This window comes from Salvelinus sp. IW2-2015, linkage group LG37 (assembly GCF_002910315.2).
Source record: "Salvelinus sp. IW2-2015 linkage group LG37, ASM291031v2, whole genome shotgun sequence".
Lineage (NCBI taxonomy): Eukaryota > Metazoa > Chordata > Actinopteri > Salmoniformes > Salmonidae > Salvelinus > Salvelinus sp. IW2-2015.
This window is the reverse complement of record NC_036876.1, coordinates 13,623,290-13,695,051: the sequence shown is the minus strand read 5'-3', so window position 1 is coordinate 13,695,051 and position 71,762 is coordinate 13,623,290. Positions and strand designations below refer to the sequence as shown.

Genomic DNA, 71,762 nt, shown 5'->3' with positions numbered 1-71,762 from the left:
TATTCCCCCCCAAGCCAGGACACATCGATGGCCTAACGAACCTTTATCCTGACTCTTTGTAAACTCAAACCACACACCCTCGAGAAGCTGCATTCATCGTAGCTGGATTTTAACAAGCTTAATCTAAAAACAAAAACTCCCTAAATTCTATCAGCATATCAGATTGTTGCTACCAGGCTGGAAAAACCCTAGATACCATTGTTTATACTAATTTCCGCGACGCATTATAAGGCCCTCCCCCGCCCTCCTTTCAGAAAAAGCTGACCACGACTCCATTTTGTTTGATTCCAGCCTACAAAACAGAAATCTAAAAACAACAAGCTCCCGCTGCTCAGTCTGTTCAACGCTGTCTGACCAATCTCCTTCACGCTTCAAGACTGCCTTCATCAACGCGGCACAATATGTTCCAGCATGCGTCCAACAACAACATTGAAGAATATGCTGATTCGGTGAGCGAGTTCATTAGAAGCTGCACATTGACGAGTCGTACCCACAGCAACGATATAAAAACATTCCCCAACCAGCAAAACCGTGGATTGACGGCAGCATTCGCGTGAAACTGAAAAGCGCGAACCACTGCTATTTAACCACGAGCAAGTGACCAGCGAAACATGAACCGAATACCAAAAAACAGTGAGCTATTCTCTCCGCAAGGCAATCAAACAGCGCTAAGTCCCAGTACAGAGACCAAAATAGAGTCGCAATTCAACAGCTCAGACACAAGAGTATGGCAGGGTCTACAGTCTATCAACGGATTACAAAAAGAAAACCAGCCCCGTCGCGAACCAGGATGTCTTGCTACCCAGCACAGGCCTAAATAACTTTTTTGCCCGCTTTGAGGGACCAAAACAGTGCCCACGGCCCGCACCAAAACACTGCGGCTGCTCCTTCACCGCCAGCAAGCCGAGGTGAGTAAAACATTTTAAACGTGTTAACCCTCGCAAGGCTGCAGGCCCAGACGGCATTCCCAGCCGCGTCCTCAGAGCATGCGCAGACCCAGCTGGCTGGTGTGTTTACCGAGCGATATTCAATCAATCCTTATCCCAGTCTGCTGTTCCACATGCTTCAGAGGGCCACCATTGTTCCTGCTCCAAGAAAGCTAAGGTAACTGACTAAACGACTACCGCCCCGTAGCACTCACTTCCGTCATCATGAAGTGCTTTGAGAGACTATCAGGACCATATCACCTCCACCCTACCGCGACACCCTAGACCCACTCCAATTTGCTTACCGACCCCAATAGGTCCACAGACGACGCAATCGCAACCACAACTGCACCACTGCCCTCCAACCCATCTGCGACAAGAGGAATACCTATGTAGAGAATGCTGTTCATCGACTACAGCTCAGCATTTAACACCTATAGTACACCTCCAAACTCGTCATCAACGCTCGAGCACCCTGGGTTCGACCCGCCCTATGCAGCTGGGTCCTGGACTTCCTCGCTCAACCTGACGGCCGCCCACCAGGTGCCGTGAGAGGTAGGGTAACAACATTCCACCCCCAGCATGCATCCTCAACAAGCGAGGCCCCACAAGGGTGCGTTCTCGAACGCCTCGTCCTGTATCCTCGTTTCACCCACGACTGCGTGGCCATGTACGCCTCCAAACTCAATCATCAAGTATGCGGATGACACTTACAGGGGTAGGCTTGATACAACAACGATAATTCGAGACGGCCTACAGGAGGAGGTCGAGGCCCTCGGATCAGTGGTGTAACACGACGAGGAAACATAAACCCTCCACACTCAACCGGTCAACTAAAACAAAGGAGATGATTGTGGACTTCAGAAACAGACAGAGGAGCACACCCCCTAATCCACATCGACGGTCATAGTAGTGGAGAAGGTGGAAAGTTTTAAGTTCCCTCGGTGTACACACTCACGGACAAACTGAATGGTCCACCCACACAACAGCGTTGGAAAGAAGCGCAGCCAGCGCACTCTTCAACCTCAGGAGGCTGAAGAAAATCGGCTTGGCTGTCCACAAAAGCACTCACAAAACTCTACAGCATGCACAATCGCAACTATGCACAGTCCTGTTCGGGACTAGTACTCACACGCCTGGTACCAGGCAACTTGCTGCCGACTCCAACCGTAAGGCCTCTCCAGAGGGTAGTGAGTCCTGCAGAACGCATCACCGGAGGCAAACTACCTGCTCCTCCAGCACAACCACACCACCCGATGTCACAGGAAGGCATAAGATGGATCATGCGAAGGACAAACAACCTACCAAGCCACTGACTGTCTATCCCGCTCCATCATCCAGACAGGCCCACTTTAAGGTCAGTACAGGTGCATCCAATACAGCACGGACCCGGGGAAGACCTGAAAAAGCTACAGCTTCTATCTCAGCCGATCAGACCTGCGATAAACAGCCACACTAACATTTAGCGGCGCTGCAACATACTGACTTCAACTCCAGCCACTTTAAAAATGAGGATTGATGGAAATTATGTAAAAATGTACACTAGCCACTTTAAACAATGCACTTAATATAATGTTTACATACCTACATTACCCCATCTCATATGATATGTATGCTACCATTCACTGTATACTACATCTATGATCTTTTAGTACTCAACCTGTACATCAGTGACATACCTTGCCTATCGTAGTAAAATGTCCAATAAACAGACCGATGTACCCACCTAGCCACTTAAGGGAGCACTTAATGTGCCCCACTTCCAATCGGTTTATGTATGAACCACTGACACAGCGTAAACCCCGAGTAGCGTCATCTTCATAGGTCCCTTCCATCTTGTAACTGTAGAGGAACATTAATAATATAACCGAGAACTCTACCTAAGACCACACTGGATCTACACCGCCAATCATTTGCCCTAGTGTCCGGGTTCTTACCAGTCACTCATTCATGAGTAGCGTGTTCATGTACCGATATTCATAATTTATCCCTTGTTACACCCTGTCGTGCATTCTAGGTAGTTGATATATCAGCTTATGCAAGAGAAATGCATTCGTCAGCCGTGGCGGTATTAGGATTAGTGAGTTAGCTTGTTCTTACATCTACTGTGCCCATCTGATATATTTTAACTCGGAACAACTTAACAAGAACAACAAGACATATTCACTCAACGACATCGCGTCTTGCCTATGCCGTTCTGTACCATCACTCATTCATATATCTTTATGTACATATTCTTTATCCCTTTACACTTGTGTGTATAAGGTAGTAGTTGTGGAATTGTTAGGTTAGATTACTTGTTGTTATTACTGCATTGTCGGAACTAGAAGCACAAGCATTTCGCTACACTCGCATTAACATCTGCTAACCATGTGTATGTGACTAATAAAATTTTATTTGATTTGATTTGACTCTGTAAAATCTTTGAAATTGTAGTATGTTGCATTTATATTTTTGTTCCGTATAAATAAAACATTTGGGAGGGGGGCACAGTTTGGGAACCACTGCATAGAACACACACTGTATGTATGTAGMGAGAAGATCATTTGAACCTCTGCTCACCATGGTGAGCCTCTGGGATATAAACATACTGCAGATTAAAATAAAACCAAGCAAAGCTTTGGAAGACATCTCTCACTGGTAGGAAGACAGGTAAAATCCATACGAGTGATACACCGTTTCGTCAACATGAAAGAGAAGAGGATGGCATTGGCATTTCTCTACAAGTAGGGTGAGTCAACAAGTTTTTCTACTTGCACAAACGCACGCACACAAACAGAAATCAGAAGCTTGGACAGCCACATCATATTTAGCTTATGTTGATTGGACTAAATAGTTTTGGGTATCTTTTAGTTGTCACTGTATTAGACTGAGCAGAGGTGATTTGATGATGTAGAAGTTGAAATGCTTCTGGAATAGAGGAAGCAGCTCCTGTTTTCTTTGCGACTTGCGGTAACACTCTGTGGTTCTAAATCAACAGTTGTTTAGTGTTCCCGAAAATGTCGGAAACATTACCTTGCTTAACCATGCTGTAGGTCATGTAACTGTCTGTTACATGCAATATGTGTCGTGGACTTCACCGGACAGAGGTTGCTATCCATTTTTGTGATAAAACAAAGGTGTGGTTGAATTTATTCTGCCACTGTCTTCTTATTGTCTCGGCCTTGAGGCCTATACATCACGGTCGCAAGGCATGTGAATGAACAGGTTATAAAGCAAACAACGCAATTATCACAACACATAGTTTGTCATATGGGGGGTGACGTCTAACTTTGACTTCAACTAGAACGATTTTCCTGGCACAAGTAGTTACTGTACTATGGAAGGCTAGTGGACAGGCTTCCTACTCCGTATCAAATGATCCATAGCCTATAGCAAATGCCTCTAGGGTCCATAGGGCAATAGAGGGATTGTTGTTGGGGCGTTTCAAATCCCCCCCCACACACACCCGCCCTCCCTCTCCCCGGGGGTGTGACTGTGTGAGGATAGAGCCTCATATCCACCACACTGGATGTCTCTGACCTGCTGACTAATTACAATGGCAACACCTGCTCACTGTAAAATCAGACTCATTAATCAGAGGCGCAATCCAAATTTGGCTGACCTCAGTGCCCTCATGCAGGGGATATAAAATGATATTATCACACACACACACACACACACACACACACACACACACACTATCCCTCCCTCATTCAGGGGATATGAGATTAGATTAGAGAGTGTTGGCATCTCTTATCGCCTCATAGAGGCAACAGCTGTTAAGGGAATTAAGACTTACACCAGGGAAGACACAGATGCCTACGCAGGTAATAAGTCTGTCTTTCCCCCCTCTGTTTCTATTGTATAATATGCATACATCACATATTCTCTTTGCGTGACTTTATAGTCTATGTTACCAGTTGTCTCAGCATCTTCCAATTAGAATTTATGTTATGATTAGGTTTAAGTTGAAATGTCCAGAGTTTCCCTACTAGGGATCATGGTCAAGTCAGGAAAAACTCCTGCCTATGATGTAATTACACAATTGTCTGTCCATTTATTATTGCAATGAAACTACAGAGTCAGATGAAATGGCTTAGCACTTATATAGCCAGTGACTCACTCATATGGTTTTACCTGTCTTCCTACCAGTGGTTCCCAAACTGTGGGGCGCGTTTGGGAACCACTGCATAGAACACACACTGTATGTATGTAGCGAGAAGATCATTTGAACCTCTGCTCACCCAGTTGGTGAGTTTCACCATGGTGAGCCTCTGGGATATAAACATAAAACAAGCAAAGCTTTGGAAGACATCTCTCACTAGTAGGAAGACAGGTAAAATTCATAGGAGTGAGTCACTGGCTATATAAGTACTAAGCCATTTCATCTGACTCTGTAGTTTCATTGCAATAATAAATTGACAGATAATTATGTAATTACATCATGGACATTTCAACTTAAACCTAATCATGACAAATTCTAAATGGAAGATGCTGAGACAACTGGTAACATGGACTATAAAGTCACGCAAAGAGAATATGTGATGTATGCATATTATACAATAGAAACAGAGGGGGGAAAGACAGACTTATTACCTGCGTAGGCATCTGTGTCTTCCCTGGTGTAAGTCTTAATTCCCTTAACAGCTGTTGCCTCTATGAGGCGATAAGAGATGCCAACACTCTCTAATCTAATCTCATATCCCCTGAATGAGGGAGGGATAGTGTGTGTGTGTGTGTGTGTGTGTGTGTGTGTGTGTGTGATAATATCATTTTATATCCCCTGCATGAGGGCACTGAGGTCAGCCAAATTTGGATTGCGCCTCTGATTAATGAGTCTGATTTTACAGTGAGCAGGTGTTGCCATTGTAATTAGTCAGCAGGTCAGAGACATCCAGTGTGGTGGATATGAGGCTCTATCCTCACACAGTCACACCCCCGGGGAGAGGGAGGGCGGGTGTGTGTGGGGGGGGATTTGAAACGCCCCAACAACAATCCCTCTATTGCCCTATGGACCCTAGAGGCATTTGCTATAGGCTATGGATCATTTGATACGGAGTAGGAAGCCTGTCCACTAGCCTTCCATAGTACAGTAACTACTTGTGCCAGGAAAATCGTTCTAGTTGAAGTCAAAGTTAGACGTCACCCCCCATATGACAAACTATGTGTTGTGATAATTGCGTTGTTTGCTTTATAACCTGTTCATTCACATGCCTTGCGACCGTGATGTATAGGCCTCAAGGCCGAGACCATAAGATGACACTGGCAGAATAAATTCAACCACACCTTTGTTTTATCACAAAAATGGATAGCAACCTCTGTCCGGTGAAGTCCACGACACATATTGCATGTAACAGACAGTTACATGACCTACAGCATGGTCAAGCAAGGTAATGTTTCCGACATTTTCGGGAACACTAAACTGTTGATTTAGAACCACAGAGTGTTACCGCAAGTCGCAAAGAAAACAGGAGCTGCCTCCTCTATTCCAGCACCATTTCAACTTCAACATCATCAAATCACCTCTGCCCAGTCTAATACAGTGACAACTAAAAGATACCCAAAACTATTTAGTCCAATCAACATAAGCTAAATATGATGTGGCTGTCCAAGCTTATGATTTCTGTTTGTGTGCGTGCATTCGCGCAAGTAGAAACACATGTTGACTCACCCTACTTGTAGAGAAATGCCAATGCCACCCTCTCTTTCATGTTGACGAAACAGTCTATCACTCTGTCATACAGTATACGCTTTTATTTTTTGTTGTCCTAGGCTACCTAGCGAAAATGCTTGCTTGCTAACCTAACTTCCGTTCATGGGCAACGTTAGCTAGTTAAAATTAGCTTTCTACATCTAGCTACATATTGAACTTCCATCCTCTCAGGCCAGGGGCACAACAATGTATTTATTATTGATTGGATCAGAATCGCCTTTATAATCATTGGCCAGTACGGAGAATTAAGTAAAATCACAAGTCCAAATCCCTATCTCCATCCATAGCTAATTTAGGAAAGTGCCTATTTTAGCTAGCTAGCCACCAGAGGACAACAACACAAGATGCAACAATTAAAGTTGCTTCTGCTAATGACGTATGCTCTCAAAGTGATTTGATAGGAGAGATGCCAAATCCAAGCTGGCTTCCCTTGACACTTTTTTTTCTTCGCCAGAACCATTCACAGTTGAGCTTGCTCAGTATAGCTCATCGCCGATTGGCAAATTTTTTTCTACTTTTTTTTGTCAAGGGAGGCCAAATGCTCGCTGGCTTCTCTTGCATTCAATGCTACAAGTGAGGACAATATTATTAGCATTACATGCAAGTCAGTTTTTACCATCCCGTCTTTGGTCTCTATGAGAGTTCCACATATTGTATCTGAAAGTGGTGACATACAAAATGGTGCTAACCGGAGACATGTCATTGCTATTTCTACTTTATTTTCCTAATAGGTATAATCCAATATTTGAGTCTCCTGTTGTTCTGAAATCTCAAAGTAATCTGACTTGCATTGAAACTCCGTATGATTTTAAATGCAGAAAAGTTGAAATTTTTACATCTTAATATTTGTAGTTTATTACCTAAAATGAATAATGTCAAGATCTGGGCCTCAGGCAGACCTTGATATTTTTATTGTATCTGAGACCTGGTTAACTGATTAAACCCCCTGTTTCTATGGATGGTTACAATGTGTTTAGGGCTGATAGGAAAGGCAAAGGTGGCGGTGTTGCTATTTACACAAGGAATATATATTACATTTCACCCAGCTGATTACAAAACCCACTCGTCCAAACTTAAAGTACCCAACGAAATCGACTTTGATTGACCTCATATTTACAAATTCTCCAGAGAAATATGCTGGGAGTGGGGTATTTGCATTAGATATTAGTGACCACTGTCCCATTGTATGTGTCAGGGATATACGAATGCCTCGATCCAAACCTTGTTTTATCAACAATTTTAAACATTTCAATGAACAGGCCTTTTTTTGGTGACTTTGATTGCATTTCATCTATACCTGACTCGGAGTTGGCTTTGAACCACTTCACAAATGCTTTCAATTGTCTTGTAGATAAACATGCTCCCTTTAAAAAAAAAAGATAATTAAAAATCTGTCTTGCCCTTGGTTCAGTCCAGAGCTATCTGAAGTTATACACAACAGAGATGCTGCCTGGGCCAAAGCTAGATTCAAAGCTAGACTCAGATACAGCCTGTCTTTTAGGCGATTGAGAAAAATGTGTGTAAAACTAGTTAAAAAATCCAAATCAGATTATTATGTTAATACACTATCTGAATGTACAGGGAACTCAGATAAATTCTGGAAAGCTGTTAAATCACTGAAGGGTTGTGTCTCCTCTTCTCTCACCCAAGAAATTTAATTTAGATTCTGGCCCTATTACTGACAAAATGTATATCATTAATGCATTTAAAACACCGTTTTATCTCCGCAGGCTTTATATTTGAATGTATTTCAAAGGCAGCTCTTGAAAAGAGTAGTTTGGATGTAGATGGTGAAAAACTATTGAATGATACTGAAAATGCTGGTCAGGAGTTTTCTTTTCAGAAATTCACTGATAAAGAAGTCCTGGATGCTTTGTTAAGAGACAACAAAACATCTACAGGATCTGATCATTTGGAGCCTGGTCTTCTTAAGTGTGCAGCTCCCCTTATTCCTGGTTCGGTAGCCCACAATTTTTATTTAACATTGTTATCAGGAAGTATTCAAAAAGCATGGAACTCTGCATATGTGCTGGCACTCCATAAGGGTGGGGATACAAATGATCTTCCCAACTATCGCCCCATTTCAAGACTACCTTGTTTAGATAAGATTCTTGAATCCTTGGTTAATGTACAACTTCGTTCCTTTTTATCTGATAATTGTATTCTTCATATAAACCAATCAGGGTTTAGGTCTGGGCATAGTGCTACCACAGCAACCATGCTAGTTGTAAATGATCTTGTCAATGCCTTGTTCATTGACTTGTCAAAGGCGTGATCATTCTGTTTTGCTGAAGACATTTTCAAGAGTAGGCCTGAGATATACAGCCTGTTTATGGCTTCAGAATTACTTTAGCAACAGAACTCAGGCCATCTTGATAGATGGTGTTAAATCTGAATTTCTTGAGATTCAAAAAGGTGTTCCTCAGGGCTCGATTTTGGGTACATTATTGTTCACTTTGTATATTAATGACATATGAATATTAACAGTGTTTCCTCTCTATGCAGATGACAGTTTTGTATTCCTGTGCCACCTCAGTGCAGCAGGCCTTTCGTGAACGTCAGCATGAATTTGATTCAGAGATCTTAAATTAGTGTTAAATACAAGTAAAACCAAGTTCATGCTGTTCTCTAGGTCACGAAATGTTGACCCCGAGGACCTGCATATTTGCGCTATAAATGGAGCCTAAACTGAGCTCGTTTCCCAATACAAGTACCTGGGTGTCTGGATTGACGACAAGTTGCTCTTCACAACGCATATAAAATCTGACTAAGAAGCTAAGATCCAAGATAGTTTTTTTTATATCGAAATAAATCATGCCTTAGTATTAAAAATAGGAGAAAGATTGTTCAAACAACGCTTCTCCCTGTATTGGATTTTGGTGATATTGTTTACATGCATGCAGCACCCTCTGTTTTAAAACCCTTGGACGCAGTCTACCATTCCACAATACGTTTTATCACAGGGGACAATTTTAGGACTCATCATTGTAGTCTGTATATAAATGTGGGATGGACCTCGTCTGTAAGAAGAGAGCTGCATTCTCTTTTATTTATTTACAAAGCAATATTACAGAAATTCCCTCTATATGTAACTTCATTAATTACGATAAAAAGCATAACTTACCAAACCCGTTCACAGGAATGGATAAGACTAGAGGTCCCTTCAGTCTCCACAGATTAGGGAAAATCTACGTTTTGTTTTTATGCCCCAAATTTGTGGAATAATCTGCAAAGTTCACATGTGCTGGTGCCACTCAGGCAGTTTACATTATTGATTGAGGACCTCTATGTAGTTGAATGTGTTATGTTTGAATTTTTTTTGCTGAATTGTATTGTTTTATACACACGTGTATGTTGTTTTAATATTCTGTTTTTATTGTAATGTGTACAGGGCTCGCTTGTAAAATAGATTTTAATCTCAATGTGACTCCTTGTTTAAATAAAGGTTCAATAACATTTTTTATAAAAAACAGGAGGCAACAATGTCATACTCGTTTGGACCAGACAAGCCTGGCTTCCCTTGGCATCCAAGAATACACGTCACTTCAAAATATGTCCAAATGACCTAGATTGAGATTTATAATGGGCCGTTTTTGGATTGCGTAAACAATAACAGTTATCGTGTGATGGCGGGGATGCAATGTTGTGTTCCAAACAAAACAACTGCAAGTTCGCTTGCTCTAGTTCCTCAACGGCACAGCTGGGAGAGCTCAAAAAAGCACCTTATTGTTGAAGACTTCTTTGAGTCGTGAAAGCGCATTGATCTTACATAGGAACCGTGCACACTTTGGAGAGGTGTGTGTCCACTTACAGACACCACTTATTCCTCTCAATCAATCCCTTGCGTCTTATGTTGCACCTACCCCACATTTTTCATATTACTGAACGTTATCAACAAATGCAGCGAAAAGTACAGTAAATGTAAAAGGCACAAACTCAGTGTAATGTTTGGATTCAGTCTTGTGTCAGGTGAACTGTTGTGTCGTCAAATTTGGTTTAATCATTTCCCCAAAACCTCCAAACTGTTCCCTTTCAATTGCTACCATGGTTATGCATATGCGTTTTCATATTTCCTTCTGTAAGAAACATTTAAATTTAGCTCTATCCATATAGGCCAATTCCCACGAGTGTAAAAGGTTACACTCAATCTGAATTCATTCCTAAACTTAACTCTATTTTTTTCCCTATCCCTGGGAACTCCTCTCAAAAACTTGTTTGTTTCGTATTTTTAACAATTAGTCCACTGTTGCTACAGTACCACAGTGTTTTGCATGTCAGCAGTCAAGTTTGATGCATTTCGCAATCTCATGATGATGTGGCCAGTGACACTGTTTCTTGAATGTCCAATATCTTGAAAACTTGACATGCAAAACATTTTAGGACTGTATCAACAGAGAACGAATGAAAGAAAATAACAAAAAGATAGTTTTGAGTGGAGTTTCCCTTTAACCCTTAACTTAATAGATGTGAAACAGACCAACACAGAGTTAGGTAACAGTGTCAACTTAAAATGTCAAAAACCGACATTTACTTGACTTCACCCATAGACAATTGGAAAAACAGACAAACGGGATACTTTGTTGACCTCTGCATGTTCATGTCTCCTGGTCTCTCTTTTCAAACAGAGGGCTGACATTTTCCATTGGAAGAGAAAATCGTCCTCCCAGGCACTCATGATTCATAGCATTGACAGTGAGGTTAAACATTAATGTTTAGCGGTAAACAGCTCCAGGTGCCCCTGAGAAGGTGAGAATGCACGCAAGCACACACACAGACATGCACACATATTACAGTAAGCCCTCGCCCACACTATCTAATGCCGTTAACCCTCAACATCAAACTCCAACTCAAGCTATACCACAATAAACAAAGTTCATATGCAGAGACTCCGAGACCATTGAGAGCTTTTGAAGTGACAGGTTGACGCAAAATCTATAACCCATCTCCCCTAACGCTTCGAACACACCGACTGCGTCATTGCATCACTGCTGCATAACATTTTGCGCAGCTAGGCAACTATACTGATGCAGGTACCTTTTGCAAATGGTCGCATGCGGTTGGACACATGGAGGAGAGAATAATTTTCGCAGTATCTTCAAAACCGTGTCTTTTTGACACAACTGCTGACAGCTACAGGGACATAAACACAAAATAAATGCTGCTTGGAGACAAGTGTCCACGATAGTAGGATTGCCAGGTCAGTTTAGTAGTGAGCTTGTGCTAGATGTGGCTAGTTAGCGTTAGCTAACCTAGCTTGCTAACCTAGCCAATGAGGTGGTCGTTGGTCTCATTGTTGAAAGAGCCTACTCTGCCTATCTTTACTATTTATTATTGCATTTCGCTCCAAAACTGCATTTTGGAGGGAAATTATATTATAGGCTCTCACAATTAATTTGAGGATGTCATCGAATAAATAATATACTTGGCAAATAAATTTATAAAAAATGTAAAGAAAATATGCAATCAAACTGTTTTTATGTAATCACAAATTTTTACTGAATGTGTGTGCAAAAAAAAATCTACATTCATATTTTGCTACTTTCTGTCAAGTCCACTCATACAATTTGATGCATACGTTCGATTTATCGAATAATAAACTAGTTGTTTTCCCGCAGTGCATTTCAAATGCTACTTGCAGTGCCTAGCGAATCCTTTGGTTTTATCAATAGTACGCGTCCAGTCAGAATACCCGCCTTGGGCGAAGGCCTTGTCTGCGTTATTCCAGCCACTCTTCCTATAACCAGTTGCTATTAAATTAACCTTTTGGACAGAAAACCTGCGGCTGTAGGACTCTAGGCTAACCTGGGCTGGCTCCTCTGTTCCAGTATCGTCATGAACAGTCGGGGGTGGAGGGAACTATGAAGCCATCACCCTGGCGGCACTTGTGGAAGGGGGGTTCTTCACGCCGAACTAGCAGAGCTCGACAGCATCAACGCTGCTGTGCTTGGCGGCGGCATTGGTGGTTTCATTTCTGATATCCATGGTGGCAGTGGCAAATTAGTTGGTTAGAGCTAAATAGGCTAATAACACAAACGCCTTTTATAGCTAGCTAAGAAGCTAACTAAACTATGTAGTGGTGGGGCGTGAAACAGAGTCGAGTGAAGCAGCTTCAACTAAGCCTGACCCGTCCTTATAAATCAAAAATTACAGGCGGAGGCATATCTCGTTATTCACGTAGCCTACCATAGATGAGCAGTGTTTCCTCCGCTTTTTATGGAAACCCAAAGGAGTCCTACCAAACCGCCCAGAGGCTTTCCATAATCCCCTACACGCAAACTCTGCAGCGTGCTCTTTCCATGGTGCTGACACCTCGCAGCGGAGATACAGATTTGGCGCCAACCTGTCACTCAATCATTTGAACTTTTTTGCCATTTTTAAATTAGGGACACAAAACTAGAACGGAGTTGGCACAAGTTTCAACTGAGAGGGCTAAGGCCCCTTTTGCCCTCTCGTGGAACCGGGCCCATCTCTCGCTCTCTCTCTTTCTTCTCGCTTTCCCCAGTCTGTCCTCAACATTGTCACTTTGATTACCCAGGCCCTCGAAAGAATTGAGGAAGAGAGACATTGCGAAGGACGAGGTGATCAATAGGCAGGTAGTCTGGGTTGAAGAGGACACTTTGTTAGGGGGGGATGGAGAGAGGGATGGCAGAATGGAGGGATAGAGTTCTGGTAGTCATCAACCCACACTGTCCCTGATCTTAACAATTCAGTCACAAACTGGAGGTACTTCATGAAATTCACTTTCAAAGCTGTATGTTTGAAGAGCCTGTAACACTAGGGTAGATTATCACATCTCCACAGATTACTGTATCTAACCAGGACGTCTAGCTCATTCACCATGGGATTTGAAGTACTAGGAACTTGGTGTTAGGAAGGTAATGGGCCAATATACAGTAATACTTCTCTATGGTTTCTGAGAAACTGAGCGAAAACAATCACCCTTTAGAGAACGAGAAACAACACATCTGGAAGCTGCAGAAGGAAGGCCAGTAAAAAAAAACATAACCAGACCCATATCACAGTATGAATGATAACCTACAGATGGCATTCCAATGGCTGCCAAGACTCAAAATCATTGGTGTAAAAACCTTCAGTATTGACATGTTGTAATTCACTGGGTTATTTCATAGTCGTACCCATATTCTAGTGAGGAGGAATCTAAATGACAAACAGGCGAAGATGTCAAGCTTTATTGGAGTAATGCTGGCAACTCCATAATCAGCTCCTTTCATAAGAGACAGTAAGTGGAATTGAATGACACAGACATCATAAAAAACCCATGATGGGAGTCTCATGTAGGCCTACATCCACGCGTATGACACACACTCTCACTCTATAGCCAGCTAGCTTCCCCTCTAGCGCTAATTAATTTAGATTAAAATTAACAGAGATCAACGTTGGAGGACACAGTGCTGATTGCATCAGAGAGGCATGCTTGCGCCCACACCGCCCCGTTCAGAGCCCTTTTTTTTTTTTTAGGGACCGAGTAATGTTCGCTCTCCCTCGAGACGTTTTTCCGATGCCTGATTCCCAGCCCTTGAACACGGGCAGCGTTAGAAAAATAGAGTTTTGCAAAGTGTATGACGACAGATAAAGAAATGGGTGAGGTACAATACGATAAAGGCCACGGGGGACTTTAGTGTGGTGCAGAAAAGAAACTATGCAGGTGGAATAACTAGAACACCATCAGAAAACATAATAAGAATCCATGCTTGATGGATCCAGACCACAGAAATAAAGACGGGGAATGGAGATAACATCTTTTTTTTTATTTTTATTATCCTCCTCCCAGGACATATTGTTAAATTCAAAATAACTGTGGGGATGACAAACAAAATAAATCAGCGTACCGCACACACCATCGCATGCACACACGCACTCTGGGGAGCTACTACAGTATAATGGATACTACTTTCAGCAAGCTAAAGTTTCAGCCAACGAGGTGTCCTCACATCCCCTTTCTGCAATGGCTGATTACCATCTCTGTGCGTCTACTCATCCCCCAGGATGACTAGAACAAAGCGACAACAACTTTCCATCGTGTAAAAGTGTCTGCAGCACCATTGAATGGAGCCTGGCCTTTAACTAATGATTAAATCATCTGCTGGGCTGTTCTTGTGATGACACAAGTGTGGTATTAAGTCTGCCAGGAACAATATACATGTAGATTTTAGTTACACAACTAAAGTATTTGTATAAGGACTAAGAGGAAAGGTATCTACCTGGTCATTAAAAGAAAATCAAGACAAATTAAATTTGATGATCAATACCATATGGACTATAGGTCTAGCTTATATGGTTGGCTAACTTTCAGCACTACAAACTTTGATATGTTGTTCCTAACCAAAGGGAGAAATCTGTCATCAGAAACAGACTCAATACAATCATTACATAGAACATTCAACAACTTGCGACAGATCCAGGAATTCAAACGATTCAGTCATTGATTTCAGTGAGAAGCACAACATCAGGCACAAAAACATGACAAAACACCTAGAGACGATTTATAAAATTAGATTCGTTTATTTACGAATGGCTGAGATTCTTTTGCAGTGTGTGATTTCTATAAGATCCCATAAAAGATTGTCATCATAAAAACACTGGCCATTCAAGATTGGTAAGTCTCCAAAAAAAATGGCATTGCACACACAAAATACACATGCACATATCAGTACATTCAAGTCCATGTCACCAAAATAGATTTGATTTACAAAATAAAGTCTTCAATAAAAACATCTGGATAAGAGTTGTTTTTTTTACAACCAGGTCAGAGTCAGAGCAAGTATTCAACTAGTCTGAAAAATCCAAGCTTTAAAATCATTCTGTTGTGTCGTTTTACTAAAATAGCAGAGCTACATATTCAGTTACAAAAATAGATATATTCCTGTCTCTACTGCTGTGTTTCCGCTCTATGCATATACTGTAAGTCACTACTTAGAGTACTGTTGAAACGATTGTTTTGCTAGGACATGTGAGAGACAAATGAAGATAAATACATACAACGTGACAGTGTTTTCAGCAGGAAAGTGGAGTCAGCATTTCTGAAGCCTAGTTATGTCTACCGGATTTCAATTCAAGTCAATGACAGGAAAATAAAGTAAGAACCAGTGGTGAGAAGTAGCCTAAAGTGTGAATCCTAAGGCAGGATTCATACAATACGAGCCAGGGACAATCTTTACGAAAAATGTCTCTTTTCCAAAAGGGTACAATGTTGATGATGTGGGAGAATGATAAGCAACGGTTGAGCGCCAATGAAACTTGATTGTATTGAAACATATCTCTACATGTGCTTCTTCTGACCCTACCTAATACAAATTCAACACAGCTTCGACATTGAGAATGTGAATTTCCACAACAAAGTAAATCTATCAGCTACCTGAACCTGACAGCATGTCTCTGTAGGGGTAAACATCTCTGATTCTCCGAAACCAGTGATTGATTGAACTCCCGAAATGGTTTTCTAGGGGCTAGGCCAACGCCTCAGGCAAAAACATTCAAGGGCATCATTCTGGATGTGAGACGGAGACAGCGAGATAGTTTAGACTTTGACTCTAAAAAGAAAGGCTAGAGTCTTTGTTTAATTGATCAGAGAGAATGCTCAACCGAGAGACAGGTAGCTATCTAAGTTCTTAGGGTCAAACTCCCCTTTCCTCTCTAGGACTATATACAACTTCTCTATTGGGACGGGGCGCCGTGTGATGAGAGGAAGAGGCAATAACAGAATAAAAAAACTGATTGGTTTTTTCAAGTGACGGATGACCACCCATCAGAGAAACCTAATGAACAAATGTGCGAAGGTCCCAGGTTCCTGTGATTCACATTTCTACAGCACAACACCCAGACATGGTCCTCTGGCGCTCTCTGGCGTACATTTAGATCATTACAGCCGGTCTGGATGCATGCACCCTGCAGGTTTATTCAAGAGAATGCATATTAAAACCTTCAACTTGGGGATATATGGCCCATCTGAGATCGGCTTTGACAAACAATCTACTCAAAATACTGGCTGATCATTATTCTGATGTCAAAACCTCCAAGCACCATACTATTTAACATTCCATCTCTAAACGACAGGAATGGGCATATATATATTTTTTATTCACATATATACAGCTATTTCAGATAATTCCCTGATTTTGGTCCTTTTCCATCCACTAAGTTATTGCTGAAGAGCGTAATGTAAATACTTCATAGATTATACAGTACACATGCTGACTGACAACTCCTCGCTGCTGTGGTAGAAAGCTTCACAGATCTATCTTTCTGTCAGTGAATGTTAAGAGCCTTTTGCAGGGGCCTCTTCAAAAATATGGATCCAATTTACACAGTGAAGTCTGTTTACAAAATGATCGGTTAATTCATTTGCCTTGACATCCCATTTCAATACATTCAGTGTGATGCAATCTTCTAGTTTATAAACCACTCTACACTTCTGTTCTAGTCAACTGGAGTTGTTACATAGTATTGCGCCGGGTTCATAAAAAAGGGGGAAAAGTCCATTAGCGTTCCCCGTAAAAATCCACAAACCACCAAGCATTTCGCTACACCCGCAGTAACAACTGCTAAATATGTGTCAAATCTGATTGGGAAAAAAAATAAAAAATCTAAAGCCACATTTTCACCTTAACGCCCCGTCTATACAGTGAAATGGACTACAATGGTCACAGCCTGGTCAAATAAGTAACACATTTTCAAAAAAAGTTTCAGTTGAGATGAGTGAGTAAGTGGATAAACATTGCGATGTAACTGTCTGAGTCTGTACATTATCTTCTTTTGGAGTATAGCTCGGTGTGCGCGAAGAATGTAAACGCGTCGTCTTGTCTGACATCCGTATTGCACCATGTAGCAGCATGCAAAGTAGTGGGTAGAGAGCATTCAAAACCACATACATATGACTACACCTGAGTGTTCTAGAGGGTTTGAGTCCCTTGAGGGGGAAACGGTCTGTCATCGCACCCCAGCTTAAAGTAATTCCCCCTTTAAACACTCAAAAAAAACGAACATGGATAACCCTGGGTAGAACTGTGTGTGAAGCGAATGGTAGGGGCCCCAGAGTCTTTCCTGACCAGGTTCACGTGGTCAGGGAAATACTCCTGGCCCAACAAATGAGCAATGGTATTGTTAGCTTAGTGATTATAGGCTTCTGTCTGCATGACTTGGAATGGATATTTGGAATGAGCATCAACTAGAGTGAATGATTGAATACAGGGCTGGGTAAAGACTGTACCCTTTGTGATATCGCCTAACACGAATTGTCTGGCGTCTTAAACAGCTGGATAGAAAGGCTTTGCAGCCAATTCACATATCAGCTCGAGTTAATAGCTGAGAGACTCGTGGCTAAACTGTCATAGAAGAGGTCATGGGGGGGAAAAAACAGTCTGCACGTCCAACCCTTTACAATAGTAACAATCCAGCCCAACCCTCAACACCCCCCACCAATAAAACAAACACTACATTATAGAAACATGCAGATGTGTAAATAAATACTCTTATTCAGCATCTAGGACCTATGAAAAACACTGGCGCATTCACTACTAGAATGTATTACTACTACAGCGCCTCGCGTCATAGCCAGATAGTGTTCCTTGTTGAGTCTACGCTACAGACAACGTAGGCCTATTGACTGACTGGCTGACTGACTGGCTAACTGACCGACTGAAAGCCAATGCGACCTGAACATAAGGAATGGCTATTTAAGTTATCCTGCTCCCCCCCAGCAGCATACATAGTAGACAACCCATAGCATTGAGTGTCCATACCTGACATACCCCTAAACCCTCACCTCTGCTCACCTTCCCACATCCCAACAGAGAAATCACACTCAAGCGGGCATGACCAAAGAGCTAAAACACCCCTCGTTCTTGGACCACTTGGACCGCTCCTCCTTTTGGCTGGTGGTGGCGACCCGCTCAGTGGATCGGTCCATCTAATACAGAGGGGTGTATGGTGGGGGTGGGATCAGGAGACGCAGAGGGAACTGGGGACGGAGGCCAGGGTGCAGACGGGGGTGGGAAGGCCGTAGAAGATGGGGTCTGTGAGGGGGAAGAGGAGAAGAAGGAAAAGGAGGACCCCCAGCAAGTAGCAAGACAGGACGGTGAGGCGGTGGGGGTGCTCCAGGGCCACGCCAAGGGCAGGGAAGCCCATGTGGTTACAGAACGAGTGGCACAGCACCGGCCCCACAAGGTGACCTGACGACCAGAGGGGAAGGGAATGACAAGACTGCATATAATGCATACAGGTTGGTATTACAGTACACAGTAGTGGTGGGTGGGGTGAGTTAGCCCCAAACAATGTGTAGTGCCTAGAGACATAGCATTTATGTAGAGCTTTCACTATCTGAAACAAAATGAATCATATATATTAGGCGTGTGTGTTTTCAGTACACCAGAAAGAGAGAAACTGTAGGCTCACCTGTTCTGATGAATATGAAGGCAGTGTAAGCTCCAAAGACAGCAGTGTAGGAGAACTGGAATACTGCAAAGCAAACAGCACAACAAGTCATTAACTAACCACTCCTAAACAATCTAATGGTGCATGGGAAAAGAAAGGCACAACAAACTAGCAGCACGTGGAAGTGAAGGTAGAAGAACAATGAATATGGTACGGTCCTTACCTGCAGCGAGAAAGATCCCAGACAGGGTGCCCTGTCTGAAACGCAGCAGCTCGATCACGTGATGAAAGTGGGCTGCGAAGAAAACGGTTGACATTTTGCACAAGCAAAATAACCATTGTTTCAAGTAGTTGGGAAGGGCACACTATCCTAGGAGAGTTCAGAACACTGCAACTCACAATTGATTGCATCCAGCAGTTTACTAAACACAGGTTAAATCATATTCCCCTTATAAAAACGCTCATCTTCGCATATATACACCGCAAATTTAAATGCAGTACATGGCACCGACAGACTTACATAGACACACACATTTTAAGAGTTGTTCTAATTAGCTATTTTTTTCAGTTGGGATCGAGGAAAGATCTAGAAGATCCCCCCGTGCTGTTTTTTGGGTGGGACTCACCCACTCCGAAGAAGAGGGGGCAGGTGAAGATGGCAGTGGAAGGACTGGTGCAGGGTACCAGCATGGGCAGCATACAGGCCCTGAACACCAGCTCCTCAGTCAGAGGGGCCACCACCTGGTTCCTCAGCCAGCGCATGTCACTGAGGCACAGAGCCCAGAACCACGGGTCTGTGGAAGGGAGAGAAAGCTTTAGAGAGATGAGGTATGCAATATTGTGCGTGTGAGAGATACTGTACACGTCTAGGAAAAATGGATGCACTTAGGGCTGAATCCTACTTTGAGATGGGCACACTTAACTTATAAATCATGCATTGGTGTCCGTGGGAGGTTTGAACAAAACTCAAGTTAAGCGTGCAAATCGTAGGTTAGTATTTAGGCCATAATCTAAATTTGACATATAGCAGAAATGAATAGTCTCCACTCCAGGATAACACAGTAATAGACATATTGGGTGAATAATCATCTCCAGACAGTCTCTCACCAAAAGTCACCCGTATCCCATCCATGAAGCCCCAGGGGCAGTCCATAGCCAGCTGGATCAGAGGGCCAACGAACAGCACCTACCAGAGCAAAGGTCAGAGGTCAACTAACGGTCAGACCATAGGCAGAGGTCGATCAAAGCGAGATTCTATTACCATGGTGAGCAGCAGAGGCAGTATGATGGCTGGGATGAGGCCCTCAAAGCGAATGCCCATCAGAGCCAGCAACGAGGGACCAGACTGTGGAAGAACAAAAGGAGACATACTAGTGGAATTCATGGAAATGTTTTCATGTGTATTAGGGATGTGAACGTTTAAACGTTAAAAAACTTTAAACAAAATTGGGATTCTTAACATTAAGAAAAATCGCTAACCGAAAAACAGCTTGGATGTTTTTCTTGCCCCGGAAAATTAAAAGCACAGTGCTTTAATCCCAAAACCTTATATTCTGTGTTATAGCCTAACTAGACGCTAGGCTATAAAGGCCTGGGGAAAGTTGTGTAATTTAAAGGTAGAAAGTAAACAACATTGTGGGTCAATTTCTGCAACAACTAAGAGCGTTGAAGCGCGAGGCTCAACTTCTCCTCTGTTTTGAAGCCCTGGCTACCATGCTGTGAACAGCGTGAAGCGAACACGTGCACATGAGAGCAGACACTGTATGTGTGTGTCTGTGTGACAGCATAGTGTTGCATCACACTCATCTCAGTATCCTAGGCCCTGCTTTACTGAAGTTGAGAAACTACAAGCCCCAAAAAATTGCAAGATACAGCTTTTGATTCCTGATAGGCATAGCGCATGGTTTTGACTCCGTCTGCCTGGTGGCCGACCTGCCTATACTGTGCCCCTCTCTCTCCGTCCCTTGCTCACTGTGAAAGATGCGAGTGTTTGTGTTCTCGGAAGTACGGCAACTCAAATCAGTCGCCTCGGTTTCAAAAATACTGAATTCCTAGTGGAATCTAATATTGACACAAAGAAATGGGAGTCGATGTGCAAGGAGTCGAGGAATCCATTTTTTGAGTCGACACTCCACCACTACGTCATAAAAAGTTTAAGATTCCAGTGCATCGGTTAGCGGGAGCCCAAACCAATCCAAATAAGGCATGCATCGTAAGAAAAATTATTCAAACCTTACGAATCGGCGGTTTTTATTTTTTATTCTAAAAAATGACTTGAATCTGTAGTGACGGAATTGATGAGTCCTCTCCTTCAGCCTAACATTTATGCATGTAACTGCATATGACAATGATCTACAATTCAGATAACTGTGCCCATAGTGCGGGAGACGCAGCTGCTCACTCCAACGAGAAGGCGGCCTACCCTATCCCTGTTCTAATTAGAGGTCGACCGACTATGATTTTTCAATGCCGATACCGATTTTTGGAGGACCAAAAAAAGCCGAAACAGATTAATCTACCGATTTTTATATTTATATATATTTTTAATAATGACAATTACAACAATACTGAATGAACACTTGTTTTAACTTAATATAATACATCAATAAAATCAATTTAGTCTCAAATAAATGAAACATGTTCAATTTGGTTTAAATAATGCAAAAACAAAGTGTTTGAGAAGTAAAAGTACAATATTTGCCATGTAAAAAAAGCTAACGTTTAAGTTCCTTGCTCAGAATATGAGAACATATGAAAGCTGGTGGTTCCTTTTAACAGGAGTCTTCAATATTCCCAGGTAAGAAGTTTTAGGTTGTAGTCATTGTAGGAATTATAGGACTATTTCTCTCTATACCATTTGTATTTCATATACCTTTTACGGTTGGATGTTCTTATAGGCACTATAGAATTGCCAGCCTAATCTCGGGAGTTGATAGGCTTGAAGTCATAAACAGCGCAATGCTTGAAGCACAGCGAAGAGCTGCTGGCAAATGCAGGAAAGTGCTGTTTGAATGAATGCGTACGAGCCTGCTGCTGCCTACCACCGCTCAGTCAGACTGCTCTATCAAATCATAGACTTAATTATAATATAATAACGCACAGAAATACGAGCCTTAGGTCATTAATATGGTCAAATCCGGAAACTATCATTTCGAAAACAAAACGTTTATTCTTTCAGTGAAATACGGAACCGTCCCGTATTTTATCTAACGGGTGGCATCCCCAAGTCTAAATATTGCTGTTACATTGCACAACCTTCAATGCTATGTCATAATTATGTACAATTCTGGCAAATTAATTACGGTCTTTGTTAGGAAGAAATGGTCTTCACACAGTTCTCAACGAGCCAGGCGGCCCAAACTGCTGCATATACCCTGACTCTGCTTGCACGGAATGCAAGAGAAGTGACACAAATTCCCTAGTTAAAAGAAATTCATGTTAGCAGGCAATATTAACTAAATATGCAGGTTTAAAAATATATACTTGTGTATAGATTTTAAATCGGGGATAATCGGTGTCCAAAAATGCAGATTACCGATTGTTATGAAAACAGCCATTCCGATTAATCGGTCAGCCTCTAGTTCTAATATTTGTAAATTGATGGACAACCAATGTAATTTGCTGGGCCATTGTTACCAAATGCGCTGTAGAAAACGGTATTTTCTACATTGTAGAATAATAGTGAAGACATCAAAACTACGAACACATATGGAATCATGTAGTAACCAAAAAAAGTGTTAAATCAAATACATTTCAAATTTGAGATTCTTCAAAGTAGCCGCCCTTTGCCTTGATAACAGCTTTGCACACTCTTGGTATTCTCTCAACCAGCTTCATGAGGTAGTCACCTGGAATGCATTTCAATTAACAGGTGTGCCTTGTTAAAAGTTAATTTGCAAAGAGAAACGACAGTCCATCATTACTTTAAGACATGAAGGTCAGTCAAAACGGAACATTTCCAGAACTTTGAACGTTTCTTCAAGTGCAGTCGCAAAAACCATCAAGCGCCATGATGAAACTGGCTCTCATGAGGACCGCCACAGGAAATGACGACCCAGAGTTAACTCTGCAGCAGAGGATAAGTTCATTAGAGTTACCAGCCTCAGATCGCAGCCCAAATAAATGCTTCACAGAGTTCAAGTAAGACACATCAACATCAACTGTTCAGAGGAGACTGTGTGAATCAGGCCTTCGTAGTCAAATTGCTGGAAATAAAACACTACTAAAAGGACACCAATAAGAAGAGACTTGCTTGGGCCAAGAAACACGAGCAATGGACATTAGACCGGTGGAAATCTGTCCTTTGATCTGATGAGTCCAAATTTGAGATTTTTGGTTCCAACCACAGTGTCTTTGTGAGACGCAGAGTAGGTGAACGGATAATTTCTGCATGTGTGGTTCCCACCGTGAAGCAGGTGGTGTGATGGTGCTTTGCTGGTGACACTGTCTGATATATTTAGAATTCAAGGCACACTTAACCAGCATGGCTACCACAGCATTCTGCAGCGATACGTCATCCCATCTGGTTTGCGCTTAGTGGGACTATCATTTGTTTTTCAACAAGACAACGACCCAAAACACCTCCAGGCTGTGTAAGGGCTATTTGACCTGGCCTCCACATTCACCCGACCTCATCCCAATTGAGATGGTTTGGGTTGAGTTGGGCCGCAGAGCGAAGGAAAAGCAGCCAACAAGTGCTCAGCATATGTGGGGACTCCTTCAAGACTGTTGGAAAAGCATTCCTCATGAAGCTGGTTGAGAGAATACACAAAAGTGTGCAAAGCAGTCATCAAGGCAAAGGGTGGCTACTTTGAAAAATCTAAAATATATTTTGATTTGTTTAACACTTTTGGGGTTACGACATGTGTTATTTCATATTTTTGATATCTCCACTATTATTCTGCAATGTAGAAAATGAGTAGGAGTGTCCAAACTTTGACTGGTACTGTATCTACAGAAATAAGACAGAGCCTGCTTCTGTTGCCTGTTTGAGCGTTTGTTTAATAGACTACTAATTCCGTGAGTGTAACGGATGTGAAATGGCTAGCTAGTTAGCGGTGGTCCGCGCTAATAGCGTTTCAATCGGTTACGTCACTCGCTTTGAGACCCTGAAGTAGTGGTTCCCCTTGCTCTGCAAGGGCCGCGGCTTTTGTGGAGCGATGGGTAACGACGCTTCGTGGGTGACTGTTGTTGATGTGTGCAGAAGGTCCCTGGTTCGCGCCCGTGTCGGGGCGAGGGAACGGTCTAAAGTTATACTGTTAGATGAGCACCATGCCTAACGACATGTCAAGTAAACAAATGTGGCTATTTTTAATCTTTGCTTTGCTGTTATATAGGCTTTACACTTTTTTTCGTTGGAACAGCTTCTGTTATTATTTATAGTGTATTTCATGTTTACACTGTTTTGTCAGAGAAATGTATAATAATAATGCTCCTTTTTCTTGATCTCCCGCTTATGAATATTAGAATAATAATTCATATCATTATCATTAGTAGGCTTAGTATAGCAGCCTTGTATCACCACAATCGAGCTGTAGGCCTTATAAGCACATCGTGTTTTGTCTTAATGTAGGTCGGGTAATGTAATTATGTGGACGGGCACAAAACACCATTTAAGTCACGTCCGAATCTGCCATGTCAGTTACATGGCAGGACAGTAACAATTCTAGCCAGAATAATACAGTTTTTTGCCGAACTCCTCTGGTAATCCTAATCCGGTGCGAATCGACATCCCTGTGTTTTGAGAGAAAGGTCTGAGTTTGACAGGTGTTGCTTGCGGTTTGCGCAAGAAAACAATAACTGATTGATCTAAGCGCTGCGCGTAAGCTATATATGAATGGCCTACAGTACATGTAGCCTATCAACTTTCACAGAATGCTTCTGTTTATATGTTTTGTGCGTATGAATTGAATATTGCCAACTGCATCAGTAAAGAAATATTAAGCCTATTTAATGCAACCCTTGCTGTTCATAGATCGCAAAAGCAGCAGCATACAACTGACCTAACTTACCATTTCCAAACGGTTAACTTTCTCATCCATATAATTAAAATGCATCTCAAGTGCAATTGCACTGTTTAGCTCACATCTGAAGGCTGGGGGGCATTTAGGATCGCCAGAATATCCCACTGATTATGATCACACTTCCTCAATTCAAATATTATAGCGACACTATAGGAACGATGGTCTGGTATGGTTTAGAAACTTGGGAACCAAGCTAGTGTTAACAGTGTGGCCCTACCAGCTGGACATGTTGAAATACTGTATCTTCATGCCTAGAATAAAAACCTATAGGCTTCCGTCACAACTGTCCATTTATTGGAGAAAAAAAATGTATTACAGTAAAAACTAATCCTGTCTGAATCGTCCTCTGGAATAACGGACATTCTGGAGTAATAATTACATAGCCAACGTTCTCTAGTAATACTAGTCCCGTGCGAATAGGGCTTTGGTCACGTGCATACGTGTCACGTAAAGAGAGCAAGGACATTCCGAAACAAATTAGGGATTTCCGTAACTTTCTAGTCACATGGCTGTAATTATGTTGCCGCTTCTGCAACACGGACAGCGCGATAAACACGTTGATGTTCTGTGGTGTTCGCTGCGGCTGGGAGGAGAGAGGGACAACCGGTGCTAGTCAGTCACTCGCTGTCATTTAAAAAAAAAAAATTAACACCGCGCAGCAAGTCTGAGCCTAGCCGGGCACAATCAAATCAATTGCAGGTTGGACACCCTCTAGTTATTTGTGTTTAATTATTTAATCAAACAGTGTGCCTAAAGCATCAAACAAGCTGAGTGAATATAGTTGATTTGATGAAAACAAATAGGATGTGCCAATTTGGAAAAATACACTTTTCCTTGTGGGGGGGGGGGGGTTCATTACAACCAATGACCACACACACAATATGTGTAAGTTTACATACACCTTAGCCAAATACTTTTAACTCAGTTTCACAATTCCTGACATTTAATCATAGTAGAAATGCCCTGTCTTAAGTCAGTTAGGATCACCACTTTATTTTAAGAATGTGAAATGTCAGAGTAATAGTAGAGAGAATGATTTATGTATTTCATCACATTCCCTGTGGGTCAGAAGTTTACATACACTCACTTAGTATTTGGTAGCATTGCCTTTAAATTGTTTAACTTGAGTCAAACGTTTCGGGTAGCCTTCCACAAGCTTCCACAATAGTTGGGTGAATTTTGGCACATTCCTCCTGACAGAGCTGGTGTAACTGAGCCAGGTTTGTAGGCTCCTTGCTTGCACACGCTTTTTCAGTTCTGCCACAAATGTTCTATAGGATTGAGGTCAGGGCTTTGTGATGGCCACTCCAATACCTTGACTTTGTTGTCCTTAAGCCATTTTGCCACAACTTTGGAAGTATGCTTGGGGTCAATGTCCATTTGGAAGACCCATTTGTGAACAAGCTTTAACTTCCTGACATATCTTGAGATGTTGCTTCAATATATCCACATAATTTTCCTACCTCATGATGCCATCTATTTTGTGAAGTGCACCGGTCCCTCCTGCAGCAAAGCACCCCCACAACATGATGCTGCCACCCCCGTGCTTCACAGTTGGGATGGTGTTCTTGGCTTGCAAGCATCCCCCTTTTTCCTCCAAACATAACAATGGTCATTATGGCAAATAGTTCATTTTTGTTTCATCAGAACCAGAGGACATTTCTCCAAAAAGTACAATCTTTGTCCCCATGTGCGTTGCAAACCGTAGTCTGGCTTTTTTATGGCGGTTTTGGACAGCGGCTTCTTCCTTGCCGAGTGGCCTTTTAAGGTTATGTCGATATAGGACTCGTTTTACTGTGGATAGATACTTTTGTACCTGTTTCCTCCAGCATCTTCACAAGGTCCTTTGCTGTTGTTCTGGGATTGATTTGCACTTTTCGCACCAAATTAAGGTCATCTCTAGAAGACAGAACCTTCAGGCGTTTGGAAATTGCACCCAAACATGAACCAGACTTGTGGAGGTCTACAATTTATTTTCTGAGGTCTTGGCTGATTTATTTTGATTTCCCATGATGTCAAGCAAAGAGCACTGAGTTTGAAGGTAGGCCTTGAAATACATCCACAGGTACACCTCCAATTGACTCAAATGAAGTCAATTAGCCTATCAGAAGCTTCTAAAGCCATGACATCATTTTCTGTAATTTCCCAAGCTGTTTAAAGGCACAGTCAACGTAGTGTATGTAAACTTCTGACCAACTGGAATTGTGATACAGTGAATTATAAGTGAAACAATCTGTCTGTAAACAATTGTTGGAAAAATTACTTGTGTCATGCACAAAGTAGATGTCTTAACTGACTTGCCAAAACTATTGTTTGTTAAAAACACATTTTTGGAGTGGTTGAAAAACGAGTTTTAAATGACTACAACCTAAGTGTATGTAAACTTCCGACTTCAACTGTACATACATACATACACACACAAAGCCATCGATCATGTGACACCACTTATTCCTATGTAAAGTCTCATTAGCGCATTGAAGACAAATTAAGACGGTTACGATGGCGACTCATGGAGACATAACATGTGCAGTTTGAGCTACTCCAGGGCCTTTTCTCATTTGGGAAAAAGTCCGTCCTCCCTCCTCCGTGACCCGTAAACCAATAAGTGGTTGAGGAGAGTGTCAATACATTAGTAGGCAAATGGAAGACGGTCCTCCCCTCATGATAGTCTCCTTTTGGCAAGGAAGCACAAGTGTTTCCAACCAGAATCCTTTGCAGAAGAGTTTTGAAATCTGCCACACCCCCTTTGAATCAGCTATTGTTTTCTCTAACATTTAATAATTATATTCTACTTATCTTTCTATAAAATGTATTTCACAACTAGCAATTTAATTTTTTATCATTTTATACATATTTTGGGATTCCACCCTGTAAACGTAATTTGACTGATGACACGCGTTTGGAGAAGGGGAGTCTCATTTCTAACAAATGCATTTTCGTCCTCTTTCCCTCTCCTCAAAGCATCTCCTCGATTACCTTTGACCTTTTTCAAAAGGTGGCCAGAGAGGAAGCAGGAGTTGAGCAAACCAATTGAGAAAAGACCCAGGAAGTGATGGGGCTGGCTACCTCAGTGCTGCCTCCTCTCATTGTGTAACTAAAGTTGAAGGCTGACCCGGGGTACTGCAGGCTGCCATTAGCAACAAACTTATCCTTAGAATTCTTCTGCATGTGATTTTTTAAATAAAATCAGTTCAAGGACATGCAACAGGTGTATTAGAAGCAATTATTGGTACTATCATCCCCCCCCCCCCCCCCCCACAAAAAATAAAGAATTACACGAGGATCGCAATTTTTCCATTCACTATAATGGGGGATCCTGTTTTCTGCAAACAATGCCTGCATTAATGCGGTCAGACCTGAACTTCCGTGGCTTCAATGAGAAGGGTCGCTCTCCCCTGATTAAAACAGATCAAAGATTTTAACCAAATTCGTAGTCAATGCACTTTGCCTTTGTAGGGCAGTATAGCAGTCAGCCTATAGCTGGGTTCCATAAGGCGGCGCACAATTGGCCAGGCGTTGCCCGGGGAAGGCTGTCATTCTAAATAAGAATTTGTTCTTAACTGACTTGCCTAGTTAAATAAAGGTTGCTGAAACAGTGCTGTGTAGAGACTCACCATCACACCAGTGTACATTTTCCATGCCCACACGAAGACAGGCGACATGGCAGATACGATCAGGACACTGGTGAATCGCCTCTTGATAACAGCCGGGTGATCTCTGGGGGGCAAGCACGTGACGGACAAACAAGCAGACACGTGTCAAAATTACATTTTGTAAACAAACAAACCCCTCAAGAAGCTAGTATAAGAATACTGTAGTTCAGCAGGAAACAAAATAAATAAACCCAGATGCGTTTGATTGCTTGCTAATTTACCAGCAAATAATGGAATAAGCGAAGGCTTTGATTTCTGGTCAAACAGACGAAAAGGGGTTCTTAGATAACATCTACCAGAAAAAGTATTCAGGTAGGCCTATTAAAAACACAAAAACAGAATAAATGTTGAAGTTAAGACCCCTGACAACTAATATCAACATTTATTTAATGTTGCTGAAATGATTTGCCTTCTGTAAGTTTAAGAAATATTGCCTAGTGTCTTGTCATTCTGTTACAAAAAAACAACTTTAAAATATTTCTTAATTTCTCTCACTCATGAGATAGTCAGAAGAAAATACTAGTTGGTAGGTATATCAACTTTGTTTATGATTTATTAAGTGATTCAAATGTGTCATTCTGTTACAAAATCCATAACTGAATAAATCTTTAACAGAATGATTTCAATTAATTGGCTAAAATGGGAAATGATAGTCACAAACCAGTTGGGTCACCTGCTACTGTCCTCCCTTCCACAGGTGTTAATCAACTTCACTTACTGTAGTATATAACCAAAATAGTTTTAAAAACACAAGGTGTCATATTATAGCTGACACCCCATTCTTTCTGCTGACATATTTTAATCTTAATTCAGAGTAGATATTTAACAGAGTTTTTTTGAAAATGTGGGTCACAAACTGAGGAGATTCTGTAATTCTGTTACAAAACTTTACATCTGCACTGTTCTTAAGTAAAATGTTTTTGTAAACTGTTCAGGGGAAATTGTTAAAAGCAGTCCTTGTGCATAGAGTTGTAATGGTTTCTTTAAACTTTGGAATCAATTATTTTTGTTTGGCATACATTTCAAGGTGAAAAATCGGAGTTCGGCCATCGCTCATCCATATATTTTTATGTACATATTCTTATTCATTCCTTTACACTTGTGTGTATAAGGTAGCTGTTGTGAAATTGTTAGATTACTTGTTAGATATTACTGCATGTTCGGAACTAGAAGCACAAGCATTTCGCTACACTCGCATTAACATCTGCTAACCATGTGTATGTGACAAATAACATTTGATTTGAGTCTCAGCGTCATTCTGTTACGATGGAATTTCCCCCAGACTGCTGCACGAAAGCCATGCTAGCTATTTAGTTCCCCAATTTAGCTAGCTACCACCTAACAGGCGCCGACAGGCTAGCTAACTACAGCTCCCACATTCCTCTACAGCATTTTCTACGAATCAAGAAAGTAAAGAAATTGAATAAACACGAGGCTTACCTGGGTAAGTCACTTCTCCATACGTATAAACTCCCGACGTAGGAGCAGGCAAGCAGCAAACAGGACAGTACAGACACCCAGCATATTCCGTCTGGAGGAACAAACTCGCCATTGCCGCGCCACACTTGGTTTGACATAAGATTTGGCGTTAAATCGTCATCCTCTACCATGGCGAGGGGACAGAGTCAATGGTTGTGTTTAAACGAAGAGCTTATGTCGTGGTGTAGTAATTCGTGAAAAGATTCATAAAAGCAAGATAAGAAAAATGTCAGTTCTCGATCACATATCCTGGCGGTATAATATAACGTCATCACGTTGCGTCGGATGCACACCTTCCCATGATCAATGCACTGAGGATCAATCATAGGGTGCGTTCGTAAATTCACTTTGGAGTGCCAGTAGGGCTCAGAGTGCGCTCTGGGCGTTCGTAAATTCAGAGCGTTGTCAGATTGTCCGTTCGTAAATTCAGAGCGCACACTGGACGCTCTGGCCGAGGAGTAGGGTTGATCCGAGGGTTCTGATCTAACAACGGTAATCATGCACCCAAGCTAACTCCAGACATATATGAGAGAACACCTCCCTCACTCTGACCATTTTACTCGCCCTGGCAGGGCTGGTTAGGCAGTTTTCATATTATCCAGAGCGTTGGTGATTGTAACTGTTCTGCTGGGAACACTTTAATTACGCTTTTTGTTTGCCGACGTTTACTGACACCGGCCATATTCAACCGGTGTTGAGCGTTCATAAATGAATCAGTTATTCTGCGCTCTGGCACACTCAGACGAGTGCTCTGAAATCGGAGTAGATAGCCAGAGTGAATTTATGAACGCACAATAGAGTCCCACAGAGGAGAGCTGTGCTCGAATACCCATACTAACACACTACGTACTTAATGAGTATATACTATTTGTTAATTTTGGTATACTGTAAACGAACGGTATCCTTTCAATTGAGCGTACTAGCTTCGCCTGTCTACCGGAAGTTGATGCTGTTGCTATGCAACCTCTTGCTAGCTTGTTAGCGTAACAAATTACTAGCAAGACATTTTATGACTGGGTATGTTAGAAAATTCTATCTGGAGTGCCAGAGTGCGCTCTGGTCGTTTGTAAATTCAGAGCGTTTTCAGATGGTCTGTTTGTAAATTCAGAGCAGAGCGCACACTGGATGCTCTGGCCGAGGAGTAGGGTTGACCCTAGCGTGCACCCAAGCTAAGAGGAGATTGCTCTGAAATCGGAGTAGATAGACAAAGTGAATTTACGAAAGCACCCGAGTGTCCATTGAGAACACACAATGACTACACCACTTCGCGAAGAATGACGGGAATAATCAAGTCAATAAATGTTGGGTAGTTAATTAGATAGCATATAGTTAATATACTGGCAAGTTTGATGTATTAGTAGTCAACTAACGTTAGGTAGCTAGCTAACATACCGGTACATACTGCTGTAATGATATGCTAGGTGGTTCGCAAGGATAGCATAGCTAACAAATTGTCAGCCAACATAATGTGTAAGGTAACTTATTTGAAAAGTCATTACTTTATTACATTGCTCAACATTTTCTTAACATTTGTCATAATTAATTACAACAATGAATTCCGCTCTCGTTGGACTTCGGCTGCATATTTTCCGCCATTTTCTTCAAATCTGAAAACGATGTGAAGCCACGCCTTTTCTGAAGAATTGTATTATGGGCCCTAAAAGCACAGAAATAGTGTCCACTGCTTGTATACTTTGTATTTTGGAAAATGTAGTATGACATCCGGGAACTTTTGGCATACTAACTATATCCATTCTATGACCAATAAGCGTACTATGTACTCAATTTACGTCAGACATAGTACGGTTAGTATGAATATTCGAACACAACTGAGGTGTGATAATACCCATAAAATCTAGCGGTCAAACAGGGAAATGGTTCCCTGCAAGCTCCAGCACATCATCTCTAGCTGGCACCTTTGCTAACAGGTATTGTATCAATTTAAAACTTGCACAAGACACTTCACAGAATTGTCCATTTAAAAAAACGTAGCCAATTTATTCATTGCTACATTTAGCTAGCGTTAGTTCATCCAGAGATTCTTACCTTTTCCTCAAATGGTCTTGTCCAAATCATCATGGCATTTGTAGTTCTTTATGATAGCCACATTAGCAGCTAATTAGCATTTCATTTTTGGGGGGTAAATACAGGCAAATATATTGATTAAAGTCACCTTGTCATAGAGAAATTTACACGGTTATCAAAACGTCACACCAGGGTAAGCCTACACAAAACACAGACCTTATTTGAAGTGTTTCTAAAATCCCCTCCCCTAATTGGAGTACATTTATGGACAACAACGCTTAGGCTTCTTCTTCCAGCTTCTACATACTATATACATTTGACGTACACAGTATATTTTACAAAAGTTATCTTTTGTTTGTTTTTAGTCCCATCCATCAGCTCCACTCAACCCCTCCTATATACAGTGCCTTTGGAAAGTATACAGACCCCTTGACTTTTTCCACATTTTGTTACGTTACAGCCTTATTCTAAAATTGATTAAATAAAAAAAATCCTCAGCAATTTACAGACAATACCCAATAGAATGCTATTCATTGACTACAGCTCAGCGTTCAACACCATAGTGCCCTCAAAGCTCATCACTAAGCTAAGAACCCTGGGACAAAACACCTCCCTCTGCAACTGGATCCTGGACTTCCTTACGGGCTGCCCCCAGATGGTAAGTGTAGGTAACAACACATCCGCCATGCTGATCCTTAACACGGGAGCCCCTCAGGGGTGCGTGCTCAGTCCCCTCCTGTACTCCCTGTTCACTCATGACTGCATGGCCAGGCACGACTCCAATACCATCATCAAGTTTGCCGATGATACAACAGTTGTAGGCCTGATCACCAACAATGATGAGACAGCATATAGGGAGGAGGTCAGAGACCTAGCCGTGTGGTGCCAGAACAACAACCTCTCCCTCAACGTGATCAAGACAAAGGAGATGATTGTGGACTACAGGAAAAGGAGGACCGAGCACGCCTCCATTCTCATCGACGGGGCTGCAGTAGAGCAGGTTGATAGCTTCAAGTTCCTTGGTGTCCACATCACCAACAAACTATCATGGTCCAAACACACTAAGACAGTCGTGAAGAGGGTACGACAATGCCCAGGAGACTGAAAAGATTTGGCATGGGTCCTCAGATCCTCAAAGGTTCTACAGCTACACCATCGAGAGCATCCTGACTGGTTGCATCACTGCCTGGTATGGTAACTGCTCGGCCTCCGACCGCAAGGCTCTACAGAGGGTAGTGCGTACGGCCCAGTACATCACTGGGGCCAAGCTTTCTGCCATCCAGGACCTCTATACCAGTCGGTGTCGGAGAAAGGCCCTAAAAATTGTCAGGACTCCAGCCACCCTAGTCATGGACTGTTATCTCTGCTACTGCACGGCAAGCGGTACCGGAGCGCCAAGTCTAGGTCCAAAAGGCTTCTTAACAGCTTCTACCCTCAAGCCATAAGACTCCTGAACTGCTAATCAAAGGGCTAACAATGCCCCTCTTTTACGCTGCTGCTACTGTCTGTTTATTATCTATGTATATTCACCTTAACTCTACCTACATGTACATATTACCTCGATTACCTCGACTAACCGGTGCCCCCGCACATTGACTCTGTACCGGTACCCCCTGTATATAGCCTCTCTATTGTTATTTTACTGCTGCTGTTTAATTATTTGTTACTTTTATTTTTTTTTAATTACTTAACACTTTTTTTAACTGAAATTATTGTTGGTTAAGGGCTTGTAAGCATTTCACTGTAAGGTCTACACCTGTTGTATTCGGCGCATGTGATTGGTTGGATGCCACCTGTGATTTTGATTGGATGCCACCTGTGGTAAATTCAATTGATTGGACATGATTTGGAAGGCACATACCTGTCTATGTAAGGTCCCACAGTTGACAGTGCATGTCAGAGCAAAAACCAAGCCATGAGGTCGAAGGAATTGTCCGTAGAGCTCCGAGACAGGATTGTGTCGGGGCACAGATCTGGGGAAGGGTACCAAAACATTTCTACAGCATTGAAGGTCCCCAAGAACACAGTGGCCTCTATCATTCTTAAATGGAAGAAGTTTGGAACCACCAAGACTCGAGCTGGCCAAACTGAGCAATCGGGGGAGAAGGACCTTAGTCTGGGAGGTGACCAAGAACCCGATGGTCACTCTGACAGAGCTCCAGAGTTCCTCTGTGGAGATGGGAGAACCTTCCAGAAGGACACGAATCAGGCCTTTATGGTAGAGTGGCCTGACGAAAGACACTCCTCAGTAAAAGGCACATGAAAGCCCGCTTGGAGTTTGCCAAAAGGCACTTAAGGACACTCAGACCATGAGAAACAAGATTATCTAGTCTGATGAAACCAAGATTGAACGCTTTGGCCTGAATGCCAAGCGTCACATCTGGAGGAAACCTGGCATCATCACTACGGTGAAGCATGGTGGTGGCAGAATCATGCTGTGGGCATGTTTTTCAGCGCAGGGACTGGGAGACTAGTCAGGATCGGGGCAAAGATGAACGGCGCAAAGTACAGAGAGATCCTTGATGAAAACCTGCTCCAGAGCTCTCAGGACCTCAGACTGGGTTGAAGGTTCACCTTCCAACAGGACAACGATCCTAAGCACACAGCCAAGACAAAACAGGAGTGGCTTCGGGTCAAGTCTCTGAATATCCTTGAGTGGCCCAGCCAGAGCCCGGACTTAAACCTGATCGAACACCTCTGGAGAGACCTTAAAATAGCTGTGCAGAAACGCTCCCCATCCTATCTGACAGCGCTTGAGAGGATCTGCAGAGAAGAATGGGAGAAACTCCCCAAATACAGGTGTGCCAAGCTTGTAGTGTCATACCCAAGAAGACTCAAGGCTGTAATTGCGTCCAAAGGTGCTTCAACAAAGTACTGAGTAAATGGTCTGAATAGTTATGTAAATTTAATATTTTTATTTTTTAATAAATTAGAAAAAAAATCTAAAAATCTGTTTTTGCTTTGTCATTATGGGGTATTGTGTGTATATTGATCAGGGGAAAAAACGATTTAATACATTTTAGAATAAAGCTGTAACCTAACAAATTGTGGAAAAAGTCTGAGTACTTTCCGAAAGCAATGTATCTCTGAACACCATCCAGTTTTGATTTCTATTTGCCATATATTATTAAACTGTGCTGTGATGTTTCACAAAAGTTCTGAACCTTTCTAGTCTCATAGTATCTACAGATTGTAAATTAAAGATACATTTTTTTAAGAGTATTATTATATTAGGGGCCTCCCGAGTGGCGCAATGTCTAAGGCACCAGTGCTAGAGGCGCCACTACAGACCTGGGTTTGATCCCAGGCTGTGTCGCAGATGGCCGCGACCAGGAGACCAATGATTGAAAATTGGCCCAGCGTCATCCGGTTTAGGGGAGGGTTTGGCAGGCTGGGATGTCTTTGTCCCATCACACTCTAGCAACTCCTTGTGGCTAGCCAGGCGCATACACACTGACTGTAGGCCAGTTGTACGATGTTTCCTCCTACACATTGGTGCGGCTGGCTTCCGGGTTAAGGGAGCGTGTGTCAAGAAGCAGTGCGGCTTGGCAGGGTCGTGTTTCGGAGGATGCATGGCTCTTGACCTTCGCCTCTCCCGAGTCCATATGGGAGTTGCAGCTATAGGATAAGACTGTAACTACCAATTTGATATCACGAAATTGGGGAGAAAAAGGGGGTAAAAAATGTAAAAAATGCGACAGGTAAATGTTGCAATTCTTCAGCCATTCCCGAACCTGCGACCAAAAACAAGCTACATACAGTATGGACAGTACCAAAACAAGACATTATCTAATGATTCTGTCTCTTCACAGCAAAATCTTCAGAACTGGGATGGTTGTATCCCCCATATAAATAACATTATACTGTTTGCAAGAATTTTGTATAATAATTTAAATTGAAAAACAGCTGTACATTTTTTGGTCCTTAAATGAAACTGGTATGCTTTTTTATACAGTACCAGTCAAAAGTTTGGACACACCTACTCATTCCAGGGTTTTTCTTAATTTTTTACTATTTTCTTAATTGTAGAATAATAGTGAAGACATCAAAACTATGAAATAACACAAATGGAATCATGCAGGAACCAAAAAAGTGTTAAACAAATCAAAATATATTTGAGATTCTTCAAAGTAGCCACCCTTTGCCTTGATGACAGCTTTGCACACTCTTGGCATTCTCTCAACCAGCTTCACCTGGAACCCATTTCCTGAAGATCCCGACAAACACATTGCTTCCAGAGACAGTTTGGAACCTTGTAGTGAGTGTTGCAACCGAGAACATAGGATTTTTACACGCTAAACGCTTTAACACTCAACACTCGTTCTGTGAGCTTGTGTGGCCTACCACTTCAGGGCTGAGCCGTTGTTGCTCCTATACGTTTCCATTTCACAATAACAGCACTTACAGTTGACCTGGGAAGCTGTAGCAGGGCAGAAATTTGACTAACTGACTTGTTGGAAAGTAGACTTTTGGCCATGTAATGTATTTTCTGTTATTTTCCCTTGGAAAGAGGTAGCACATACGTTTTTAAGCAAGTCAACAACTTGCTCTTTCTTCAATTTTACAACCTCTATTATCACATCACCCTATAATATAGACCTGGAGGTGTTTCTTAAAAGAAAAATACATGATCATTCACACAGAATAATCTACACACTGCCTTGGCAACTGTACCTTCCTGAACAGCGCCTCTTTACAGTAGCCTACCAACTGTACAAGCATCACGCGCATGGGCTGGGATCAGCAGGTAGGTGGAGCCAGCACATTTTGCAAATCTTACGCAAGAATCGCGGAATCCTGATCAACCGCAGAGAGGCAATAATGTGGGCGATGGTGTGTCGGTGTTACTCCTGTGTTTTTTCCAAGGTAGAGTGCTAAAGAGAGATGGGCGTGACAACGGGCTGTCTGGACCACGAATAGTCTCCGGGAGGAAAGAGCATCTCGCAGTCTCCGATGTACCCGATGACAACGGAGAGGCAATGCCGACTGTCCGGTCCAATGGTTGTTCCATCCAGCATAGCTTCGCAGGTGGTGTTTTAACAACGGCACGACGTCCGATATTGAGGCCGCACGGGGATTGACACAATCCAAAAGGGAATAAAAAATCTAACGGACCTCCTTCGGCACACATTAGCGGGTATTTATTGATTAATTTGCCAACCTGTTCAAATAGGCTACTGTCCATCAATGTGTGTTTTGGTGCTGAAGTGGGTTGACAATTGGCCTGTCTTATGTCTTTTTTTATTTTCTTACATTCATGATAGCAGATAGGATAGGCTATTCTGTTGTCTGTGCGTGTGTGCTTGCGTGCTTGGTGATGTCTTATTATTGTAGTATTTATTGTCTGTGCAGTGGATTCCCTCGTGTACTTCCCTGCCTCAAAGACTGCTGTGCTATGGAGCAGAGAAACGTTAAAAACAAATAAACAATTATTACAATGGGTAGGCTATTAAAAAAGCACTAACCTCAGTAGGTCTAAAGATATTGTAATTACCAGCCCATCATAATCACTTTTCACCATAACATGTCATTTTTTAATATAGCCCAATAGATTTTTCCTGCGATGGTTCTTTCAACAAGCCTACATTAAACAAGGTTTTATAGCTGCCATATTTATATCCAACTGAAATGTCATCTTCCATGCTATTACGGCTATGATTATTAGGACCAAAATGACAAGTCATTGTTAAAATTATTGCGTCTCCTTGGCTATAGCGATCATAGGCGTCCGTCGTGAGCATAACAGAGGGAGACGCAATCCTCTGCAATCTGGCCCTTGAAAGCACAGAGCAGAACCAGCCATGATCATGTTCTCAGTGCCCAAGTCAGTGTGTAGCTTAGTTGGTTTACATTACATATCAAAATATGTTTAGCTTAGCCCTATCGCATAGCTGAAGGACTGAGCATAGCCTGTTTATTCTGGTTAGGTGTTTGGCAAATGATGTTATTTGTGGAGGCCTGCTTGCCGAGAAAACAAAATCCTGTACGCATGATGATAATGGGGAACAAGATGTCTCACAACTCCCTCAGACTTTGGAGTGCAAGTATACATTGTGGAACCTGGAAGTGTATACATATTATTGAGCAGGTTTGGTTCCATTAGGGCCTCGTGTCCAACACACAGAAACATATATATAATTGTTTAAGATAAAATAAGCTGTATAGATAAAGATCTTAGAAATAAACAAAGCCCCAGTCTAATAAATCTGTGTTAATTTGCCATTTACTGTATTATGTGCACAGTATAACACACACACACAAGCGCACACACACACACACACACACACACACACACACCCACTCACACACAGCAATCAAATCCAAATATATTGGTCTCGTACACATATTTTGCAGATGCTATCGCGGGTTATGGAAATGCTTTTGTTCCTAGCTCCAACAGTGCAGTAATAGCCTACCTAACAATACAAAACATAGAATTAAGAAATATCAAAATATTAGAACGAGCAATGTCAGAGTCTGGAATATAAATACAGTACCAGTCAAAAGTTTGGACACACCTACTCATTCCAGGGTTATTCATTATTTAATTTTTTTTCTACATTGTAGAACAATAGTGAAGACATCAAAACTATGAAATAACACATATGGAATCACATAGCAACCAAAAAAGTGTTAAACAAATTAAAACATTATATTTGAGATTCTTCAAAGTTTCCACCCTTTGCCTTGATGACAGCTTTGCACACTCTTGGCATTCTCTCAACCAGCTTCATGAGGTAGTCACCTGGAATGCCTTTCAATTAACAGGTGTGCCTTGTTAAAAGTTCATTTGTAGAATTTCTTTCCTTAATGCTTTGAGCCAATCAGTTGTGTGACAAGGTAGGGGTGGTATACAGAAGATAGCCCTGTTTGGTAAAAGTCCATATTATGGCAAGAACAGCTCAAATAAGCAAAGAGAAACAACAGTCCATTATTACTTTATGATATAAAGGTCAGTCAATCCGGAACATTTCCAGAACTTTAATTTTTTTTTCAAGTGCAGTCACAAAAACCATCAAGCAGTATGATGAAACTGTCTCTCACGAGGACAGCCACAGGAAAGGAAGACCCAGAGTTACCTCTGCAGCAGAGGATAAGTTCATTAGAGTTAACTGCACCTCAGATTGCAGGCCAAATAAATGCTTCACTGAGTTCAAGTAACTGTTCAGAGGAGACTGCGTGAATCAGGCCTTTGTGGTCAAATTGCTGCAAAAAAAACTACTAAAGGACACCAATAAGAAGAAGAGACTTGCTTGGGCCAAGAAACACGAGCAGTGGACATTAGACCGGTGGAAATCTGTCGTTTGGTCTGATGAGTCCAAATTTGAGATTTTTGGTTCCAACCGCCGTGTCTTTGTGAGACGCAGAGTAGGTGAACGGATGATCTCCGCATATGTGGTTCCCACCGTGAATCATGGAGGAGGAAGTGTGATGGTGTTGGGGTACTTTGCTGGTGACACTGTCTGTGATTTATTTAGAATTCAAGGCACACTTAACCAGCATGGCTACCACAGCATTCTGCAGCAATACCCCATCCCATCTGGCTTGCGCTTAGGGGGACTATCATTTGTTTTTCAACAGGACAATGACCCAACATCCCTCCAGGCTGTGTGAGGGCTATTTGACCAAGAAGGAGAGTGACGGAGTGCTGCATCAGATTACATGGCCTCCACAATCACCCGACCTCAACCCAATTGAGATGGTTTGGGATAAGTTGGACCACAGAGTGAAGACAAATCAGCTAACAAGCGCTCAGCATATGTGGGAACTCCTTCAAGACTGTTGGAAAAGCATTCCAGGTGAAGCTGGTTGAGAGAATGCCAAGAGTGTTCAAAGCTGTCATCAACGCAAACGGTGGCTACTTTGAAGAATCTCAAATATAAAATAGATTTTGATTTTTTAACACTTTATTGGTTACTACATGATTCCATATGTGTTATTTCATAGTTTTGATGTCTTCACTATTATTTTACAATGTCGAAAATAATAACAATAAAGAAAAACCCTTGAATGAGAAGGTGTGTCCAAACTTTTGACTGGTACTGTTTATATGAATATGAATGGTGGTGTATACAGTAGACTTTATGGACAGCACAGACACACACACACACACACACACACCACACACACACACACACACACACAACACACACACACACACACACACACACACACACACACACACACACACACACCACACCAACACAGCACGTTGGCCAGCATCTCATTCTCAATTTGTATGTTCCATATAACCAGTTTCCTATTCCCCATCATGTACTGTAGTTTTGCTGTGGTCTTGTTGTGCTTGTTAAAGAGGCCTCGATGTTCTCCTCCTGTGTCCTCGCTAGAGCCTACTGGGAATCTGTCTGTTTTGTTTCTCTTTTGCCTGCCCCTGTTCCTCCTCCTATTCTTCCTCTTCCCCCTATAGGGTAAATACACAACTTCATCAATACTGTTTACAACTTCAAAGAGTAAATACAGACAATCCTAATGAGTAAGTTCCTCACACTTAAACATAATCCCATTCAAAATGCGTGCTTCGCAGTCTTGTTTCAATGGACGCCTGTCTACAGTCGCACAGATGAATCGTGCATGACTGATGCTTACTCATACAGGCAGTCCGTAAGCTGGTTGTCTGCTGTGACACGTGGGAGAAAGGGAGAGAGAGAGAGACAGACTGAGAGAAAGAGAGAGCGAGGGAGGGAGGGAGGGATAGAGAAAGACAGTGAGGACGAGTGACGGGGGAGAGAGGTAATAGAGAAAGAGGAAAGGAGGAAAAGAGCGGGTGAGAGCGAGAGCGAGAGAGAGGGTGTGTGGTACCGGTGAAGAGGTGATGAGGTAACTGGGCGGCCTACCTGTGCGTCTTCTTGTAAAGCCAGAGGGGTCAAGCAGGTAGGTGGAGGTGGCAATAACACAGAGAGATTACATAACGTATACTTACCGACAAAATACTATGAAGTCTTAAGGGGAAGCTCAGGCCAAGTGTAGGCCGAACCCATTTGAACCATTGAGATATACGTATATTAACCTGTAGGCATCTTAGCTATTGAGATATACGTATATTAACCTGTGCATTTTAGCTATTGAGATATGAACCCATTTGAACCCGACAAAGAGTAGTCTCAGTAAAGGAAGAGAACATCCTCAACTCTGAACCCTCTTAAACAAGTAAAAGGGTGCCTGGAACCAAAAATCAATGACCTAAAAAAATGTAAATAACACCTGGCAAAGATACCCCAATGTGACTCTGGGGGAATACAATGTGTTGTCACTGAACGAGGGCCCCTTTTCCCGAGAAGATACAGATCAAACGTGGACTAAGATGTAGTATGGGATGGATGGTTGAACCTGGTAATGGATGATGTTGTTGCTGTTGTTGTCTCAGAGTTTGACTAAGCACTCTATTGGGATACCACAGGCTCTATTAAGCCTGTGTGTCAGCGTGATGTGAAATGAGCATTTCTTTACTCAGAATATTTGTCTCCTAGTGTATTGTTTGAGTGACTTTCCCTGACCTGATTAAGGTGGAACCCTCTTGAAGTTTGTTGGAAAGACACACACAATCTCACACGCACACGCACTTTCTCTCAGTCTCTGAGGTAGTCTGTTGTTCCCGCTCCATTAAACGGCATCATAGCACCCACTGCACAGCGCAGCACGAGCCGGTCACAGACTTTATCAGGCAGGCCCATTAGTACACAACACCAGTGCTATCGGGCTTTGTGTCTGCTTCGATAACAGGTGACACCTTGGCCACCATAGACCATGACCAACCATTGACTGGCAATCAATGCAATAAGTCAGGTTTTGCCGACAGTGTAGTATGTCCTCATGTGCCTGTGCATACTGTGTAGGTTAGATAGCCTCTATCAGCTAGCATTGGACATGGACTGGAATCGCGGTGGAGATATGAATTTAAACATACCAGTCGAGTAGAGTTACGGTATATCTCAGTTTATCTCCTGCCAAACATCTTGCTTTTCTTAGCAAGGTGCTAAATCGGAGTCCCTCGTTGCCATGTTTTCGTCGTGTTGCATACCAAGATAAAATGTATCACAGATACCATGACAGTACGGCCATGTGCAGCGGAAATGTATTCACAGTGATATCCAGTATCAGGAAGAAGCTGACACGAGGCAATACCACGGAAATCACTGCAGTACACTCTTAGAAAAAAAAGGTGCTATCTAGAACCAAAAAGGGTTCTTTGGCTGTCCCCCTTGGATAACCCTTTGAATAACACCCTTTTGGTTCCAGGTAGAAGAACTCTCTTTTTTGGTTTCAAGAAGAACCCTTTTGTGTTTTCTTATGTGGCAAGACACAGAACTCTTTTGGAAACCTTTTTTATGAGAATGTAGTAATAACCCTACTACAAGCAATGATAGTGGCACTACTGTTCAAACATTAGCACCACTGCTACAAATGTTAAACCACAAACCATCACTGAATGGAAATTGTTGCCTCTATAATCTTATACAACTGATATGATAGTGGCTACATTTCTCCAGATATGGGAGAAAATAAAAAAAATACATGTAAAAAGATGTCTGGAAAGGAGTCAAATGTGATCAATGTTGTCAGGAATTCATAATTTATTCCTGAGATCATTTCCTGGTGTGTATATTTAGCTCTCTGTTCATTTGTTACTGGATGGAGATGGAAGAGCTTCACCCCTCCATTTCACTCCTCTCTCTCTCTCTCTCTCTCTCTCTCTCTCTCTCTCTCTCACCCACACACACTCACCCTTCCTCTGCAGTAGGAGGAGAGAGAATTGTGCTGAAGAAGAGGGAGGGAGGGAGACATTTGGAGAGCCAGAAAGGGGGAGTTAAGGTTGAAGAATGTTCTTAATAAAACCAACCAAAGATAATATAATAAACGCTAGATAACGTTGTGATACCCTGTGTAATAACTGCAATGGAAACCTTGAAACATGTTTTCCTTTGTGTCTATTGACCAGTGTACTATCAGTGGTAGTTAGTCCTTTTCAGCTCCTATAGCCACCATCCCAGTCTTTTACTGTGGACTGCATTTCTATCTCTCTTTCTCTCTCTCTCTATTATTCCCTTTCCCTTTGTCTTCCTTTGTCACACAGCTTTTCTCTGTTCCTCTGTGTCTTTCTCTCAATAACCCCATCCCACCCCCCACCCCCCCCCCTCTCTCTCTCTCTCTCCCCCCCCCCCCCCTCTCTCTCTCCCCTTCTCTCTCTCTCTGTCTCTCTCTCCCTCTCTCTCTCTCTCTCTCTCTCTCTCTCTCTCTCTCTCTCTCTCTCTCTGTCTCTCTCTCCCTCTCTCTCTCTCTCTCTCTCTCTCTCTCTCTCTCTCTCTCTCTCTCTCTCTCTCTCTCCCTCTCTCTCTCTCTCTCTCTCTCTCTCTCTCTCTCTCTCTCTCCCTCTCTCTCTGTCTCTCTCTCCCTCTCTCTCTATATCTCTCTCTCTCTCTCTATCTCTATCTCTCTCTCTCTCTCTCTCTCTCTCTCTCTCTCTCTCTCCACTCCCAGGTTGTGGCAGTGGGTTGATTACAAAGTGCGTGGCAGAGAACAGGTAATCCATCACCCTGCCAAACCCCTGCACTGGCGAGCATGCGCACACACACACTGTCTCACACACACACACACACACACACGCCCACGCACACCGTAAACTGTGTCCCCTCTCTCAGTCCCATCGTCTGTCTGCCTCCATCCCTCCTATTCTCATTGTCCATCTCTGGTTTCCCATTTTGCCTTTGGTCTTAGTGTTATGCTTTATGTCTGTCTGTGCTTGTACACATCAGTGCAAGGTATCTTGTATTTCCACCTCTCATTTCTCTCCACCTCTCAATCCTCCTCCTCCTCCATCCATCCATCCATCCGGCCATGCCGCCATGGTTTGTCTATTTCAGTCTCATCCTCCTCTCCCTACTCAACCCCTCCCCTCCCTCTTTCTTTCACTCCCTTTTCACCTCCCCTGTGTCCATTCTTTCTCTCCATCCTACTCCTATAACACTCCATCTCCCAGCCATAGCAATGGAGAGCCGTAATGAAATGGCGACCGCCTGCCTAAATCTGCTCTCTGTCGTCCATCATCTCATTACGAGGGGATGTTCTCTGTGTCGGCCTCCGATTAGACGTGTTTATATTGAATAAAGTCTAATGTTCACGTCGCGATGCAATTGACAACTCGCCGGAACAGCTGTGGTCCCCGTGCTCTTGTCTGGTCTGGCCGTTCATTTTGAGGGATGAGGCTTTGAGGTTTGAATGCCCAAACTTAAGATTATATAGGATGTCAGACACATAGACATAGAATGGGAATGTCAGTTCTAGTAAATATATTTCTATGATCAGAGAATTTGTACTTCTGGGGGAAGAAAACATATAGCAGAGTTGGAATTCCAGTCTGTTTATAACCATAACATTATGTTTTTGTTGTTGTTGTGTAGGTATGCCATATTCATGATCCATAAATAGTGAACAAGGCATTGGTCTATTATGGCTGGCTGTGTGATGTCACTGGCTTCATTAGATTCGTGGGGTAGGAGGTCTCGCCCACTTTTGATTAATACTAGGGTATTTATAATAAACACTGGCATAGAACCTGTGTTTGCCTCATCGCCAACACAGACAGGGAATGTAGAGATTTGTTTCACTTGTGTACATTTGCAAATGTCAAAGGATTTAAATGTAAACAGACATTTTACTGTATATGCACACCCACTGTTTGAGGAGATAATCATCTTTCCTTTATTCACAATTCATGTGATGTGATGCTTGTTTCTGTAAAGCATCACTAGAATGTGACCCTGTGGTATTATACAATTGCATTAGACTATCATAAAAATGTATTTTTAGTCCAATTCCTTTAATGCCAAGTGCTTGTTTTCATTTGACAGTGCCCCCAATCGAACCATTGAAATGCCACAGCCAGCCAGGCAGCCATAAACCTTTTGTAAAAACTGAAAACCAATCATGTTGAACCCAGAGAAAAGTTGCAGCTCTCACGGGGTTTGTACAGAACATCGATTGGTGGTTATCTGGTTGTTAACTTTAAAAGCTTTGGGAAACATGTTCTCTTGTTTTGAGTGATTCTTGGCCCTACAAAGGACGATAGTAACACTTGCCAATGGCCATAGAACTTGAGTTCATTTAACAATGGTAGGATATGTCAGACAGAGACACAATGTGGTACAAGCTGAGGCTGTAGATTTAGGCGTTTAACTGCCTGCGTGAAAATGCTTGGCTCACTTGTACCCACCTAGTCCTATTCGTTTTGCCTGTCTTGTGCGTGCACACACACACACACACACAGGCATGCACGCCCGCACACACCCACTCTGCAAATGCACCAAGTCAGCAAAGAAGAGAGAGTACTTCTGTTTTGTCACATAATGCAGTATGACAATTAAACTTCTAAGTACAGCGACAGCATCATGATGACTGTCTGAGTAGGACCACAAATGCTGCGTCTTTGTTGAGGGCCACATGACATTGATTAAGCCTACATATGATTTGTTAGCTATTTTAGGTGCAGGGGTGCTTGATCCTGTAATTACCAAACACAAATGGATGTTAAGATGAATTTAGCCGTTTTTTTCTGGCTTGACAAGCTGTCATGTTAGAGAGGGTACTTCGCATGATCAGCACTAACTGATATTTCCCTTCATGCCAGTGACTTGAAATGAATAGAGACTTTTCATGATGTTGTCCCGATTCAGAAGAGGGCGGGGTGGGGGGAAAGAAGTTTACAGGTCATGTATATTTGAATATTGAACTCTTTGATGCGCTGATGAGACATCGGTGACTGCCTACAGCTGTATCCTTTTCTTGGTGGACTGATTGTCTTGAGTGTCTCTTACATCTCTTTCTGTCTCTCTCGCTCTCTCCCTCCCCCTTCGGCTCCCTCCCCCTTCTCTCCCTCCCAGCTGTGAGCCCACATTGTGGCCGGCGGGCATGGTTTTGGAGGGTAGCTCGGAGGCCCTGTGTCCCCCGCCCTCACTGGAGCTGCGCCCGTCCTGCAACAAGAGCCCCCTGGGTTCATGCTCCACGCCCCACGACGGACTCTTCCCCGGGGACAAGGAGCCCGTCAAATACGGGGAGCTCATCGTCTTAGGGTGGGTTTACCTGTCCCTCTGGTGTGTGTGGTGGAGAGGTACGGGGTGGGCGGGTGTTTCTGTGCGTGTTTGCTTATGTGTCTTCAACAGTGGTTAATATGTACAACAGTTGCCCATACCATTCATTCTCCTCCCAGACTGTGTTATAAACACCATGCCTTGAGGAAACGTTATTTATATGGACTTATAAGTCTCAGTGGTTGTGTGTACACTCTTAAGCAATCCTTGTCAGTTAGAAGAAACCCCCCTTCCTACCTTCTTTACAAAGCCAAAAAGACTAGCCCTTGCAGCTCCTAGACACACACAGTATCTATCTTTCTTTCCGTTTCAGTGGCTCATAAAAAAAGAGCTCATTTGACTCCCTTACAATGATGCCATTGTAAGAGTCTTGGGGGCAGAATAGGCAAATTACACCCTCAACTGCCGAGAGAGAGAGAGAGGGAGAGAGGGAGAGAGAGAGAATTGTAGACTCATAGAGACACATATCTTACTCACTGCTTACACCATTGATTCATACAGTGATGGTATATAATAATAGTGGATTATGAGTAAGGCTGAATATTCTATGGATTTTATTAAGAGGGAGTGTAATGCCAGCTGCAGACATTTTATGAGCCCTATCCAATCATGACATGGGCAGGTAATAGAACATAGGCAGACTAACCCATAGAGGGAATATTCCCCTCAGAACCCAATGAATCTTTATGGATTGAGATTCAAGCCAGTTGTCTCCAGTTTTAAAGGAATACTTTACCCCAAAGTGTGTCACATGTTCACATCTCATAGGTAGTCTAAAGTTGTAGTCTAATTTGTTGTGTAGATCCAACTATATGTATTAGGATAATACATGCAAGCCCCAATCCCAACTGAATGGGAAAGATAGGCTGCCAACTAATACAAATGTACAGTATATTTGGTTGTATATTGAAGAAGTGTTTTATATTATGACCCATACTGTACTCAGGCACAATGGTTCCTTGGCCAATGGGGATAAGGGGCGAAGGAGAAGTCGCCTGGCCCTCTACAAGAGACCCAAAGCCAACGGGGTCAAACCTGATGTCATCCACAATGTCTCGACCCCTCTGGTGTCAAAGGTGAGAGGTGACTGTCTAAATCACATTAGATTTAGACAGTATTAAACACTATTTAATAACTCAATAAATGTTTACTCATTAACTCTAAAAATGTTCTGAATGCAGGAATGAATAGTACACACTGAATGTACGACTCTGTTTATATAAACGCTTACCACATATGGTACTAATACATTTCCAAGCAGGCACAACTTTTGGGATGCCCTTTCMTGAGTAGCTGGCTATATGACCTGGTTCCTGTATGTGTGTGTTCTGCATCGACAGGCCCTCAGCAACAAAAGCCAGCACAGCATCTCTTACACCCTGTCCAGGAGTCACTCGGTCATTGTAGAGTACACTCACGACACCAACACAGACATGTTTCAGGTGAGTCATCTTTTATATTACCTACACATGACATGCCAAGTCAGCCAGAGCCCCAACACTTCAGCACAACAATGACCTAGAAACTGACAACAGAGTGTGTGCATCCTAAATKACATTTCCTATTTAGTGCTCTACTTTTGACCAGGGGCCCATAGGGGTCAACATCTGTGCATTACATAGGGAATAAGGGTACCGTTTGGGGGCGCACACCATCAGAATAGGAGCGAGSAGAGGGTTTATTTCCTGTGCGTTAGATAGCAGACTCCCGCTCTCTGCTCCCCCTCTCCTCCTTTCGGACAGCGACAGACTGCTCTAGCTGTCTATCTCTCATCCCAGTGATGAATGAAGGAGTCCAAACTCCTGCGGGCAGAATGGATCTGAGGTGCTGCAGGCTCCAGGGCTGCGGTCCCATCTGTTCATCTGTCTGCTCTCTCTCTCTATCTCCAACCAGGGGCTGTGATGAGGCTGCCATTTTATCTCCTGGCAGCCTGGGAGGAAACAAAACTTGTTTACTGGTATGTTGTGGGCATTTGTCCACAACACACCAGATGATATCCTGACTTCAGTGGGATTGAGTTTTTCTACCTCCCTCCTCCCCAAAGACATGTATCCACTCATATACACTATTCTATTCTACTCTACTCTATTCTATTCTACTTTATTCTATAATTCTATTAACCATGAATCTCCCTCTATCTCCTATGTCCTACCTCGCCCTACAGATCGGGCGTTCTACAGAGAGCATGATTGACTTTGTGGTGACGGACACAGCGGGCAGCAGCACCAATGGTGGTGGCGGTGGGTGGCAGGTCCAGGGGGCGGCAGGCGAGGGGGTCGGAGGAGGGGGGCAGTCGGCCCAGAGCACAATCTCCCGCTACGCGTGCCGCATAATGTGCGAGCGCAACGCCCCTTACACGGCCCGCATCTACGCCGCCGGCTTCGACTCCTCCAAAAACATCTTCCTGGGGGTGAGTCGTGGTGATGGCCACAGCGTGAGTGACAGCATGGGCGACATCACACCCCGACCATGTCATCGCGGTGATGAGCGTCACCATGTGTGAGATACTGTGGAGATTGATTGAAGTCCGGGAGGAAATGGCGGTGTGGTGTGTAGGAGTTGTTAGTGGGTGTGTGAATGTTTGTCATGTGGTCTGCTTCTTGGGCAATATTTATTTGAGGTGTATATTCATACACAAATTACCCGTCTGTACTGGACAAACAAATTAGCAATCTCTTGTCCCCCTCCTATGCACACGCACACACGCACACACGCACTCACTCACTCACTCCAGCACGGGCACGCACACACACCCACGCACGCAACACACACAACACACACACACACACAACACACACAACACACACACACACACACACACACACACCACACACACACACACACACACACCACACACAACACACACACACACACACACAACACACCAACACACCACCCACCAGCCACACAACACACACACACACACACACACACACACACACACACACACACACACACACACACACACACACACACACACACACACACATTCCACTGGTGCGTCTTCTTCGTCTTAGGGCTATTGCCTCTCATTGGCTGGTTGGCCCCGCGCCTAACCACAAAAACAGCCCTGGCCGCACTTTGTTTAGAGATAAGACTATCAATGGTAAATATCAATAGACACACGTCCGGGACGGCCAGGCCGCATTTGCTTTCAGGCTCTGAGGGCCACAGCTTTTTTAATGGATTGGATTTATGACAGCATTGTTGGATTCTATACACACACATTTGCACAAGCTGCAGAGAAATGGGAATTATGGGAATCAAGGAGCCGTGATTAAATTGATATGTGTGCAGTGGTGGGAAAAGTACTCAATTGTCATACTTGAGTAAAAGTAAAGATTCCTTAATAGAAAATGACTCAAGTAAAAGTGAAAGTCTACCAGTAAAATACTACTTGAGTAAAAGTATGAAAGTATCTGGTTTTAAATGTACTTAAGTACAGTGATGGAAAAAGTACTCAATTGTCATACTAGAGTAAAAGTAAATGCTAGACTTCAAATTCCTTATGTTATGTAAACCAGACAGCACAATTGTCTTAATTTACGGACAGCCAGGGGCACACTCCAACATCATTTACAAATGCAGTATTTGTGTTTAGTGAGTCCGCCAGATCATAGGCAGTAGGGATGACAACGCGTTATATTGATAGATGTGTGAATTGGACAATATTGCTGTCCTTCCTGAGCATTTGAAATGTAACAAGTACTTTTGAGTGTCAAGAAAATGCATGGGAATAAAAAGGTACATATCTTCTTTAGGAATGGAGTGGAGTAAAAAGTTGTCAAAAATATAAATAGTACAGATACACACATACAGTATGTCGTTTATTGGGGTATGTGAGTGACGTGTGCGTTAGAGCTGGGAATTGCCAGCGACCTCACGATACAATATTATCACGATACAATATTATCACGATACAATATTATCACGATACAATATTATCACGATACCATATTATCGCGATACCATATTATCACGATACCATATTATCACGATACTTCGGCGCCGATACGATATGTATTGTGATGCTCACGATTCTCACAATTCTGTATGTACTGTATTATGATTCAATACTGTGATTTTATTGCGATTTGATGTCCCAAACATATTTCTCACCATACGGTATGTCTGCTGTAGGGGGACAAGAGAGAGCCATAAGAAAATGAGTGTTGATCAGTCATGGAAATAAAAGTGCTGAAAACAAAACAAATTATAAAGAAGATGAAGAACAAGCTATGAAGGAAAAATACTGGAGTTTTGGTGCCGCTACAGCCAACTAGTGCAAAAATAATATTGCGATATTGTCAAAATAAATATCCCAATATGTGACTGTATCAATTTTTTCCCCCGTCAAACTCTTCTGTCTTTATCTGTGTGCAAGTATGTGCACATACGCGTGTGTTTGTGTGTGTGCGTGTGCTTGCCCGCATGTGTGCATGGGAGTGTGAGTGTTTGCTGAAAACCACTCCAATCAGCAAACACAACAATACACTGCATTAAAATTACAGTGCAGTGGTCCAGTGCAGTGAAGTAGAGGGGGGTTGCTTGTGTTTGATCCATTCTGGCAGAGGCACTCAGTTCCCCCCTTCTCCCTGTCTTCCCCCATCCCCCCTCGCCCATACAGGGAATGAGTTATCGAAGGGTTCTGCGAGATGAACATGGAGTGTAAATGGAGAAAGAGAGAGAGTTGCAAGGGAGAGAATGGGGAGGCCATTTGGAGGGGGGGGGGGGGGGTGAAGGGAGAAGCGAGAGGGAGAGCGAGAGGGAGGGAGGGAGGGAGGGAGAGGGGCCATTGTCATTGTGGAAGACATTGGAGGCAGGAGTCCAGCTGTACTCATCTCCTCGATGGGAGTCGGCCCTAGGGTCAGAGTCAGACACACTTTACTGCCACACCGCCAGTTCTGCCACTGACCTCCACTAGCATTTGATTATGAGGGGCAGGAATGGCGGCCATATTGGATTAGATTAAGGAAGGTGGTAATGTTTTTGAAACGATTGACTGGTCAATGTGCGTCGTGTGCCAACAGTGACCAAGGGCAATGACAGGATAGTTCATATACCATACACAGTTATGATATACTTACATATGCTTTAGTGAATATCACACAAGAATAAGAGTTTATTCTGAAAATGGTTTCGTTGACTACAGATATACAACAAAATGATGGCATCGATGACAATTATATAGCATGACATCACATGCAACCTTGTGACTACAAAAGACAAACGAATAGGACAGTGTGTCCACGTTGTGACATCGTCATGAGATAACATCCGGATGACTAACCTAACCCACACAGAGACTTGTATAATTCATCTTAGCATCATAGCATGTGGCCGGCGGCGGCTATGCAAGAATACGGGGAGAACCACCAGAGCCCTCAATAGCTTAGAGCTGCTAGCTGCTGTCAATTGAAGCGAAGGCTGAATAACCTCCGCACGGCTCCTCCTCTATATCTGGCACACACACAATGTCCTTGGCAGATAGCGGAGTCAGCGCAGGCAGCTCGGCCCACTGCTACTGTGGAGGTGGAGAGGGAGAGAGGGATGGAGAGAGAGTGGGATGGATGGGAAGAGAGAGCGAGAGAGGAGAGGGGGATGGAGAAAGAGAGTTTATTCAAAATATTAGAACATAAATGTTCTGAAAGGCTTATACAATAACACTGGTTGAATGGCTTTGTAGTCATGCCTGCTTTGAAATGTATGCCCATTGACAGAAAATATCATAACTGCTGCACTGCAGGAACTGAATGCCTTGCAATGTTTATGTGTGCGTGTGCATCGCTGTGTGTTAGTCAGTGTAGTAGTCCTACTCTGGTCTAAATATAGCAGTGCAGAAAAGCAATGTTAGCTGTTTATTTCTCTCTCTCTCTCTCTTACTCTCTCTCTCTCTCTTACTCTCTTTCTGCCTCTTCCTCCCCTTCTACCCCCTTCTCTCTTTTTATCTTTCTCTGCTTTTATCCATCACTATCCTCACCTTGGCTCTCTGTCTGTCTGTTTGTGTGCGGGTCCTCAGGAGCGGGCTGCCAAATGGCGAACGTCAGACGGCTTGATGGACGCCTGACCACCAATGGCGTGCTGGTGATGCACCCGGCGGGAGATTTTGTGTCGGAACGGCGCCAGGCGTGTGGCGGGAGATTCTCGGTGTGGAACGTCTTCGCCCTGCGGGAGACGCGCTCGGCCCAACAGAGGGGAAATTGGTGAGGGGGAGGACGTCATCAGTGGCAAGCCACGGGGGGGGGGGGGGAATAAAGCCTCAAACCTGTCTGGTTATCAGGACTACTGTTATGTCTGGAGTTATCTGAAGGACACTGAGATTACACTATCCAACTATGAATGATAAGTGATGATATTTTATGAGTAAAATAATTGATCAAGGAAACATTATCTCATTATCAAGGCGATCACATGTGTGTGTACAGTATATGTGTATATATATATATATATTTTCTACATTGTAGAATAATAGTGAAGAGATCAAAACTATGAAATAACACATATGAAATCATGTAATAACCAAAAAAAAGTGTTAAGCAAATCAAAATATATTTTATATTTGAGATTCTTCAAAGTAGCCACCCTTTGCCTTGATGACAGCTTTGCACACTCTTGGCATTCTCTCAACCAGCTTCCTGAGGTAGTCACCTGGAATGCATTTCAATTAATTAACTGTCTGTCTGTCTGTCTGAGGGGTTAAATCAAGGACTCCACAGTCAGGCTAAACATCTGATGAACTTTAGAGTTTCCCAACTATGAGTTATGAATGATGTTTTGTGAATCAATCATTAAAGTTTGATTCGATTCTTGATGGTATGCGACAGGGTAGGATGATCACAGTGCCATAAAGTGGTCGTAGGATAGGGAAACAGAAAAAAACAAGTCAAATGCACAGAAAAAGGAAACAATGTATGCAAATAGTTATGCTTTGACAGCTACAGTTTTGTCTGTATCTGTTTACGAATCCTCCCCTTAATCCTCCTCCCCACCCCGTTTCTCTCCAGGTGGAGAACGAGTCCAACACCCTGCAGGACGGCTCTCTGATTGACCTGTGCGGCGCCACCCTCCTGTGGCGTACCCCGACGGGCCTGCGCCGCACCCCCACCCTCAAGCAGCTGGAGTCCCTCCGCCAGGAGCTGAATGCCGCCCGGCCCCAGTGCCCCGTGGGTTTCAACACCCTGGCCTTCCCCAGTCTGGCCCGGCGAGAGATTGTTGACAAGAAACAGCCCTGGGTCTATGTCAACTGTGGTCACGTGCACGGCTACCACAACTGGGGCTACCGGAAAGACAAGGGCCACAACGTGGGCCCCGGGGGGACGGCTCCGGCGAGTACCGGGGAGAGGGAGTGCCCCATGTGCCGGCGCGTGGGCCCCTACGTGCCCCTGTGGCTTGGCTGCGAGGGTGGGCTGTACCTGGACGCTGGGCCACCGACGCACGCCTTCTGCCCCTGCGGCCACGTGTGCTCTGAAAAAACTGTGGCGGGCTGGAGCCAAATCCCGCTGCCGCACGGAACGCACGCCTTCCACGCCGCATGCCCCTTCTGCGGCACCTGGCTGACTGGCGAGCAGGGGCACATCAAACTCATCTTTCAGGGGCCCGTCGACTGAGGCTGGAGCTGAGTGGCTGAGATAGGGGGCAGGGTAGAGGGAAGGTGGACTGGGGAAATGTCTAAAAGGACTGTCTATAAGGAAAAGTGAAGGGACAAGAATAGCAAAGACTGTCGAAATGACGATGGACTGAACTGAAGAAAAGAGGCAAACGTGATGGAAGTAGATGATGCATAAATGGCATTTGAGTTGTATTTGGGGAAGATGTAAATAAAAGGTGTTGAAATGAATACGTGACTGGTGTATGGTGATCTTTGGAATACTGATTGTAGGTAAAAAAGCGTGTCATCCGACGCATAGTTTCATCATTAGATGTGATTTCAATATTTGAAAATGTGAAATTCATGGTGAACTGGTTATTGTTTCAGTTAATCCAGATGAATCAGATCTCATGATAAAACCATCCATTGTATCATTGTGTTTATAGATCTAAAACAAGTGATGGGTTTTGAGCACTTGATTTTCCATTGACTCCATGTTAGAGCTAGATCTGCAAACTGTTTCTATCCGGTGATTGACTCCTTAGATCGGATTCATCTGAATTCCTACACCATGTCTAACCAAAAACAGCTAATTGATGACGTGATTGCCATCCACTTGAGGAAACCTATCCAGTGAGGTCTTTTAACCTTTGTCAGGGTCCAGCTCTCTGTCTCCCCTGAGGAGCGTCTGGTACCCAGCTCCCAGTCTGCAGCGCCGCCACCAACACCAACGCTATAAATAACTCACTCAAGGTCACCAGCGCCCCACCACCACCACAGGGCCACGACAGGAGAAGAGAGGGATGGATGGAGGGTGGGGGGAGGGAGGACGAAGGACAATGGGTCAGTTTAGTAATGAGATTCCACATACTGTAGGTCAGGTCAATGAGCACATCACACTCTCAAAATCAGTACAAATTGCATTGGAATTATTTTAAATAATGGCCTAATTCTAAGCCTGAAATGCTATATATTTAGACCAATGTCTGAGTGAAAATTATGTATTTGCCATATATCACACAATCATACAGTAGCGCCATTGAATTCAACATACAATATGATTTTTTTTGTACACATGTTCCCGCAATTCTCCATTGTAATGACTTCTAGCTTTATCATTATGTGATGCAAATAGCGCTGGAATGGGATTAGCTGGTATGTTTTTGCTGAGAGGGTCTTCTTACTGCAGACACTGTGACGACTGCAGCAGTAGTCCTAAGAGGGATGTCTGCAGTACTTTATATTAGACTGAAWAAAAAAAAAAAAGAGCCAGCATTTCCCTGCCCACAGCGCAAAACACTCCTCCCCAGCAATATGTGAATTATTCCATTTGAAACATCTCCATATTGAACGCATTCCTTCATACTCATGCGGTGTCAGAGTAGAGTACACCTTTAGATGAGAAGCTGCCTGGGTCTTCTTCAGTCTGACTGTTTATTTATTTTTGTGTGTGTGTGTGTGTGTGTGTGTGTGTGTGTGTGTGTGGATGATACAAGTCAAGGACAAAGTAGAGATGACAGACAGGCTGCGAGGCAGATACTGGATGTGTTCAGGGTACTGAGCGACCACATGCAGAGGAGACGCACTAGCTGACATGGACTTGTACGTATAAACACGCACACATTCACACACCTAACAACGCCGGCGCACTGATAATACACAGTACATGGGGGAAATAAAGGGACAGTTCACCCATGTTGACATTGATCTTTTTTTATTTTATTATATATATATATTTATAATATGTACAGAAAAAAAAACATGATGAAAATCAGCAGTGAGACAGAGCACCAAAGTGGACAAGCGAAAAACAGAAAAGAAAAAAGTACCGACGACCAGGAGGACCTGCATGATGCTCGGTATTAAAGAACAGCCGCGTGCTTCTTTATTAAGCAAACGGAAGAGCAACAAAGTAGTGTGAAAATGACATGGGAAAAAACATTCTAGCAAGATTCTAGTTCCGTCATAATCACATTCATGAGCAAGCTCCCAACCAGAGCCCGCCCCTAACTCCACACCCCATGTGTTGTACCACCCACATTTCCTAAACCCCTCCCTCTCATCCTTCGACGTACCAGACGACACAATATTACCACAGTATATTTTCAATTCATATATTAAAAGCAGTGGAATATGAAGACGTCTTGGAAGGAAAAAGCACATTCAGAACAAATCAAAAGGAGACTCACGCTGTTAATGGCGTGAAATGTCCATTTTACGTCSATTTTAGCATGTCCGTGTGACCAAGTGTGCGCGTGTCGGTTTGTGGAGTTTCAAACAATCGTTTCATTCGCAGAAGGGCTCATGTAAGATTTTGAGGGAAAAGCCAGTGTTCAGAGAGCAGGAATGTTACACACACAAACCCCAACTCCACCCCCCCTCACCTCCATACTACTGTTCCCTCCCTTCCTACCAGTGACAGTCAGCTGATTACTACCAGATTCTCAAATTCATCACACCAAACTGCCTAAGCATTAAAATGAGCCAGCACAATCCAGTTCGGTTGAGTCTTGCATTGTGTCACGGGGTTTAGCCTAGTTTTCCCACCCTATCTGTAAGGGCTATACTACAAATACAAGTGCTAAGACGGCTACTGTATCTACTACCCTACATATAAAAAGAGTCACACCTTCTCTAAACCTGCTGTTCACACTTAATGAGATACTGCATTCTGCCCTAATATCACTCTTCTAGACATGAATGCCATAGGCTGGTTGGTAGCCATATGCTGCGGACAGCAAGAGCTCACTAACTCATCGGTATTAATTGGACATCACAGTTTGTAGAGGCTGAAATTGCACTTTGCAATTGCATGGGGAATGCATAGCATACCTCTCTACCTGGAGCTCTGAGCCCGGAGGACAAGGCCGTGCCACCTTAAGTGCTGAGGAATTACAAGTCTCTCTCGAAGACCAACCCGGGAACACCAGGAATGCTCCCAAAGTCCAAGCGAGATTCCGTTATCAATGATAAGTAGTTGGAACCGGTCACAGAGAACATTGTTGGATTGGTTGAGTTTGAATAAATGGATTGGCTTTTACGAGGAGGTTGATGGGAGTTCATACCCGGTCTGCATGGCAAGACCAGTCAGTCCCTCTTAACCCCTCAAACACAGTCGAACACTTCAACCCAATGAACCAGAACCTAGGACCGCGACCATGCTCTATGACCGTAACRTGACCATGATGACGTAACATGATCAAACCCAATGAAGCCAAACTGAACCAGGCTTAATGACCAAATAGCATGACCATAAATTGCTTATATAGTTGTCGTAAAAGTAAGAACCTCCCCGTCTGCACTTTACATAGCTATACAGGCACAAGATTAGAACTGTTACACACACACACACACAACTGGATGATTTCAGACTGTCAAGACCAAGACAAGGGAAAACCGTAAAGACAAAAGGAATATCACTTTCTGCGTATCAATTCCACACACATACAGGCCCACTATAGTGCTGTCACGTCTTTAGGTCTAGTCCTGGTTCTCAGCATGTCACCCTAATTCCCACCAAAGCCAGAGAACAGATCTTCCCAAAGTCCGATTGTAACCGTGCCTACTTCTACAGTCGTAAAACGGTCTTGGGGGAAAAAAGGGTTGAAAACTGAGGTTGTAATAATCAACGAAAGCCAATAGTCTTTGTTGTCTAGAACACAAAAGCTTAGAGGCCTTGTTCACTGTACTGCAGCGCATTCAATTAAAAACCACCAGTGTTGGTTAAGGTCAGGGGTTGAAGGGTTCTCTCCACATCCCTGCGAGGCTCCATAGTTCCATAGGAATGCCGCTGAAAAATCAGGACAGCCGGAACCATTAACACACATTCTGACTTGCCGAACACTTAATGTCTTAGGCTATAGAGGCTACAGGAACCAGCAGTTGACAATGATGAACATTGAAGAACACTATTCACGCACTGATCTAAAGAGAGCTTCTGAGGTAATGAGTTGACATGTGGTCATAGTACAGTATGGAGACTTCGGTCTGAGTAGGGACTCCGCTTGAACATAATTAGGTCATCTTGGGCCATTTAAACCGTGACGCACTAGCTACGCTTCTTAGCAACCACACTAACTGACATGAAACCGTGACAACCATAAAGGAAATGCATTGTTGGACACGTGACGACAAAGGGGGGGGAATGGAAACACGGTCTGAGAAGTCGGTCATGGCCAAGGCATAAAGAACCTGTGGTGTGACTGTGACATGCTACATAAGTAACGCATGCGGTCAGTATCTTTAAGAGACCAGTAAGGCACAGGAGGGAACAGTAGCTTTCATAGACAAACTCCCCCGACCCGGTCAAACCTAGCAACAACAAAAAAACAACATCCCAACCGACCCACCCACCCAATAACGTAAGTTTGACAGCATTTCAAGCAATTTGATTAGAAAATAATAATAATTCTACAAAAAAAATAACAATATCAAATAAAATCATTGTAATAATACCTATGAAACAATATGAATAATAATCTATTAAGATGAAAACAGAATGTAGGATATTGCCAATTTGTGGTGTCAGAGCAATGTCCTATTAATTCGTTGTTGAATATCAGTTGCATTGCCCAAGCCCCTATCTACGCCCGCCCCTAACTTAGTACTACAGTATGTCTGTGTGTGTTATCTGTGTGTGTGTGTGTACTGTCTGTATGTTGAAGAACCACCTTGGGTATATTTAAGCAATAAGACCCGAGGGGTTGTGGTATATGGCCAATATACCACGGCGAGGGCTGTTCTTATGCAAGATGCAACGCGGAGTGCCTGGACACAGCCCTTAGCCGTGGTATATTGCCATGTCACAAACCCCAAAGGTGCCTCATTGCTATTATAAAACTGGATACCAACGTAATTAGAGCAGTAAAAAGAAATGTTTTGTCATACCCATGGCAGACGGTCTGATATTCCACAGCTGTCAGCAAATCAGCATTCAGGGCAGATTTATAATGTTATAGTGTCATGACAACTTAAAGACATACAAACATGACCTAAGCGTATCTCACATATTTATGTGTTATTTTCTTTATTCTTGTTCTTTAATATGTGAAATCCTAACAGGAGGAGTGATGTGGGCTAACACCATATACTACAGAACCAAAAAGAAATGTCTTGCTCTCTCCTTTTCTCTCACTACATCCTCCATGTAGAAGGATGGAGGGAGAGGGATTGGAGTGATTCCAAGTTTGACCAAAAGCTCTCATGTTCTGCATGGAGTGTCGAATCAACCTAAAGCACGCAGTCTACGAGAAGTCCCACCACCCCCCAGAATACCCTCTTCACACAGACTGCAGTGTATGAGTCTCTCCTCTGTCCCCCGTCTGTTGATGAGAGGCAGAAAAAGCGAGCGATTGGAGGAAAGCACAACAAATGGGCATCCCCATCAATTAATAACCTCGATGACTCACCACCGCCTCACTAGAATGTTAGTACGCTGGTAGTGGCACAACTGTCTGCTTTCTGCTCCAATGCCAATTCAGTTTGTTTAACGGACGGATAGTCATGAATACATGAGTGTTACTTTTGCATTTGAGCCATAAAACGTGGACCAGACGGTACACGTGACTCAATCTATGCTGTAGACAGACTTTAACATGACTACAAGGCACCCCAACATATAAAATAGACCCAATAGACAGATGACTATTGTAGCACACTAAACTTAATTTTGCTATATGACTTTCACTGGGTTGCAATGAACGACATAGCCTGAAGGAAAGAGAGACCCATACCTGTGACTATCTCGAATGGCAGAATCACTCCGACCCACTTTCAATGTGTGTGTGTGTGTGTGTGTGTGGGGGAGAGAGAGAGATAAGCGCTCGCCAGAATCTAAAACCTAATCTTCTATCACCCAGTTCTCCTCTAAGTCAATACCAATCTTTTCTCATATCTGTTTACCTTCCTGCCTCATCGCTCAGCAAAAATGAAAAAGAAAAAAAAAGGTCCTCAAACCCCCCCTCACCCCTACCTACCTAACTATTATTCCCCATACACTTTTTTAGGTCAGATAGTCTTCAAGTCAGCCCCCAGTTCTAGCCCTTCAACTCCACCCCTTTCTCTCAACCTCTCCCTGACCACCCATCCCTCGCTTAACCCTGTTCCCATTGGTTCACTGTAGGGTAAGAGAAAGGGAGATGGAGATGGAAGGGAGGCTGAGGGGTGAAAAGTGGAGGAGGGAGAGGTGGAGGAGGTGAAGCCCCGGGCAGAGAGGGACGGGAGGAGGTGGTGAGCATCCAGAACAKGGCCCGGTTTAACAGCATCCCCCGCCAGACTGCCTGACCGGGGTGCTGTCTATCTTCAGGTTGGGCTTGTCCCCACCGGCCGTGGCCCCGGGTCCCATCCTCTTCTTAATCTCAGCAGCCATGGTCATGAAGGCCTGCTCCACGTTGGTGGCGTTCTTGGCACTGGTCTCCAGGAACGGGATGGCCAGGGAGTCGGCAAACTCCTGCAGGCGGCAGACAGGGACAGAATAGATAGGGGTTAAACATAGATATAAAAACATACAAGGTAATACCCAGCTGTTGTAGTATTGACCATGGGGAAAATAATAATACTAAAAAACAGTATTATGTTCATTAAATATAAAGCAATAGGACGCTGCAGGGAGGGACAGAAAGGATTTTAAAAATATTGGTATTGTGTGAAGTGTCTCAATGTGAAAAGTACGGTCTGTATTTTGTCTGCGTTGAAAATGCATTAAAGAAAATTGTAAATAAGTTAAAGATCCAATATTACGCTATTGATCACCTCAGGAGCCAACTCGATTTTGTATTCCCAATTGATGAGGAAATAGCTTTCTAGAGAAATCGACTGCTCAAAACAAAATTAGCAACTTAATTGTTTTGTGTAGTGCCTGAAATGTAGTGTGTTTTGTGAAGTGCCCAGAACCTTTTGATGGATGAATAATTTCAAAATTGCAGGCTGTACATCTGATATGAGTTTCCATAACTTACAAGCTAGGTAGTATGCCATAGGGATATGGTTTCGCTTTTACTTTACTGAAAACTGTGTGCGCCCGAACCATTCAAAAGATATGATAAATTTGACTGGAGATAATATCTTCTTTGCTTGAGGCGTCACCACAGACCCGGGTTCGATCCCAGCCTGTGTCACAACCGGCMTTGACTGGGAGTCCCAGAGGGCGGCGCACAATTGGCCCAGCGTCATCCGGTTAGGGGAGGGTTTGGCCGGGCTTTACTTGGCTCATCGCGCTCTAGCGATTCCTTGTGGCGGGCCGTGCGCCTGCAGGCTGACTTCGGTTGTCAGTTGAACGGTGTTTCCTCCGACACATTAGTGTGGCTGGCTTCCGGGTTAAGCGGGCGGGTGTTAAGAAGCGCGGTTTGGTGGGTCATGTTTCGGAGGACGCATGACACGGCCGAGCCCGTTGGAGAGTTTCAGCGATGAGACAAGATCGTAATTGGATATCACGAAATTGGGGAGAAAAACATTATATAATAAAATAGCGGACTGCGAGAAGCCCATTTGTTTGATACACCATATATACACAAAAGTATGTGGACACCTTCAAATTAGTGGATTAAGCTACTTCAGCCACATGTACAAAACAGAGTACACAGCCATGCAATCTCCATAGACAAACATTGACAGTAGAATGGCCTTACTGAAGAGCTCAGTGACTTTCACGTGGCACCCGTCATAGGATGCCACCTTTCCAACAAGTCAGTTCGTCACATTTCTGCCCTGCTAGAGCTGCCCCAGTCAACTGTAAGTGCTGTTATTGTGAAGTGGAAACGTCTAGGARCAACAACGGCTCAGCTGCGAAGTGGTAGGCCACACAAGCTCACAGAACGGGAACGCTGAAGCAACGTTAACACAAGAACCGGTCGTCGGGAGCTTCATGAAATGTGTTTCCATGGCCGAACAGCTCCACACAAGCCTAAGATCACTATGCGCAGTGCCAAGCGTCGGCTGGAGTAGTGTAAAGGTCGCCGCCATTGGACTCTGGAGCAGTGGAAACCGGTTCTCTGGAGTAATGAATCACACTTCACCATCTGGCAGTCCCACGGGCAAGTCTGGGTTTCGCGGATGCCAGGCGAACGCTACCTGCCCAAATGCATAGTACCAAATGTAAAGTTTGGTGGAGGAAGAATAATGGTCTGCGGCTGTTTTTCCATGGTTCGGGCTAGGCCCCTTAGTTCCAGTAAAAGGAAATCTTAACGCTACAGCATTCAATTGCATTCTAGACGATTCTGTGCTTCCAACTTAGTGGCAACAGTTTGGGGAAGGCCCTTTCCTGTTTCAGCAGGACAACGCCCCCATGCAGAAAGCGAGGTCCATACAGAAATGAGATCAGTGTCGAGATCAGTGCAGAATAAATTTACTGGCCTGAACAGAGCCCTGACCTTAACACCATCGAACACCTTTGGGATGAATTGGAAAGCCTACTGTGAGCCAAGCCTAATCACCCAAGTCCCCACAGCAATGTTCCAACATCTAGTGGAAAGCCTTCAGGTGTAGCCTCCAGGTGTAGCCCTGGAAAGACGTAGGCTATGCCATGATATCTTCAAGAGATTTTCTGTTGAATTGATTTCTTTCACATTAGCTGATGTAAGTCAATGGAACATCTATTCCTTATGATGGGATATCATATTATAGGATAATTAGTGTGCTTCTCAGCAAGAACAGTACTGTTATTCCTCATACTTTTTAGTATGTCACTTCCTCACAGTTTTGCTGGTGTAACTACTTCTTTGAAATCTATTATGCGCACTTGTGCCTTCGAAAATAAATATGACAAGAAGCTATGCATTTTTTTACCATTCATGTAGGTAAGTTGTGTCATGGACATGWTGATTGTAAGTCATAAAAAGGAGAATAGGCTATACTGAAATGTCTCTTCCCTCAATTATTCTGTCATTTTAGTCGTGTGCACAAGCTGCTATGCAGATATGGCAAGAGGACTCTCAAAAGCTCGTAAACGTAAAATATCTTGCCTATATACAGTAAGATGACACATTTTTGCAACATGTCAGCCTCAACCACCTTCAGATTGTTGTTGACGGTGAGGTGACATGGAGTAATTCATTGTTATAGCGTGAATATTTTAAAATCCCTTCCACTTGGGAAACACACCTCCCTGCAGGACTTTCTTCAAGCCCTATTTTAAAGGGATTGTTCACCCACATTATTATTTTAAAATTTGTATGTATTTTTTATTTACAAAAATTCTGAGTGGATCTAATCTCTTAATGTTCATCTCAAAGTGCACCTGATGGATGCATTCATGCAGCAGTTGAAATTCAATTTTTCTTCCGGGGGATGCCCCCGGAACCCTCTGGCTTTGGGGTAAGCCCCCAATGTCCTCAAATCATAGAAATGCCCCTGTAGCCATACCTTGGCTGTTGTGTAGTCCACTACTTTCTTGGTGGTGAGGTCACACTTGTTCCCCACCAACAGCTTGTTGACGTTCTCGCTGGCGTAGCGGTCGATCTCCTGCAGCCACTGCTTCACGTTGTTGTAGGACTCCTACAGCACACAGGACAGAATGAGATGAGTCACACAGTGCATGGCTTCCTATCCTACAGGCATGTGAGAAACAGTGGAGATTTTTAGAGATTTTTACCCATAAGAGTCTAAGCCCTGTCTAAGCCAGGGGAGGGAGGGGGTTCTACTAAGCTATATGGAATTGTTTTAAGAAGGTCATACCAATGATCATTTTGATATTGAAATGTAAGACCCCTTGAAGTGTCATTTTGAAAAAAAAATAAAAAATGTATTTGGCCTAACTGCTATTAGCCCATACAAAAGCATTGAATAACAGATTCAGTACATGGAACAACAGATAGTTCCCCCCCCCCCCAAAAAGGAACTTTGTTCTGAAGTGTCTGTTTCATATCTGAGAGATATAAGAAAGATCAGGAAACATTTTATATACAGATTTTTTTTAAACATTTATTTAACCCCTTGTTTTTGGCACGAAACAGTTTCCATTATTACTTCCATTCATTTTTCAACTGGTACAGGGAGACATTCAAAAGATTCTTGTAAGGCCTGTGGACGAAACCGTTCGGACGATAGTTGACTTTGTGAGAAGACTGATTTTCGGGATCTCTCATGGTCTGACAAACACCGCTCTAGCTCTGTGTCACCTGTCACCGCAGATGCAGAAGTGCGACATCGACGGATGCGGTGGATTGAGACACATCCAATGCTAGCTTTAACTGAAAGATTCTTATGGGGATTTTTTATTATTATGCCAATTAGACATTTTTGAAAGTCAAAAGAACTTGGGAAGTACAATATTTGACTTCAAAAATAAACAATAGAGTATTAAGCTTAGGTCTAAGCATAGATCTCCCTTGAACTAATAACCCACCTGATCTGTGACATCATAGACCACGATGATGCCGTGGGCGCCCCTGTAGTAACTGGAGGTGATGGTGCGGAACCTCTCCTGACCAGCAGTGTCCCACTGGAAGAGAGGGAGTGGAGAATTACAAAAGAGAGAGGGGGGGAGAGATAGTTGTTTAATGCAAACAAAAGAAAGAGGCTAATTTAAATAAATAAACACACACCTGTCTTCACCCAAGTTCCATTCATTCCTGTCTTGAAAACACTTGGAATAGCACTAGTTAGGCATCTATGGACATTAGAATACCACACTAACGTCTAAAGTTCCTCTCCTTGCATCTAAAGAGCCATGGTGGGAACAGAACTGGATCCCAGGCCTGTTGTTTAGCCTTAGGGCGAGGTGTTAAACTACAGAGCAAACACAGGACGTAAAACTAAGCAACATAACTAGGTTACTGAACCGTTTATCAAATCTAATCAAGCCTTTATAACATCAGGAGTTGGCGGGGGGAGCCGCTCCTCCTGTTTAACCAGATGTATCCGTCTGTAACGGTGCAGCCTTTTCTCCTACCAACACAGTATCCTATTACATCCTATTAGACTATAAGAGATCACACATGCACGCGAGCGACGCAAAATAGATCACACAGCTGTGAGCGGTGCAAAACCATCAAATGTTCATCATAACAGCAATAGCTGGGGCTAAGCTTTCTAATTAAAACAGCCACTTCTTATTTGTAGTTGGTGGTGTGGGTAGCGGCATGTTGCAGTGTTCACTGTGTCAGACTCACAATCTGCAGTTTGATGGTCTTGCCGTCCAGCTCGATGGTGCGGATCTTGAAGTCTACGCCGATGGTGCTGATGTAGCTCTCTGTGTAGGTGTCATCCTGGAGAAAAGGAAGGAGTTACAGAGGGCAGAAGAGAGAGAGAGAGAGAGAACAGTCAGATTCTGGAAGCTGCATTTTGACACAAGGCAGCTACACGACACTTACTAAATAACTGTATACAGTCATAGTATACGGTAACTATACTTACAGCAAAGCGGAGCAGAAGACAGGACTTTCCCACACCGGAGTCACCAATAAGGAGGAGCTTGAACAGGTAGTCACTGAAATTAAAGCATCCAGCATTAGACCAAAGACTAGACATACTAAACAGTGTTGCTACTTAACTCCAGTCATAAGCCCTACTGATGTTATGTTGGTCAGTTTATTCCACTTCGGACAGATGGCCTAGAATTCTAGGCTAAGGCCCAATAGAGAGAAAGTGTGGGGAAAGACACTCCTGAGAGACACTCCTGAGGCAACCAACCGATTGACCAATATCAAGTTGTGTTCAAGCAACTACTTCTAAATAGGACATGTAGCAGGGCCACAGCCAGTACACGGTGAACTCATTCACCGATATGGAACTCTCAGAAATGTTTGTACGTAAGTAAATATTATGGTGTAGTACTTTCACATCAACTCTCAGCAAAACAAGGTCACGTGCATTTGACACACTTCCACTGCACAGAAGTGGCGCAATGACAGAGCTATTCTTGTGTCTACTGAAATTGAGATGTGGCATGTTTTTCCTGCCAAAGAACTTCCATGCTATGGAAACTAACACAGGCTGCATGTATGTGGCAATCTCTTCCCCAAACGCAGACTTTGATGTGATGTGGCGATGTCTCCCACATTCACGAAGATAAGAGGCTTTTACAACAAATCACCTATGCGTTCTGAGTCGACGTCCATACGCTTGCTATGTACGGAAACGGCATGTGCTGGCTAAATTGCTATCACCCGGCACATAGCCAATCTATTCGTAAAGTTAGCAAGTAGCAACCTATGTTTTGGCCCTAACATAACGTTAGTTAGCTAGCTAGCGTTACACACTAACGTTAGAGAGCACCATCACAGAACGGAGGGTGTGTGTTTGTTAATGACAAAGCGATCTCAAAGCAAGCATTGGTGTTTGTTAGCTAACGTTAGATCTCCATAGGCAGCAAGATAGCTTTGCTACTGTAAGTTAGTGGGCCGGTACGACGTTTCAGCACCACGTCCTATTTCTCCGGTCGCTACCGCACAGAACAGGGTTTCTATGCGCGTGTTCTCTCATTTCAGGGCCACATACAAGTGACAGATGTTTGAGGGACTAACTAGCTATGTTCGTTGACAATACTGACAACAATTACATTATAGCTAGCTATTTTTATGTAAAACGTATGCTAGTTAGCCATCTATAGTTAGCTGACAATGTGGCACGAACAAGCGATCAGCTGACGTTGGCTGAATATTAGTTAAAAAACGCTCGAGACTCACATTTATGGAATTGCCCGCGCCCTACTACAATAAAACTACAATAACGTGTTCGATCTATGCATATAAGATTACAAAACGAAAGGGAGTGTAAAATATACGAGTGGTAGAGTCTACTCACTATTCTGGATTCATGATTTGACTGACGTTCGGGATATGTTTCTATCGGCGATTTCACTGTTCCTTCCTCCTCTCGCTCACTCCGCTTTCAAAGGCAAATATGGATTGTCGGTCTCAATATCCAAGGCACTTGGACGTCTTTCACCGTATTTTCTAACTCCCCTTGTCCTTCTTGGCTGTCTAATCGTTATGAGGCTATATAACGTTTACAGACATTCCTATTTTCGTCTGATTTGACAGGTTAATTTCCTTCTTTTTCTTTCTTTCTGTGTCCGCTCTTCGCTCAAAGTACAAGATGGCTGCGCAGGTGCGGCAGTGACATCAAATGACGTGGCACTACGGACAAATCTAGAATGACTCTGAATGCTGGGAGTTGTAGTTCAAAGTCTACCTAGACATGGGGGACTTTGTGTTTATTTAACCTTTATTTAACAAGGCAAGTCAGTTAAGAACAAATTATTATTTACAATGACTGCCTACCAAAAGGCAAAAGGCTGGGGGGCTGGGATTAAAAAATGTAAATAAATTCAATAAAAATATTGGACAAAACACACATCAAGATAAGTACACACCTTTTTTATATGCATAAGTATATGGATACACTGTATTATTGCAAATTTGAATTCAATGGAAAAAGGAAAATTTTTATAATTTTATGTAATTATGAGTTTCAAAGAAATCCCCAAAACAATGTTCATTAGAAAAAAGTATACAACTTTATTAAAGTTGACATGTCATGGACAATTAAACATTCAAGTTGGAGAAACATTGTGGCACAACATTAGAGAAGGTAATTCCCTTGCCTGGCTACCCAGACTCCTTGCTCAGGCCAAACGCTACTCCGCGACAACGTTAGTTTCTTCTCCTTCTCCGCAATATGTCTACATCTCAAAATCAAATCAAATTTTATTTTGTCACATGCGCCGAAAACAACATGTAATCAGTGTTAAACTATTTACTAAATAAACTGACTTAAACAATAAGAAGAAGAAAAAAGTTAAGAAGAAGAAAATAGAAACATTTAAAATAATTAAAGAGCAACAATAAAATAACAGTAACGAGGCTATATACAGGGGGTGCCGGTACAGAGTCAAAGTGCAGGGGGCACAGGTTAGTCGAGGTAATTGAGGTAATATGTACATGTAGGTACAGTGACTACGCATAGATAATAAACAGAGAGTAGCAGCAACGTAAACATGGGGGAGGCAATGCAAATAGTCTAGGTAGCCATTTTGTTAGCTGTTCAGGAGTCTTATGGCTTGGGGGTAGAAGCTGTTAAGAAGCCTTTTGGACCTAGAGTTGGTGCTCCGGTACCTCTTGCCGTGAGGTAGCAGAAAGAACAGTCTGTGACTAGGGTGGTTGGAGTCTTTGGCAATTTTTATGCATCCTCTGACACCGCCTGGTATAGTGGTCCTGGAGGGCAGGAAGCTTGGCCCCAGTGATGTACTGGGCCGTACGCACTACCCTCTGTAGTGCCTTGCCATTGGAGGCCGAACAGTTGCCACACCAGGCAGTGATGCAACCAGTCAGGATGCTCTCGATGGTGCAACTGTAGAACTTTTTGAGGATGTGAGGACCCATGCCAAATCTTCTCAGGAATAGGCATTGTAGTGCCCTCTTCACGACTGTCTTCTGTGTTTGGACCATGATAGCTCTTTGGTGATGTGGGTACCAAGGAACCTGAAGCTCTCAACCTGCTCCACTACAGCCCAATTGATGAGAATGGGGGTGTGCTCGGCCCTCCTTTTCCTGTAGTTCACGAACATCTCCTTTGTCATGATCACTTTGAGGGAGAGGTTGTTATCTTGGCACCACACTGCCAGGTCTCTGACCTCCTCCTATAGGCTGTCTCATCGTTGTTGGTGATCAGGCCTACCTACCACTGTTGTGACGTCGGAAAACTTAATTATGATGTTGGAGTCGTGCTTGTCCATGCAGTCATGGGTGAACAGGGATTACAGGAGGGGACTGATCACGCACCCCTGAGGGGCCCCCGTGTTGAGGATCAGTGAGGCAGATGTGTTGTTACCTACCCTTACCACCTGGGGGTGGCCCGTCAGGAAGTCCAGGATACAGTTGCAGAGGGAGATGTTTAGTCCCAGGGTCCTTAGCTTAGTGATGGGCTTTGAGGTCACTATGGTGTTGAACGCTGAGCTGTAGTCAATGAATAGCATTCTCACGTAGGTGTTCCTTTTGTCCAGATGGGAAAGGGCAGTTTGGAGTGCAATAGAGATTGTGTCACCTGTGGACCTGTTGGGGCCGTATGCAAATTGGGCTGGGTTTAGGGTTTCAGGAATAATGGTGTTGTGAGCCATGACCAGCCTTTCAAAGCACTTCATGACTACAGACGTGAGTGCTACGGGCCGGTAGTCATTGAGGCAGGTTACCTTGGTGTTCTTGGGCACAGGGATAGTCCCAGTGGTCTGCTTGAAACATGTTGGCATTACAGACACAGTCAGGGACAGGTTGAAAATGTCAGTGAAGACACTTGACAGTTGGTCAGCACATGCTCGGAGTACATGTCCTGGTAGTCCGYATGGCCCTGCGACCTTGTGAATGTTGACCTGTTTAAAGGTCTTACTCACATCGTCAGTCATCCGGAACAGCTGGTGCTCGCATGCATGCTTCAGTGTTGCTTGCCTAGAAGTGTGCGTAGAAGTAATTTAGCTCGTCTGGTAGGCTCGTGTCACTGGGTAGCTCACGGCTGTGCTTCCCTTTGTAGTCTATATTAGTTTGCAAGCCCTGCCACATCCAACAAGCATCGGAGCCGGTGTAGTATGATTCAATCTTAGTCCTGTATTGACGCTTTGCCTTTTTGATGGTTCGTCGGTGGGCATAGCAGGATTTCTTATAAGCGTACAGCTTCAGTGTCCCGCTCCTTGAAAGTGGCAGCTCTACCCTTTAGCTCAGTGCGGATGTTGCCTGTAATCCATGGCTTCTGGTTGGGGTATGTACATACAATCACTGTGGGGACGACGTCATCGATGCACTTATTGATGAAGCCAGTGACTGATGTGGTGTACTCTTCAATGCCATCGGAAGAATCCCAGAACATATTCCAGTCTGTGCTAGCAAAACAGTCCTGTAGCTTAACATCTGCGTTATCTGACCACTTCTGTATTGAGCTAGTCACTGGTACTTCCTGCTTTAGTTTTTGCTTGTAAGCAGGAATCAGGAGGATAGAATTATGGTCAGATTTTCCAAATGGAGGGCGAGGGAGAGCTTTGTACTCGCCTCTGTGTGTGGAGTAAAGGTGGTCCAGAGTTTTTCCCCCCCTATGGTTGCACATGTAACACGCTGGTAGAAATTAGGTAAAACAGATTTAAGTTTCCCTGCATTAAAGTCCCCAACCACTAGGAGCGCCGCCTCTGTATGAGAATTTTCTTGTTTGCTTATGGCCTTATACAGCTCATTAAGTGCAGTCTTAGTGCCAGCATCAGTCTGTGGTGGTAAATAGACAGCTACAAAAAATATAGATGAAAACTCTCTTGGTAAAAGTGTGGTCTATAGCTTATCATGAGATACTCTACCTCAGGCGAGCAAAACCTTGAGACTTCATTCATGTCAGATTTCGTTATTGACAAATAGACACAGACCTCCACCCCTTGTTTTATCGGAGGCAGCTGTTCTATCTCGCCGATGCACGGAAAACCCAGCCAGCTGTATGTTATCCATGTCGTCGTTCAACCACGACTCAGTGAAACAGAAGATATTACAGTATTTAATGTCCCGTTGGTAGGATAGTCTTGATCAGAGCTCATCCAGTTAATTATCCAATGATTGCACGTTGGCTAATAGGACTGATGGTAGAGGCAGGTTACCCACTCGCCGTTCGATTCTTACAAAGCACCCCGAATATGACCCGACCGTCTCTTCTTCATGCGAATTATGTGGATTTGGGCCTTGTCCGGTGTCTGAAGTAAATCCTTCGCATACGAAAATCTTTGTCCAGTATGAGGTGAGTAATCACTGTTCTGATATCCAGGAGCTCTTTTCGGTCATACAAGACATTGAGAAACATTATGTACAAAATAAGTTACAAATAATGCGAAAAAACACACACAATAGCACAATTGGTTGAGAGCCCGTAAAACGGGAGCCATCGGCTCCGGCACTATTATATCAGTGAGGCGATTCGATTAATCCCGGGCACCCAGGTAGGTGTGTTTTACACCTGGTGAAAGTTGGTTACATTCATTTTGGACACGGGCTGACTCCCAGGCGTGAGCCAGGTGCCCCATTCAAAGCCTGTGACAAAAGTGTCGTAATTAAGCACGTGGAGTAATGAGTAGGATTACGTGCTTTCACATGCCAAAGTGATTGCTTTTGATAAAAACGCTTCATCTGCCTTCCTAATGAAAACTAGTTTGAAAATTCAAACATATATTTTATGTAAAAGATGTTCATAACATGACTTAGCAGCGCAGATTACTGTTCGAATTGAGAAGGGCGCTCCTCCCTCACTGCTTTTGCCTGTTCATGTCAAGGGCCATAGACCGGTGCCTCGTGGCATAATCGAATCCGCCCAGTACCTCCCCGACCCTTCACCGAATTCCGGTCCATTTGATTGGTCCAGAAACCGATGGATTGGGCCAGAGCCTAAAACGTGGGTAAAGCGGTGGTTTGAAAATTCGTCATTGGCTTTGATACTCTGATTGGTTAGAGAAAATCCAATCGCTGATGACTTTGTTTTGTACAACGCTCCTCGTGCCCCTCGTCACCACAAACGACTTCGATGATGGCAGTCTCAGACTAAAGTATGTAGCGAACGACAAAGTAGCGGAATTATTTAGTGTGAGTCGTTAGGCTAGTAATGCCCAGCTGTTGTAATCTGCCTGCAACACACACACACAGAGATACACTGTACATATTTTATTAGGATCCCCATTAGCTGCTGCAAAAGCAGCAGCTACTCTTCCTGGGGTCCATACAAAACATGAAACATAATACAGAATGACATAACACAGAACATCAATAGACAAGAACAGCTCAAGGACAGTACTACATACATTTTATTTAAAGGCACACTACAGATCAATGCATACATACAAGCTATCTAGGTCATATAGGGGAGAGGTGTTGTGCCGCGAGGTGTTGCTTTATCAGTTTTTTTTTAACCAGGTTTGCTGTTTATTTGAGCAATA

The 71,762-nt window shown here is 43.3% G+C and overlaps 3 protein-coding genes across 3 annotated transcripts; 1 reads left to right on the top strand and 2 right to left on the bottom strand.

Moving 5' to 3' along the window:
- Positions 1-15,119: 15,119 nt before the first annotated feature.
- LOC111960327 (CAAX prenyl protease 2) lies at positions 15,120-30,534 on the bottom strand. The gene is made up of 8 exons (XM_023982295.2): positions 30,128-30,534; positions 28,649-28,751; positions 20,273-20,356; positions 20,119-20,197; positions 19,638-19,805; positions 19,235-19,306; positions 19,033-19,095; positions 15,120-18,809 (listed from the first exon to the last, which is right to left on the bottom strand). The coding sequence occupies exons 1-8, from the start codon at positions 30,295-30,297 to the stop codon at positions 18,580-18,582; spliced, it is 969 nt and encodes a 322-aa protein (XP_023838063.1). The 5' UTR covers positions 30,298-30,534; the 3' UTR covers positions 15,120-18,579.
- Positions 30,535-36,837: 6,303 nt separating this feature from the next.
- Positions 36,838-54,130, top strand: LOC111960203 (E3 ubiquitin-protein ligase pellino homolog 1-like). The gene is given in 10 exon segments (XM_070437859.1): positions 36,838-37,328; positions 43,688-43,730; positions 46,087-46,275; positions 47,240-47,369; positions 47,634-47,735; positions 48,458-48,703; positions 52,313-52,352; positions 52,355-52,471; positions 52,474-52,496; positions 53,298-54,130. Coding segments are annotated over 8 exon segments (1,422 nt in total). The 5' UTR covers positions 36,838-37,328; positions 43,688-43,730; positions 46,087-46,114; the 3' UTR covers positions 53,901-54,130.
- A 5,905-nt stretch (positions 54,131-60,035) lies between these two features.
- On the bottom strand, positions 60,036-66,912 carry LOC111960115 (ras-related protein Rab-1B). The gene is made up of 6 exons (XM_023982021.2): positions 66,620-66,912; positions 65,231-65,303; positions 64,987-65,082; positions 64,221-64,316; positions 63,239-63,370; positions 60,036-60,329 (listed from the first exon to the last, which is right to left on the bottom strand). Exons 1-6 carry the CDS (start codon positions 66,631-66,633, stop codon positions 60,135-60,137), a joined length of 606 nt encoding a protein of 201 aa, XP_023837789.1. The 5' UTR covers positions 66,634-66,912; the 3' UTR covers positions 60,036-60,134.
- Positions 66,913-71,762: the final 4,850 nt, after the last annotated feature.

What these genes read in the sequence shown, in the direction of transcription:
- LOC111960327 (XM_023982295.2), bottom strand. Translation starts at nt 30,297, where the DNA reads ATGGTAGAGGATGACGATTTAACGCCAAATCTTATGTCAAACCAAGTG. An exon ending in TGCCTCTGCTGCTCACCATG is followed by an intron (nt 20,198 to 20,272) that starts GTAATAGAATCT and finishes TTGCTCTGGTAG; the next exon opens with GTGCTGTTCGTTGGCCCTCT. An exon ending in CCCCCTCTTCTTCGGAGTGG is followed by an intron (nt 19,307 to 19,637) that starts GTGAGTCCCACC and finishes TTTTCTTCGCAG; the next exon opens with CCCACTTTCATCACGTGATC.
- LOC111960115 (XM_023982021.2), bottom strand. An exon ending in AGACCATCAAACTGCAGATT is followed by an intron (nt 64,317 to 64,986) that starts GTGAGTCTGACA and finishes CCTCTCTTCCAG; the next exon opens with TGGGACACTGCTGGTCAGGA. An exon ending in TCTATGATGTCACAGATCAG is followed by an intron (nt 63,371 to 64,220) that starts GTGGGTTATTAG and finishes TGTGTGCTGTAG; the next exon opens with GAGTCCTACAACAACGTGAA.